We start from the raw sequence: 72089 nt of genomic DNA on the forward strand, positions 1-72089 counted from the left end.
ATATCAAGGAAAAGGTAATTGGTATTGTCAAAGAAGGAGGACTGGGAAAAGGCTATTATATTTGGCACTTAAGAGATCATTGGTAACTTCAGAGAGGAAAGTTTCCATTGAAGATAGTTAAGGAGAGAGTGAGAAGAAAGGCAATGGAAGCACTGATTGTAGACAGCCACCAGGAGTTTAAACCATGAAAGTCAGATAGAAGAAGGGTGATAGCTAGTAGAGATGGATAAGCTCAAGGGAGGGGCTTTTCTAAAACATTTTTTTTCTTTAAAATTTTGATTTCCAAATTCTTTCCTTCCTTCCAACCCCTTCCTCACTGATTGAGAAAGTAAGCAATATGAAATCAAATATACATGTGAAATCATGAAAACATTACCATATTAATCATGTTGCAAAAAAAAACCAAAAAAGTGGGAGTGATATTTCAATCTGCATTCAGAGTTCAGCAGTTCTCTCTCTGGAGTTGAATAGCATTTTTCATCATGAGTCCTTTGGAATTGTCTTGGATTATCATATTGGTCCGAGTAGCTAAGTCTTTCACAGCTGATCATCATTATAATATTGCTGTTACTGTGTACAGTGTTCTCCTGGTTCTGTTCACTTCACCTTATATGAGTTCATATAAGTCTTCCCAAGTTTTTCTGAAACCATCTTGCTTGCCATTTCTTAGAGCACAGTAGTTTTCCCTCACAATCATATGCCACAACTTGTTCAGCCATTCCCCAATTGATGGGCATCCCCTCAATTTCCAGTTTTTTGCTACCACAAAAGAGTTGCTATAAATTATATATCTATATATATATATATATAATGTTAATACACAAATACTATATGTATGTATATATATTGAGAGAGAGAGAGAGAGAGAGAGAGAGAGAGAGAGAGAGAGAGAGAGAGAGAGAGAGAGAAACAGAGAGAGAGAGAGAGAGACAGAGAGAGAGTTAAGGTTATATACAATTTTATAGCCCTTCAGGCATAGTTCTAAATTGTTCTCCAGAATGGTTGGACCAATTCACAATTCCACTCTGTCAAATAAGATAGATTTCTATACCCTCTTTGAAACAATTCTGATGAGAATGAGGTTCAGATCAAGCATTGCTCACCACCCCTTTCATTTTTCCCCTCTGCTGTAAAACTCTTCCTTGTGCATCTCTTTTATGCATGATAATTTTCCCCATTTTTCCTCTCTCTTCCCCTTTCTCCCAGTGAGTCCCTCTTTCTCGTCCCTTATTTTTTTGATTACTCCAACGTAATCTACACACATCTGCACTCTATGTAGACTCCTTCTAACTACCCTAATGGTAATTAAGTTCTTAGGAGTTACATGTATCATCTTCCAATATAGGAATGTAAACATTTTAATTTTAATGGTTTTTCTTTCATATTTGCCTTTTTATAATTCTCTTGAGTCTGGTGTTTAAATGTCAGATTTTCAATTCAACTCTGGTCTTTTTGTCAGGAATGATTGACAGTCTTCTAGCTCATTCAATATCCATCCCCCTACCTCCTGGAAGAATGTTACTCATCTTTGCTGGGTAGGTGATTCTTGGTTATCATTCTAGCTTTTTTTGCCTTCTGGAATAGTCATGTTCAAGCTCTCCACTTCTTTAATATGGAAGCTACTAAATTTTGTGTGATCCTGACTGTGGCTCCATGACATTTAAATAATTTTTTCTGACTGGTTGAAATATTTTTTTTTCTTGACCTGGGAGTCCTGAAATTTAGCTGTAATGTTCCTGGGAGTTTTCATTTTGGTATCTCTTTCAGGAGGTGATTGGTGGATTCTTCCAATTTCTATTTTACCCCCCAGTTCTAAGATATCAGGGAAGTTTTCCTTTATAACTTTTTGAAATATGGCTCTTTTTAAAAAAATCATAACTTTCAAGTAGTTTAATAATTCTTAAATGATCTCTTCTCAATCTATTTTCCTTGTCAATTGTTTTTCCAACAAAATATTTCACATTTCTTTCTGTTTTTTTCATCCTTTTGACTTTGTTTTATTGTTTCTTATTGTGTCATGGAGTCACTAGCTTCCACTTCCCCAATTCTAGTTTTTAAGGAGCTATTTTATTCAGCAAACTTTTGTACCTCTTTTTCCTTTTAGGAAATAGCCAATCCTATTTTTAAGGAATGATTTTCTTCAATTTTTGTGCCTCTTTTTATATTAATTCTCTTTTCATATATTTTCTTACATCACTCTCATTTCTTTTCCCTATTTTCATCTAACTCTAATTTTTTAAACTCTTCTTCTTGTTGGGCTTGTGTCCAATTTGCTGGGTGTTTTTTTTTTCTTTGAGGCTTTGTGTGTAACTCTTCATTCTTCTCAGTTTGTGTCTTGGTCTTACCTGCTGCCATAGTAACATTTTATGGTCAGGTTCTTTTTTGTTTGTTCGTTTTCCCAGTCTATTTCTTAACTTTGAATTTTATATTAAAGTTGGGTTCTGCTCACCTGGGAGTGGGGGTGTACCGTCAGAAGCTTCAGGCTTTTTCATGCTGCTATTTTCAGAGCTTGTCTTGGGGGTCTATAAGTTTTCAGTGCTTCCAAGGCAATGTGATTTGGGAAGTGATGTGGTCACTACTCTCCTGGTCTATGCTCTGGACTTTATCAAGGAAGAACCCTTCTTCTCTGCAGTTACAGGTGTTAGTGCTCCTCTCTGCCCCGGAACTGCAACCCAGAACTGCCTACGGGCAGTGGAGATGCCATAAAGCTCTGGATCTTGCACCTAATGTCAACTCAGGGTCTTCTGTAATCTCTTTCTGACTGGTTGTCTGTCCTCCTCACCATCTCTGGTCTGAGAGCTCCCAAACTGCTGCTGTCGACACTGTCACAGACACCTCCGAGGTCCGTCCCTGATGTTGCCACCACTGAGTGCTCCAGTCTCTCTCCCACACTCTGGTGTCACAGCCCTCTCCTCCTGGTTTCCTAAGTTATCTTAGGCTAGAAAAATGGGCTGAAAATGCCTCACCCCAACCTTCTGTTGGCTATGTTGCTCCAGAATTCAATTTGATGTGTTGTTTTAAAGTTGTTTGGAGGAAAAAGTTGGAAGAGGGTGGTTGGGTTGCTACTTCTGCCATCTTGGCTCCCTTGAGGGACTTTTTTTGAGGATGGAAGGATATGAGCAGCTGTGTAGGCAGCAGAGAAGCAGCCAGTAGACAGAGAGTGATGAAGATTGGAAAGAAATAGGCATGACAGAGGGGGCCATCTGCCGAAGGAAACAGGATAGAATAGGAATCACTTTTGCAGGCAGAGGGGTTTGCCTTGGCAAGGAGAAAGACCACCCCTTTGTATAAAACAGGAGGGAAGAAGGCATTAGTGGCAGTGACATGAGATGAGTAGGAGGGGACAAGGGGGAGCCCCGGAATGACCTCAATTTTTTCAGTGAAATAAAAGACAAAGCTCTGTGCTGAGAAGGTGGGAGCCACAAGGAGCTTGACAAGGGATAAAAAGTTTTGGAAAAGTCACTGTAGTGAGTGGGATAGGATTGCATGGATAAATAATCCATGGAGAGAATAAGGTGTTCTGGGTGGGGATGGAGTTCTCTCCTCTCCATTACAACACTGATCCTAGAGTCAGAAAGGTCTGAGTGCAAATCTGGCCACAGATACTTACTAGCAATGTGATCCTGAACAAGTCACTTAGTGTCTGTTTGTTCCAGTTTCCTTTACTGTAAAATGGGGATAATAATAATACCTCCCTCTTAGGTTTGTTGTGAGGATCAAATATTTATAATAATATTTGTAAAAAAAATACTTAGCCCAGTGTTTGGCACATAGTTGGTATTATATGAATGCTTATTCCCTCCTTCATTAGACTGTAAGCTCCTTGAGGGCAGGGACCATGGTTTTGCCTTCCTTATTTTTATCCTCAGAAATGACAAGCAGAATGCTGCCCGAAAAACCTGGACTTACATGAACTGATGCAAAGTGAAGTGAGCGGAACCAGGAGAATGTTGTATACAATAACTGCAGTATTGTATGGTGATCAACTCTTAATGACTTAATCATTCTCGGCACTACAATGATCCAAGACAATTCTGAAGGACTTGTGATAAAAAATGTTATCCGTCCTCAGAGAAAGAACTGATGGAGTCTAAATATAGATCAAAGCATACTTTTTTAAACTTAATTTTTCTTGTTTTTTTTTAATCCGTGTTTTCTTTCACAACATGACTAATATCAAAATATGTTTTGCATGACTGCACATGTATAACCTATAGCAAATTGCTCACCTTCTCAATGGCGGGGGGAAGAGGAAGGGAGAGAATTTGGAATTCAAAATTAAAAAAAAAAGAATGCTAAACATTGGTTTTGCCTGCAATTGGGGAAAAATAGAATACTAAATACATATTTTTGCCCCTATCACTTAGAATAGTGACCACCACATAACAAGCACCTAATAAATGCTTGTTGACTTGGGGCCTGACTGAATTAGGGGTCTAGCTGAATGCAAGTGATCATAACCAAACAGAAAGTGTAACCTGCCTTGTAAAAAATGGATGGGGGCCTCTAGGTGGTGCAGTGGGTACAGCACCAGCCCTGGAGTCATGAGGACCTGAGTTCAAAAGTGGCCTCAGACACTTGACACATTTACTAGCTGTGTGACCTTGGGCAAGTTACTTAACCCCAATGGCCTTGCCTTCCCCCCTCCAAAAAAAGTAAAATAAATCTTTTTTAAAAATGGATGGGAAATGGACCTGTGTCCAAAGGGCGAGTCTGCTTGGTTCCTCGGAATGTCATAGCATCATAGTTTTAGATCTCCAAAGGTCCTTGGAGGTCATTTAGTCCAACCCCTTCATTTTATAGATAAGCTCCTCCAGGGGCCTAGAGAGATTAAGAGCCTTGATTAAGGTCACACCATTAGTAAGGAGAAGGGGCAAGGCATGTACTGAGATGGGAGGGGAAGCTTAGTGCCTAGCACATAGTAGGCACTTAGTTTATGCTTGTTGATTGAATAATTATTTGATTGATAGTTGAGAGGAGAGGCCAGTTTAATGTGTGACCAGAACGGAAGGGACCTGAATTTTAATTCCAAGCCTATCTGTAATACACTGCTTGCTAAGAGTAGTATATGATAGGCTGAACAAAGAATTTCACTGAGATTCAGGGAACCTGGGTCTGAATCCCGACTCTCCACTCACTAGCAGGCAATTAACCTCTTGGGGCCTCAGGTTCTTCATCTGAAAAATGTGATGTTTGGACCAGATGACCTCTAATGGCCCTGTCAGCTTTAAATCTTTGATCCTATGGCAACCTCACGCCTGGCTTCCCTGGGCCTGCAAGAAGGTGCTTCCGGTCTCTGCCTGCCATTCTCTCAGTCCTATTTCACTGAGAGCTAAGCAGATCATTTGTGTGGACACCTGATGATCAGGGCTATTTGACAAACCCTGTTTTCAAGGTCTTATTGAAGGGTCTTTGTCAACATCACTATTGTCTCCATGTGTCCAGTCATATAGTGATACCAGTGCAAGTAAAGCAGCCTGCTTCATGTACATAGCCACTAAAACAGATAGGAAGTACAGTGGACAGGCCTGAGTTCAAATCCAGCTTCAGGCATTTAGTAGCTGTGTGACCCTGGACCAGTCACTTAACCCTGTCTGCCTGAGTTTTCTCAACCGTAAAATGGGGTGATAATAGTACCTGCTTCCCAGGGTTGTTGTGAATATCGAATGAGATAATATCTGTAAAGATCCTGGCACACAGAAGCACTTAATGATAATAATAATAATAATAATAACTAATCTTTACATAGTGCTTATTATATGCCAGGCATTGTGCTAAGTGTTTTATAATATTATCTCACTTGATCTTGAACTAAGGGAAAATACTTTAAGCAGCCAGAGCTGAGGAAGATCTCGTCTCCCCTTTGAGCAGGCTTTCTCTTTCACAATCCCCCCAAAAAACCAACAAACCAAACCAAAAAAACCAACCAACCAACCAAATAAGCTTGAACCCAAATAATTGTAAATGGTCATATATTTTAATAAGAATTCCAAATAGTATAGAAATAAGCCCTTAAAGGAACAGGCTTCTACTGAAAAGTTGTAATGGCTGAGGTCAGGGGGTTGAAGCTCTTCCTCACCCCCAAACCTGACTGTTTGGAAGGAAAGCAGAAAGTGAATAATAGGACAGGTAAACACAGGGTGGCTTTTCTGCTTCAGGGAATCAGGGAAAAGAAAGGGGCTGTGGACCAGATCCTAGTAATTTCACCAATCACCACAGCTGCTGGTTCATCTGATCACATCTCTCTCTGTGGGTCTCTATCTCTGTCTCCCTCTCTCCTTTTCTCCCCTCTCCGTCTCTGTCTTTCTCTGTCTCTGTCTCTCTCTGTCTCTATTCTCTCTCTTCCCCCTTTTCTCTCCTCTCTCTCTCCCTCTCTCTCTCTCTCTCTCTCTCTCTCTCTCTCTCTCTCTCTCTCTCTCTCTCCCTCTTTCTCTTTCTCTTTCTCTTTCTCTTTCTCTTTCTCTTTCTCTTTCTCTTTCTCTTCCTGTCTGTCTCTGTCTCTCTTCCTTTCTCTGCGTGTGGGTGTGAGTGTGTCTCTCTCCCCTTCCCCTGTCTGTCTCTGCTTCTCTTTATCTATCTCTGTCTCTCTTTCTCTCTGTGTTCACTCTACTATGTCATGAGATTTCAGTTCCACTTATTTCTGGGGCAGTGTGCCCAGTCCTCCTCGTTCCCTGTTGACTCCACAGAGGCCCAGATTGCAGTTAGGGCACCAGGAGTGGCTCCCTTTCTTCCACCTCACCCTGTGGCTTCTCTCCATCTTGGCCATGTGGCTTCCTGGCAATATGCACATGGGCATACAGACCCTCCCAGCTTCAGCAATTCTCCGTGGAAAAGACTCTAGGTGAAAGGACTGTACGTGCTGGGGAGAGATGGCGGATCAACTCAGACTGGTGCTTTACAACAGACTTATAGATGACACTATCTATCTCTGACAAGTCCAATCAGAGGAGAATTGGGTAAGGTGGAGGTGGATGGGGAGATTAAATGATTTCTTGGCTCCTCTTGGACTGGGAATTCATAATGGGACTTGTTTATATGCTGTGAAATGCTATACATTCCCCAAATACCGGCCCATGATCATCTTTAGTGGAGCGTAGGGCCCAGGGCCATCCATGGAAGGGTGCGATGGAGCAAATCACGTTATATCAGCCCCACCCCCTTTCTCTCTAACATATTTACACAGGTGAATAAATGATTGAATTAAAAAAACATTTATTAAGTGTATTTTACTTGTGTAGAAATTACTTTCTTTTGACATTATTGCTTTTTCCTTCTGTTCTTCCAGATTGTCCTTCACTTCTGTGTCTTGGCAGTCCCCAGCCTTTATTCTCTCTTTTGTTTCTTTGGTGATATTTGCCACTGTGGACTGAAGTGTTTATTTTTCCTCTTCTGTTGGTAATTGCTGTTTTGCAGGCCAAAAATTCTGCTTCAACAATTTTCATTTCTCTCTTAAACCATTCAGGGACAGCTTGTCATTCCACATTCTCTTGAGAATCTGCTGAGTCCTCTCCCTCATCGAGTGTTGATACATTTCCCTTTATTTTGTAATATTTATTCAAAAATTTCTGGACTCATTTACATAATCTGGAAGTGACCTTCCTTTAATGCTGTCTATGCTTGTTTACCTTGTATTCAGGGTTGTTAGCTGAAGATTCTTCTTCCTGATATCTTTGGTAATTTTAGTCTTTGCTTTAGAGGCAGTTGGTGGCACACTGGATGAGGCACTGGGCCTAGGGTCAGGAATGCTTGAGTTCAAATCTGACCTCAGGTCCCTTTTGAATGCTGTAAATGTGTATTTTAATGTAACATAAAATGAAAAGTTCTTGCCATTGTCTGTCATTTAAAAAAGACAATAGGGGTTAAATGACTTGCCCAGGGTCACTCAGCTAGTAGTGACCCTGGGGCAGTTACTTCACATCTGCTTGACACCGTTTCCTCTACCATAAAATGTTATTAACAACAGCACCTTTCCCCTATGGTTTTTGTAAGGATCAAATGAGATAATATTTGTAAAGGTGCTCAGTATAGTGCCTAGCACATACTAGGTACTATATAAATACTTATTCCCTTCTATTTCCCTATCATTCACTTTCTAACTCCTTCCTCTTTGATGGTGGCTGGTGGAGGATGGAGTGCTGAGTGAACATATTAAGGATTAGTGATTAGCCTTCTCTGCTGTTAGTTCATTGGGTTGTTAGCTTGTTAGGATTCTTAGTGTCCAAGACCATGGAGGTAGCTGATATTGCTTTATCTCTTATACACAATCATTATTTTGGAGAGGTATGAGAGGTTTGGAGTTTAGTAGAAAGTGCTATGTTCTTGCCCATCTTACTGATCATGTGACCTGAAACTAACCTATTAAGTTTTTACTAAGTCTAAAGCACCAGGTCAAGATTTGGAATACACTGTAAGACAATCCCTGCTCCTGAGGAGTGGGAGAGGTAAACTACTCTAAAGGGCGCAGTCCCAGGACAGAAGGAAAGGCCCAGTGGTCCTTAGTTGTAAGGTAAAGCAAATAACTCATCTTTACTGTCATTTCTGCTCATAAAACTTTATCTGTTTCTGACATTGCTCCATTGGACAGTACCAAAGGCTTTGGTGGTGAGAACTTTCTTTACTGGGTTATCAGTGACTGCAACTGCCAAGGAGGCAGAACCCACAGTACTTGCAAAGACATATTCCAAGTTGAATCTCCACAAAGGCTGATTCTTTGTACCATGGCATTGAAGGCCAAGTTGGTAGCAAGGCTAGTGGTCTGAAGGGCACTGTTAATCTTGGGGCTCTTGGACCAAGGGTTCTGGGCTGGCTCCACTGGGGTCTGAGGGGAGGTGGTGGTTGGGGGAGTATTATTGATTTGATTGACATGTGCCACCTGGCATGTGCTGTCTCCTATCTCTCCTTACAGTGCCTTTCTGCCTCAGCTAGGCTGGCTTTGTGCCACATTGATGACAGTTGGTCAGCAGCTGGTGCTACCAGTGGGGATGGCAGGCCCCTTCTCCACAGTCCCCTTCTTCCCTGGATGATGGCTTTAGGGGACAGGCTAGAAGAGTGGCCGGCAGTCTGGGGACATTGCTATTCCCAGGACTTTTAGACTTACCAGCTTGTCGGTGGTGAATGGTCAGCAATTGGTTTTGGCCATGGTGGGAAGGTGGGCCTCTTCTCCATAGGCTTCTTCATTCATTCATTTACTTCTACCCTTTACCATACCCTTCTAGGGATGGCCCATGTAGTGAAAACTATACAACAAGGCTTGAAGAGATAAAAGAAGAAGTAACATGGAAGGGCAACAGGAAGCCTGAGGATCGGGGGATTGGCTGTTGGTGCCAGGCTATTGATCTTGAGTCTATGTATGAGTCTCAAATGGTCAGTCAAGTCTCTTCCTTTTCTTTCTCCTTCTCGAAGGGAGGAGACAAGCATTTATCACATGCCTACTATGTGCCAAACACTTTACAAATATCTCTTTTGAGTCTCAGTACAACCATGAAAGGGAGGTGCATTAAGGTCAACAGAGATTAAACAATTTATCCAGGGTCATACAGCTAGTAAGTGTTTGGGGTTGAATTGGAACTCAGGTCTTCCTGACTCCTGGACAAGTGCTCTGACCACTGAGCCACCTACCTGCCTCCCTGAGTCACCCCTCTAGTTGCCTGAACTCCATAGTCATGGAATAGGGCCCCACTTTCCCTATTCCCCTGGCCTGGAGCCCCAGAAAATCACCACAAATTACCTGGAGATGGCTTTGTATCCTTTCACTTCAAACAGAACTAGAAAAAGGAATTCCTAGAACTGGGAGGAATCAGAGATGGATAGTCTCAAGTGACCTAAGAGATCCTATGGTCTAACCTTCTCATTTTACAGTTGAGGACACAAGAGGGTGAGAGACTTGGCCAAGGGCACGAAGCCGGTCAATGCCAAAGCTAAGATTTGAGCCTGAACCATGTCTCCAGAGGTGGCATTCTCTATACAATGTCATAATGCCTAAAACTTAGATCAATCAATCAAAAAGTATTTATTAAGCACCTACTGTGTTCTAGGCACTGAGGCTACAAATACAAAAGTGAGACAGTCTTTGCAAAGGAGGAAGCTAAGGTTCAGAGATGAAGACTTCCTGGAGTTCATAGTTGATTGGGGGCAGATTTGGGATGAGAATCTGAGTCTCTGAGCCTCTAATCTCGTGAATCTGTTACTATGTGTACTCCAAATGCAGTTTCTTCAATCAAGAAAAAGGGCAAAATAAAAATAATTATATTCTACTAATATTAGTAATATTATAATATGACAAATGTATAATACATTAATAATAGACAGTAATTATTTTCACTAAGCATCTACTATGTGCCAATCACAGAGGACACAAAGGGAAAAAAAAGGAGACAGTCTTTGATCTCCAAGAGCTCACATTCTTTTGGGGGGAAATAACATATATTCATATAAATAAATGGAAAATTACCCAAAATAGTCACAACATAATCTATATGAATGGAGAGACAGATACCAGTCATTAGAGGAGTCACTCAGGAAATGCCTTCTGTAGGAGCTAAGGCTTGAGCTGAGCTTTGAAGGCCCCTAGGGATTCCAAAAAGTTGAAGTGAGTAGGCAGAGACTTGGGAGGTTGACTGGGATTTGGGAGGGGCAGCCAGATGGCTGGTTTGGTTGAGCCTGAAAGGTTATCTGAAGGGGAATGATTGTAATAAGTCTAGAAAGATAAGCTGTAGCCAGATTGGGAATGGCATTAAATGCCAAAAGAAAATTGTAAAAACAAATTTTTAAACTAAAGAAAACTTATTTGGCTTTTTAAAAATTATTTGAGGTTTTTTATTCAGTGACCTCATCTTTCTGTATGTACGCATACATTTATACACACGTGTGTGCATAGCATGTACACATGTAAACACACACGCAACATGTATGCATATAGACATGCACTGCATGTGCATGTACACACACGCACACATGCATATGCATATGTACACGCACATGGACATACATATATGACATGCATGTATACATGTACATATACACATACACGCACATGTACATGTACACATACATATGCATATACATACATTCTTGAGGGCATGAGATGTTTTCAAATCTTTGGCTTTTTATCCACAGCACTTGGCTTATAGTAGGTGCTTAATAAATGTTTGTTAATGATTGATAATAGACTCAATTAGTAGAGTAGCTGGAGCCTTTAAAGTTAGTCATTGTTGCCACCTACTGGCCGTATGACGAAGCACACCTTGGCCGGAGCAGAGGCCAGGAGGCAGCAAAGATCACTGAGTGGAAGGGAGAATGTATCTCCCATAGGACCCTGCCCAGAGGCCCATTTCCCAGACAAACTCAGTACTGGGATGAGAGGTCAAGTCTCATGTCCCTCTTTGGGCTGAAGATCTCCTGATTTTTCACAGTGGAGTGGAAAAAACCCTAACCTGACAGTCATGAAGCCCTGGGACCGATTTTAGGAACAAGTCACTTCAACTCTCTGGACATTAGGTTTCACATCTATAAATGAGGAGAGTCAGACCCTCATTAAGCTCCATCCCAGCTCTAATATTCTGGGTGTCTGTAAGATATTGAGATATTGCCTGTGTGACTTTGTACCAGTCATATTCCCCTCTGTGTTCTGTGTGTGAAAGGGACTGCAGAAGCTCTGTCAGAGCTGTAAGTAGGACTTTTGTACCAGAGGCAAGAGGGGAGAAAGGTACTGATCAAAGCAGGGGAGACACGAGACACAGACACTGGCACACTTAAGGGGGACCCTCCAATCCAACAATAACTTATTAAGTTCTTACTATGCACAAGGCTCTGCGGTGGGTGACGGAGATTCACAGACAAAATTAAAATGGTCCCTACCTTCAAAGAGCTTTTATTCTACTGGTCTGGGGGTTCTCAACTTTCTTTGTGTCATGGACTCCTTGGGCAGTATGGTGAAACTTATGGATCTCTTCTCAGAACAATGTTACTAAATGCATAAAATAAAATGCATAGGATTGCAAAAGAAACCAATCATAGTGAAATAAAGTTATCAAAATATTTTTTAAAAATTCATAGACTTCTGAACCTCTGTTAATTAGGGAATAGAGCATGTAAAAAAAGAGATAGGTATAATAGGAGGTAAATTGGGGAGGAAGAGACCCTGTAGGTGAGGCATTCTTAATCTGAACTTATTTTTTAAATATATATTTTGCTAACTGTATTTCAATACAATGGCTTTCCTTTGTGATGTACTTTATGCATTAAGTAACATTATTCTGAGAAAGGATCACTAGGCTTCACCAGTCCCAAAGGGATCCATGACACAGATGAAAATGTTTAGAACCCCTGAAGTAGGGCGATTAGAAGAGTCTTCCCCTAGGAAGTGGAACATGAGCTAAGTGCTGATAGATGCTAGGGATTTTAAGAGGTTGGGGTCAATGTGTAAAAGGGTATAGAAATAAGAGAATGAAGGGCTAAGTTCAGGGAACAGAGAGCAGGGCAGTTTGCCTGGGATGTGCAAAGAGGAGTTTCATGAACTAAGCCTGGAAAGGTAGGTTGGCACCAGATTGTGTAGGGCTTGAAATGTAAGGCTGAAGAGTTTGCATTTTATTCTAGAGGCCATAAGAATCCACTGAAGATGCTTGATCAGGAAGGGTCATAGTCAGATTTGTGTTTTCAGAAGGTTACTTGGGAGGATAGTCCAAGAGGGAAGAGACTAAAAACCAAGAGCCCATATAGGAGACTGATGCAATTCCAGGAAAGAAGGAAGGAAGGAAGGAAGGAAGGAAGGAAGGAAGGAAGGAAGGAAGGAAGAAAGGAAGGAAGGAAGGAAGGAAGGAAGGAAGGAAGGAAGGAAGGAAGGAAGGAAGGAAGGGAGGGAGAGAAGGAAGGAAGGAAGGAAAAAAGGAAGGAAGGAAGGAAGGAAGGAAGGAAGAAAGGAAGGAAGGAAGGAAGGAAGGAAGGAAGGAAAAAAAAGGAAGGATTTATAAAGTGTCTACAATGTACCAGGTACCTGATGAATATTATCTCATTCCAACAATCAAAGTAGGGACAAACAAATCAAAACAAATGAAGTAGGGACTACTATCATCCCCATCTTACAGATGAGGAAACTGAAGTAAACATAGGTTAAGTGACTTACCCAGAGTCACATAGCTAGGAAGTACCTGAGACCGGATTTAAACTTAGATGTTCCAGGCTCTAGGCCTAGTATTCCGTCCACTGTGCCACATGGCTGCCTCTGAGAGGATGAAGACTGGAAGCATCATGGTGGACATATGAGTGCAGAGAAGGCAACAGATCAATAAAAAAATCAAACAGCAAGTATTTATTTCTCACATGCCTACTATGCCAGGTACCTTGCTAATGGCTGAAGATACAAAGACAAAAGTGAAACTAGACCCCGTCCCCAAGAAGTTAAAAGATACATTTGATAGAGCACAGGTAGTGTGGGGAAGACCTGAATTCAAAACCTGCTACAGATACTTACTAGCTGTTTATATTCGTGGCCCTGGGCAGGTTGCTTAACATTTTTCTGTTTCAGCTTTCTTATGTGCAAAATGAGGATGATAGTAACATCTGTATCCCAGGGTTGTATGAGAATCAGCTGAGTTTGTAAAGCACTGCGTATGTTAGCTATTTCATTATGCTAACCAAGCATGTACATATGTAAGTGTATACAACATAGATATGTATGTATGTGTGTGTGTATGTATAAATATATGTGTGTCTATATCTATATGAATACAAGGTAGTTTTGGAAAGGAGGGTACTGGGAGATGGGAGGGGAAGATGGGGGGCGGGAATCAGGGAAGACTCCATGTAGGAGGTGGCTCTTTCCTATGTCTAAAATGAAATCAAGGTGTGGAGGTGAGGAAGGAGCAGATTCCAGGTACAGGCACTGCTAAGACAGAGACAGGAGTTACAAGCATTGGCAGGTAGGTCAGTAGGGCTGGGCCATCAAGTTTGTGGAGGAAAGTAACACTCAAGACTTGAAAGGTAAGAAGAGGTTTTAAGGGGAAGATCTTTAAATGCCAAACAGAAGAGTTTACACTTGACCCAAAAGATAATATGGATCCATCGGAGTTTATTGAATAAGGGTTTAGTTTGGTCAGGCAAATACTTTAGGAAAATTACTGCAGCTTGTATGTGAAAAGTAGATTGAAGAGGGAAGAGACTTGAGGCTGGGAGACCTTGTGGGAGGTTATGGTAAAAGGGCAAGAAGTAAAGAAGATGTGGAGATGGTTGTAAAAGTATAATGCAAGACTTAGCAACTGACTACATCCAACCAACAAGTATTTATTAAGCGCTTACTATGTGCTAGGCACTGGGAATACAAGTACAAAAGTTGGAGGAGCCCTCCTCACCCCATTACATTCCAATGGGGGAGACATGTGGGAAGGAGGATAGAGAGGGAGGGAGGGAGGGAGAGAGAGAGAGAGAGAGAGAGAGAGAGAGAGAGAGAGAGAGAGAGAGAGGGAGAGAGAGAGAGAGAGAGAGAGAGAGAGAGAGAGAGAGAGAGAGAGAGAGAGAGAGAGAAACAGAGAGACAGAGACAGAAAGAGAGAGAGAGTAAAGGGAGAAGAGAAGGCGAGAGTAGAATGTTGGGGAATATCCACAGTCAAGGGGCTGGATTTGGATGGTGAGCAAGCAAAGGAGAACATGGGAATATTGCTATAGCAAATGAGGAAAATAGAAGAATCAGGGATGATCCTCTGGTTGTGTTCCTGGGTGACCAGAAGGATGGTGGTGCTCTCTACAGGAGTAGGGAAGTTTGGAAGAAAGGTGAATTTGGGAGGAGGAGGAGGAGTTCTTTTTTGGACATGTTGAATTTGAGAGGCTCACAGACGGCATCTGGAGGTCAGGGACTGGCTCATTTTGTGTCTCCAGCACAGAGCGTGGTGCCTTGCTTGTAGAAGACGTTTAATAAATGCTTGTCAAATACGTGAGTGCGTTGCTATCCAACAAGCAGTCGGTAACTGGGGTCCAGAGGGCAGGAGGCTGTGTGGGCCATTTGATTCTCATAACAACCCTAGGAGGTAGGTGCTGGTCTTATTCATATTTTACAGGTGTGGAAACTGAGATAGAGTCTAAGTGACTTGCCCAACTAGGAAGGACCAAGACCAGATTTAAACTGAGGTCCAGGGCTCTATCCACTGGCCACCAGCTGCCTCTGGGATAGAGAGTTTCTAGGAGGAGAAGGTGGTAAACAGTGTCAAAAGCTGCAGAGAGATCAAGAAGGATGAGGACTGAGAAAAAGCCTTTGGATTTGGCAATTAAAGCCTTGGTAACTTGGGAGGGCGCAGTTCCAGTTAAATGATGAAGTCAGAAGCCAAGTTACAAGAGGTTGAGAAATGAGTGGGAGGAGAGGAAGAAGAAACTAGAGAAGCTGGAGTGGTCTGGAGGGCCTAGATGACGTGGTAGAATTGGGGAAGTTCTGGCTTCCTTGACCACCTACCTACTCCTACCCTCCATCTCAACTCTCCCTACCCCATTAAGAAATGGCTTTAAGTACATGCTCCTGGTGGTCGAGGTTCCAGGTAAGAGGTGGTGAAGAACCAGATTCCTCCACTGTGATGTGAAGGCTTTGGGTAATATCAGTTCATCCACTGACCTAGTCTTGGCCAAGCTGGTGCATGTATGTCCCAGGGGTCTTACTCCCGCACTATGCATGTGTGTGTGTGTGTGTGTGTGTGTGTGTTGTTGTTGTTGTTTCTTTGTTCTTCGTTCTTGAAGAGGACTACATCATTAGGAAGGTGATGCTGTGACTTGCAAGTGAATTGGATTTAAGTGAGGGAGAGCTGTGAAAAGTCACCAGGCTCACTCTCTCCTCCAGAGCCTAGCAAGATATCTTGGGGGCAAGTGTATGTGTGTATGTGAAAGGGGTGGCAAAAGGGAGTATGTTGCTGGTGAGCCATGTGCAGTCCTAGCTTCTGTTATCCTGCTCCTCTATTATCCATCTGAGAAAAAGTTCAAGGACCTATAGAACCCAAGGGAATGGGAATTTATGTCAGCAGTCTCCCAAAATCAGCTGGTTCCTCCCTTCTGCACTGACCCATGACAAGTGCAGGGATACCACTGCTCTTAAGGACTCGGTCCTCTATGGGTATTCTATGGAGAGGTTTAAAAAGTGGGACCTATAGCTTGTTTCTTCCTCATCCCCACCCCTCCCCTTCCTCCTGGACTTAGCTTAGATACAAGGCATCGAGAATATGAGAACCTCAGCAGGCCTGCAGATAAAGGAGATGCCTGGCTACAAGTTTCTGGACCTGGTGGGTGGTGGGGAAATGATGACGAGGCACAGGACAGACTCAGTGGAAGACGTGCCACAGGCAGCTTGTCAGTCCCAACTGCTTCCCCCAAACATAGACCTTTACCCATCTGTGCATGGTTTTGTAGCCTTGCCCCCTGTGCCTGTGGTACCAATTTGGTGGCACCTGGGGGAATGTCCCATTTACTCTACCCTGGTTACAGCTATGGTCTCTACTGGCACTTACTTACTATTAAGGTTAAATTGAAGTCCAGTTGAAGCTTTGACATCTTCAGTGAGAGATCAAAGAAACACAGTTTAAGCTTCACATTTTTCCAATGAGAGAAGAAGGGGCTACAATTTATTGTAAGCGCAAAAAAATCCAAAGCACAAATCAGATGCTAATGAGGAAAAGATAAAACGGGGAGTATATAATACAGCCATGAACACCCGAATGACTGCACATGATAGGGCTCTGAGTAGAGACAGAGCAAAGTCTTAGGAGGGGAGCAGGGTGGTCGGTTGGAGTGAGCTCCAAGGATGACTCTCCAAGGATGGCAAAGGCACTGGAGGAATCGTCCTGCCCTGGCAGAAGGAGCTTCTGAACCTAAGGCCGATTGCAGCACTTGCAGGAATCGTCAAACACCAGGCCCGCAGGGCAGGAGAGTCTGAATGTCTGCTTCCCCACACAGTGGTAGAAGGCGCCATTGTTCTCAGGGTTGGGGTAGAGGCCATTCTCTTTGTCCTGGCAGAAGGCATTTCCTCCTGGAGAAGGCTTGGAGGGCTGGGTTGGAGTGCGCTTGGAGGGCCAATTTGGAGTGGGCTTGGAGGGCTGATATGGAGTGGGGCTCTCACTTGCAGATGAGATGCCTGTGGGGACAGTGGAACAATCATCCTCAGTGTCTTCAAATCCAGGTGTGGATTTGACCCACAGAGAACTACCACATGCTAGACATAAGAACAGCCCAACTGTATAGCCAGAGAAAGGTGAGGTGCCCCAGTCACTTAGAGCAAACAGCTAACCAGAACGGGCAGGGCCTGCACTTGATTTGTGGTCTTTGAATGGTTTCACTATAGCTGGTCTCTCCGATCTCTTTCACCTTATGGAAGAAAAACTGGGCACCTTGTGTTTTTAGCTAAAAGCCTGTCAAAGCCATGCAGGAATTCTTGCTCGGAGATATGTGCAGTAAAGTTGCCCTTGATAATTGGAATTATCTTTGACACAAACAGTGTTTACTTACATTTTATAAAACAATCATGAAACAGAAGACAAAATTCCATAGCAAGATAAAACAAAACATGTTTAGGTTTAGGGTTTGTTTTTTTTTTTTTTTTTTTGCAGGGGGGAAGTCAGGGCAATTGGGGTTAAGTGACTTGCCCAAGGTCACACAGCTAGTAAGTATGTCAAGTGTCTGAGGCTGGATTTGAATTCAGGTCCTCCTGACTCCAGAGTCAGTGCTCTACTCACTGCGCCACCTAGCTGCCCCTGGGTTTAAGGTTTTTGATCTACTAAAAAAGAAATGTAGTAATGTTAATGCTAGAGCCACACCCTTGGAGACCATCTGTCTTCCTGAAAAGCTAAAAGGTCCCTCTTTGGGTTAGGTTCAAGGTGGGAGAAAAAAGGGGTTACTTTCCTTGACTTAGTCCATGATAAAGTAAGGGACACTTCAACTTGTTAACAAAGGGGCATTTCCTCTATCAAATAATTGGCTTATTCTTTATAAAAAATATAACCCATTTTAATACAAAATACAAATAATCCCACCTGTCTTGAGATTGTCCCTGATTCTACAAAGGAAAGAAAACTTAAGAATGCTAGACCAAAGACATTATATTAATTCTTATTATTTTATAATGCTACTGAGACCTTAGAGGATATGCTTCTGAATTTCCCCATTTTGTATAGAACACAAACTTAACTCAAACTAAGTTCATTAATTCCAAGATCTCATTTGGCATCTGTTGCCTTTAGGGGCAGCTAAGTGACACCATAGTGGATAAAGCACCAGGCCTGGATTCAGAAGACTCATCTTCCTGAATTCAAATCTGGCAGCAGATACTAGCCGTGTGACCTTGAGCAAGTTATTTAACTCTCTTTGCCTCAGTTTCCTCATCTGTAAAATGAGCTGGAGAAGGAAATGACAAACCACTTAACTATCTCTGCCAAGAAAACCCCAGATGGGGTCACAAAGTGTCAGACGGTACTGAAACTAGTGAACAAAAACAACAACAAACCAGAATTAGAATACATTATTCTAGTTGGTTCTTTATAAATATAGAGATTTCTGCTTTTTACTTTAGTATAGTAAATGCAACAAAACAATAAAATGAAGAAAACCATTCTAGACACTTTAACAGTGTGCCTGGTAGCATGATAGGGTCCGGGCACAGCCTTGAATATGTGACAGGTTGCATTGGTTGGGGCCATAGAAATCTATACAACGGATGTACACAGAAGCCCAGTCTCCAATCATCTTGTCCTTCCAGTCGCTCAATATCCCAGAGAATAGCCAGAAATCTATCAAGATTGGGATAGTTGTATGGGAGCAAAGATGATCCAATTTAAGGACAATTGGAGCTTCAATAAACTGACCAGTAGGTAGTCTGATCCCTTTGGTCATATCTACTTTAAAAAATGGATAAATGTCCTGAATCCATATGCTGATTATTCCAAAATAGCAATAACTCATCCGAAGAGTTTTTTTCCTGTTCTTTTTCAACCCAATAAACAGTATCATATATTACAGCTCCATCCTCATCTCTAATTTTTATGCAGACTGCAAATGATTGGAAAGGCCAGAAAGTTCAACAATTTCTAATTCCTTACCAAATGTGTGGCATTATTTCAAGAACATTTATGATTTGACTAGACTCTTTCAGGGGATTGATTTTCCACACATTATGGAGGACTATTTAATCGCGCATACATCTTCCAGGCAGCGCTGGTTAAGCCCTGTAAACCAGGGCTCAGACTCCCAGACATAGGCATGGAATAGGCACTGTGAACGGCATTCTATTAAGATGAGAACCTTCAGGTACACTGCAGAGTCATGAATCAGAAAAGACTCCTGATTTATCAGTTAGACTGTCAAGTCAAGATTGATAAGCAAGACCACCACGTATGGCCCACAGTTGGCCATTCAAGAAATCCCGGAGCTCAGAACATCATCTGTTCCATTGGAGTCTCTTGGGCTGTTGGGAAATTTCATTTAATAATGAGGAAAAAGGAGTTCTCATGTGTTTGCTTGCCGTAGAAATGTTTTTGTGCTCTACCAAACCCACATGGAGCTGATCTGACTGGATTTTTTCATAAGTACGGTGGTTTATTTTGTCTCAAGTGGCCTCTTTCTAGATCTTGATGTAGATCTCACATTGAGAATGCAGCATTAGCCTGATTTCAGACAAAGTAATGACAGTGCCTGGTGTGCAGTAAGCACTAAATCAGTCAATAAACATTTATCAAGCACTGCTGTTTGCCTTGGTGTCCTCATCTGTAAAATGAGCTGGAGAAGAAAATGGCAAACCAGTCCAGTATCTTTGCCAAGAAAACCTCAAGTGGAGTCAGGAAGACTCAAACATGACTGAAGCAACTGGACAACAAAAACACAACAACATGCCAAGCAGCATGCTAAACACTGGGGAGACAAAAAGAGGTGAGAGACAGTCCCAAGCAAACAAATCTATACCAACAAGCTATATACAAGACAAACAGGAAGGAATTAAGAGAAGAAAGGCACTAGAAGCAAGAGGGCTTGGGAAAGGTTTCCTGTAAAAGATAAGATTTAGCTGAGACTTAAAGGAAGTCAGAGAAGCCAGGAGGCCAAGATGAGGAGGGAGAACATTGAAGGTCTGTGGGACAGTTGAGAAAATGTCCAAAACCAAGAGACGGAGGGTCTTGTTTGTGGAACGGCCAGGAGGCCAGTGTCGCTGGACTGGAGACCGTGTGGTAGGGAGTAAGGTACAAGAAGACTGGAAAGATAGGAGGGGGCTAGGCTAGGAAGGGCTTTGAACGCCAAACAGGGAGTCCCTGGAGTTTATTGAGTGTGTGTGTGTGTGTGTGTGTGTGTGTGTGTGTGTGTGTGTGTGTGTGTGTGTGGTGACAGGGTCAAATCTGCACTTCAGGAAAATCACTTTGGTGGCTGAATGGAGCATTGAATTGGGAGTGGATTGGACTGGGAAGAGACCCAAGGCAGGCAGACCCACTAGCAGACTATATGCAATCAGTGAGGTGATCAGGGCCTGCACTAGAGGGGTCTCAGTATCAGAAGGGAGAGGGTATACTGGAGAGCTGTTGAAAAGTTGAAATGTGTGCTTGTTGACTGAATGACTAGTACCTGATCCCAGGGAGTCAAGAAAGGTTAAGAACACCAGACCAAAGACACTATTAAGAAAAGACAATATTAAATTAAATTAAAAGACAATATTAAGTCTTAATATTTTATAAAACAACCAAGGCTTTAGGGGAAGGAAATAATCTTATATAGGACCTACTGTGTGCTAAATGTTTTACAAATAATATCTCATTTGATCCTCATAACAACCCTGCGAGGTAAGTGCTTTATTAGCCCTATTTTACAGTTGAGGATGCTGAAGTTAAGTGATTTGCCCAAGGTCACACAGCTAGGAAGTATCTGAGTCTAGATTTGAACTCGTCTTACTGACTCCAGGCCCAGTGTGCTATCAGCGGCCTTGCAGCTAAGTTTATACAGCTTTCAAGACATTCTGGGGTGAAACCACTACGTTGACTGTACAGGTTCCCATGATAGATAAAATAAGATGAAATGGGACAGTCACTGATGCAAAGAAGGCAGAGAGGAGAGAAGGCAAGTGGAGCTTTTATAGAAGTGCATTTCAATGAGTTTCTTAATCAGGGTTAATTGGAGGAAGATGAGGTTTAGAAAATCATTCTTAAGACAAAGACAGTTCTCCAAAGCAGTAGAGAAGCCTGGGGTTCAGGGGAGGCCTTGTGTCCTAGGACCTTTACTCACCCAACTCCTTCTTCAGTGTCTGGATGAGGGGGTATGGGCCCTGGTTGCAGAAGGTGCCCTTAAAGTCATCCATGTCTATGGTCCAGACCATGGCCCCACCTAGGCCCTTCTGCTTCAGGTATGCAACCTAGTATGGGCAAGAGAGGGAAAGATTATGGGCAGGTGTGGCAAAGGTCCCTTAGGGAGGGGGTGATGTGCTGAGAGACCTGACTGGAAGGAACCTTTTAAAGCCACACTTTCACCATTTGGAAAGCAGCCTTTCTTCCAGGGCTAGCCTGCTGGTGAGAGAAGCTCCGTTTATTATCTGTGTGGTCTGATAAATTTCACCTCTCATTGCTTCAGTTTTTTAACCTCTAAAATGAGTGGATTGGGCCAGACCAAGAGTTCTAAAGATTTGGGGTGCTACAGAGACCTTTGGTAGTCTGGTGAATCCTACAGAACCCTCCTCAGAATGCAAAATAAAATACATAGGATTACAAAGGAAGTCAATTACATTGAAATTCAGTTATCAAAATATTTGATAAACCAAATTCATGGATCCTTGGTTAAGAACTGGATGATCCCTGGGGTTTCTTCTAACTATGACATTCCTAGATTCTGTGCCATTATTTAATAGCCCTGCAGTGCTCAAGTTTCTAACCTCTACCAGGCTCTGGTCATTCTATAGGCTCATGGATTCATAGAATGTTCGGACTAGAAGTGTATTTATAGCTCTTCTTGACCAGTGTCTCCCAATTTGAGATGCAATTGATTATTAATTTCTGATTGTGGAAGTAAGTCTAAAGGATGGAAGAAGACCGTATGGGGGCTCAGATCTACTCATTTGCTTACTGTATTCTAAAACTGCCAGTGAGACCTCTATTTGGGGAAACTTCCTTTCTAAGCAGAAGAAACCCATGGATTATATGCAGTGTTTTGTGTTGAGTTAATAGTTTTCTTTTAAGAATGCAGAACCACTTTTTCCCCTTTCCTAACTTTTGTGAAAAGCCTTAGTGTGCAGGCTCTGCCCTACTTCCTCCCATTCAACCCCTTAGGTCATTTTTGGATAATTGGGAAAAACTGTCCAGCACAAGCCTCCTGAACAGATAAAAATTCCTTGTGTCTAAGGCTACTGAGGGTGTTGAATGTGTGCCAAGGAAGAGTTTCCAGGAAGACCACTCGTGAGTTCAGTAAGTCTATTCATGAGCTCAGCTGCCTTCCCCTTGAACAATCAGCAACCTCCAAGGTTTGGGGGGTAGGGATATGGCAAAATGGAACATTTACATTTACCAATAAGCAGCCGAATCATCAAGCTGAAAGAAGATTCACTGCTGTCTGCCCTCCATAAATGGGAGAGCTGATAACATAGGAAGATTCCTCAGATACCCAGGAGCAACATAGGAATCAGTCATATCCCAGCCTTCTACTGTTATCTTGGAACCAAAGCCACTCTGTTAGAGCCTTTAATAAATTTCACTTGAATATGTAAGTTATTCATTGGGCTGTGCTTTCACTTTTTAATTGTATGGTGGTAATGGCTACCATGTAATCATCCATTTAGAGAGCATTTGCTGATAAATGTTGAGGAATGACTAGAAGAGATCAATGGCCTCTCCAGCCTCTAAAATTAGCCCTTCAAACCCAAAACAAAGATGCCTCTAATAGACTGAGAATTTAGGGGATTAGGATAGCAAGTGGTTAATTGTGGGATTTGAGTGAACTACACTGACTCCATCTTGGGACTCAATTCTAGAGCTAACTCAGTTCTCTTTCTATTCAATTATGGGTCTAGTTAAAATGCTGTCCTGTGAGAAAACTTTATTCAATCGTGGGAATTGAGAGAAAACCTTATTGTATTGTTTGGAACCTAGCCCTGCATGGCTGGGAAACTGGACCACCTCTGCCTGCTGCTTAGAGACCTTTAACTAAGGACCTCAATTATGCTGACCAGAAATCCAGTCAAATTCAAAGATTAATGCACGGAGTTTTCTCCCAAGTAAGCATCTCAAGCAATTCAAATGACTTATCTGAAAACTGGGCCCATACTGATCAATCAGTTATTGCTTCCATTTGAATGTTTACAGATACTGGGAAGGAGTGGAACACTTCTTTTTCTGAATTTAGGGAATTTCGCCTATTCTCCCCCTCCCAATTTGGAAAGTCCCTAATCTTTCCTCCAATTAGAAATCAGATTACCTAATGTCATATTGTTTCCTTTTAATTAATTGGCCTCATTTGCTTAATTGTTTTGAATGTATAAAAGTCTATCTTTCCCAGTATTCAGGGTCTGGGCCATCGCTGAGGAGATCTGGTCCTGGTTTGTTGAGCAATTGGCATGCATTGCTTAATAAATGGGTGTGCTCAGAAGACAGAACCTTTGTTTTCCTCAGTCATCCATCTTTCACCCACCACCAATTTATTCCAACCCACTCATTTTGTAGAAGAGGAAACTATAATACTCCCCCCTCATTACTGATACAAGTGTATTTTCTAGGGGACCTCCTTTGTATAGGTAGCATTGTGGGCCAAAACTAGCCAACACTGCTTGATGGCTGTCCCAAAGGACAAATGTAGAGAGCTTAAAACCTTTGACTCAACCCCAGCTCCCAGCAGCTGCTTCCTTCAGAAAATGTAACTTGAGAAAGAAAAAGTTCAGAAATCATAAGTATTCTGGTTTTGCAATATGTATTATTTAGAATGCACTATGATTCTTCTTAAAGTTTTTTCAAATTGGTAAATACAAGAATAAGCAAACAGTTACTATTAGTGGTATATCATCAATATTCACAAGTCATCGGTGGATTGACATTTATAAGTATAGAAGATCCTATAGGATACTCACCTTAGTTTTGAAGCTCTCCACATTATCAAAGCCAACCCACTGGTTGCCTTGGACAGCATAAGGCACTTTTTGCTCTTCTATCATGTGGAAAGTAGCATCCTTCAAGGTGCATACCTGGAGGAACAGGTGACAAGCATGGATGGGGGTAGGTAGGCAAGGAGAATGGGTGAGGGGGTGGTTAGGATTCTTTGCCTCATCCCCTTCTCCCCTCACCCTCAATCTCTAAGCACCTAACTAATTTTAGATATTAGTGGTGGTAAAGCATCTAAAATGGAAATTTCCCAGTTTGGATTCCTGAAGAGTCTAGAAGAGTTCTTGAGTAGCATAGGAGGTCTCTAAATGGAATGGAATTGGGACAATAAAGTTTTCAGAATCCTGAGTGGAACTAAAACCATTTTTGGTTTCAGCTGGGAGCAGACTTGAACCTCAGAATGAAGCAACATGGTGTTAAGGCAAGAATGGGCAGCATTTGCCTAGTGTTCAAGATGATAGCATCCTCATACAGGGCCTTGGGGTGAAGAGGAATCTCTATATCTCAAGACTCCATTCCCATTTGTGCTGACTCTCAAGTCCAACCCTACCTCTCAATCTCAGAGAGCTGATTATCCTACCTCATAGAAAGCCAACAAGCCTCCCTCTTTTGTGAAGGGGCCAGGAGTCCCAGCCCCAGAAGCTGAGGCCCCTAACCCTGTGTCTGAAAGGGAGGAAAGGGTAAAACTGTGTCCGTAGGTAGGCATGCCCAAAATCACTTTGTTTGATGGGGCCCCCTTCTCCAGCCAATAGTTCACAGCAAAATCCTAGGAGACAGAATAAGTAGAGTTAGAACATGGGAAGAGGAGAAACAAGGATTCCCCCAAACCAAACTGTGTTGGACTCCCATGAGGCTGATGAGGCAATTCTTCAGACAGTGCTTTGGAGGCCCTTTATCAATGCCCCATCCCACCTTCTTTTAAATGCCCTAATTTGTTTAAACTCTTTCTTAGTCTCCAGCCTGGTATAATGGAAAGAATTCTGAATTTGAGAGTCTGAGGAAAGATTTTGAATCCTTGGAGACATGGTGGTATAATAGGTAGAAGGGTGACCTTCACACCAGAGAAACCTGGGTTCAAATTCCATTTTGTGTACTTGCTAACTACATGACCCTGTGTTGGTCACTTAACTCCCTAGGATTTCTCTTCTGTCAAATGAGGACTCACTGACTTCTAAAGTCCCTTTGGGTTCTCAAGCTATGATGTTCATTCTATTATTTACTGCCTACTTGACCTTAGAGAGGTCACTTCAACTCACTGGGCCTCCATATCTGTTAAATGATTCAATGACCTAGACCCTATGACCACTCTATCTGGAACTTCCTGCCTTCCTCATTTACCTCACTTGTTTCCTGACCTTTTTAATGTGTAAACCCTTTACATAAGACCCTCTTGACCTCTCTAACTAGGGTCCTCTCCTCCACATACACTTAGCTCCAAGCTACCTCCTTTAGGAAGCCATTTTAAGCTGATGCTCTTGGAACCATGTCTCCTTAGCAACAGTGCCTTGGGTGGGATTTTCACTTTATTCATTGGCATTTGTGTCTAATGTCAAGGGGATGTATCCTCTCTCTCCATCAGATTGGAAGCTCCCTGAGGACAGGGACATTGCTTCCTCTATCTGACTGGCAGCTTCAGATGAGTAGAAATTACTAGACCTTCCTCAGAGCATCTCCCTAGAGGCTCCACAGAAGAAAGATAGTATATTAACTTAGTATATTAACAATATACTAAGGATGGGACTGTGTGTGTGTGTGTGTGTGTGTGTGTGTGAAGGGTTATTAACCCAGAAGAGAGAATAAAATCAAAACAAGTAAAAACAACTCAATTTCATGTGTGTTTTTAACGACACAGAAACAATGGCTTCTAAAATTAAGAACCTGCGGTGATTATGGGATCATTTAGGAAACTGTGCTGTGACTTACACACCAGTTTCCACTTTCCCCGAAGGATGAGAGAGCCTGAAGTCTCCCTCTGCACCCTTGATTGGCATCACACAAGAAGCCACAAAGCCCTGAAGGCCTCACTCACAGAAGTCCTAACCCTAACCACTCTACCCAGTAACTGCTGGGCTGACTTTGGTCCTCTCCTCCAATAATCCCAGGGGACACTGAGGCTTTGCCCCAGGCTCTGGTCACTTACGATATTAGCTTCAGCGGCTCCTCCTTTCTCTGCCTGCCTCTTGTACAAGGGGCTGTTGTGACCAGTAATCCTTTCCCAAGTGCCATGAAAGTCATAGGTCATGAGGTTGATGAAATCTAGAGACCTGAAGATGTCATGGAAGGAGGGAAGTGAAAGATTGAATTCTCTCCACTAGGCAAAGACAACTAAGAAAGCAAAGGCTAACGAGTATCAGGGATGGCTGCCATAACTGAGAACTGTGGTAGAACATCCAGGTGGGTGTTTGATGACATGAGGAAGGGGCTATCTTTTCTGGGGGCAGGGGGATGGATAAAATGACCTTTAGGGTTCACAAAAGTTGATGAGCATTGTCGCCCTTCCCGTTTCCTGGCATGGGATGGTTCTGTTTCTAGACATCTATTCCCTCAGGAACAAAGTGCATGCTAAGGATTTCTTCTGCCCCATGGGCCCTAGACTCACTGGGAAATTTTCTGGATCTCATAGCCTGGATCCGCATAGTACCGAGTTGCAGGAACCGCCGCACTCAGAAGGAGTCGATTCTTCCCTGACTTCTTACTTTCCTGGAGGAAGGCATTGTGCAGGCCCTGGGGAGGTAACTTGGGGTCAAATCATACCAAAATCCCCATAACATAATAATGTCCACCTCCCTTCTCTTCTGGGAGGAAGTGAAGGTCTGGTGAGCAGCAGGAATGGCCACCACATCTGTGAATCTGTTGGTTACTTTTCTCCCTCCCCAAAGAGGGGAGATTCATACTTTGATTTTTCTCTCCGCTGAACTTGTGATTTCATTGGTGCAGAGAACTCACTCAAAGAAACCTCTTTCTACTAATGTAGGGCAACACCAGATATGCACATTATAGCCTTACAGAGCTGCCTCTGGCACTGAGAAATTAAGTGACCTGCCTATCACCTCCAGGACCAAATTTAAAATGCTCGTTTGGCATTTAGAGCCTTGTATAACTTGTAACTTATCCTCTTCCTTCATTTCCAGTCTTTTTACACCCTTTACACACACACACACACACACACATACACACCCTGCCACCTCCCCCCCATGTAGTCTGGGATTCAGCAATGTTAACAAGGCCCCCCTTGCTCTTCCTGGAACAAAACCCTCAATATCCTGACTCAGAATTTCTGCTGACCATTCCCCACTCCTAGAATGCTCTGCCTCCTCATCTCCACTTCCTGCCTTCCCTGGCTTCCTCCAAGTTCCAGATAAAATCCCATGTTTTATGAGAAGCCTTTCCCAATCCCTCTTAATTCTAGCACCTTCCTTCTGCAGAGTATTTCTAATGTATCCTGTATGTAACTTGTTTATATGTAGTGTTTGCACATTTTCTCACCCATTTGAAGGGGAGTTCCTGCCTTCCCTTTATATCCCCAGCACTTAGCCCAGTACTAGGTATATAGTAGGTGCTTAATAAATATTTATTGACTGATTACCTGACTGACTGCTCAACATCACATAGTCAGTATGAGTCAAAAACAGAATTTGACCCAGAACCTCTGCCTCTTGGCTCTCTATTCACTACACCCCTCTGCCTTTCTTTTTGAAAGTCAAGTATCTGAGTGGGAGATGACCTGTAAATGGGAAACGTGGTAAAGTTCTGACCTGAAGGGGCAGCTCAGAGCCTGGAGCTTGGCTCTAGGGCCTTGGTGAGGCCACTGGCACTGGTCTCTGGTCCCCTTGGGGGTACTTCATCGCACCTGCACCCAACAGCACCTCCTCTTTCCCATTTTTCCACAGGAGCTCGAAGGTCAGATGTCCCTTGCCATTCTTCTGTCCCCCCCCCCACCCCTATCCCATCATACCTCTACCAGAGCTGTGAATCGTTCTTTGTCTACAGCAGGACTCCCCCGGCTGCCTGGGTACTCCCAGTCAAGGTCAAAGCCATCAAAACCATATTGATGCAGGAAGCGGATGACTGACTGGATAAAAATCTGGAGGGTTTCAGGGCTGGCTACCATGTCTGTGAACCTGTGAGGAACCCCAGAGAAGGAAAGTAAATTGGTGTGGATGCTCTACATTGCTACAAACTGGGTGACCCTAAGAAAGTCACTTCATCTCCCCTCCTCATCAGTTTCTTCCTCTGTTGTTGTGTTTGTCCTTCGTTCTCGAAGAGGACCATGACATCAGGGAAATGATGACATGACTTGCAGTTGACTTTGATTTGAGTGAGGGAGGTCTGTGCAAGATCACCAGCCTCACTTTCTCCTCCAGAGCCATCTGGGTCCAGTGGCCAGATATTCATCAGGATGACTAGAGATGGCCCAGGATGCAATGGGAGACCCTGACCCTTTTAGGCTAAGGCCTTTCATGTACTCACTTAAAGTGAGGCATCACCCATTCAGTGAATAGGTCTCTTTAAGAAGTGAATCAAGGGATGGCCCTTTTAATTAGAAAAAGAAAAAAAAAATCAAGCTGAGAGGGGAAGACCCTCACAGTTGCTGTTCCCAAGAGAAATAGTTACCATTGACATGGGTGTCACCTCACTCTGAGTACATGAAAAGGGCTTAGTTTAAAAGGGCCAGGGTTTCCCATTGCATCCTGGGTCATCTCCAGTCATCCTGATGAATATCTGGTTCCTGGATCCAGATGGCTCTGGAGGAGAAAGTGAGGCTGGTGACCTTGCACAGCCCTCCCTCACTCAAATCAAAGTCAACTGCAAGTCATGTCACCATTCCCTGATGCCATGGTCCTCTTGGAGAATGAAGGACAAACACAACCTGTGAGTAGACTGAGCTGCCTGAATGGAGACCCGGCTAGTTGGGTAACTCAGCTTGTCCTCCCCCTCTCCCTCTCCCTCTCCCTCTCCCTCTCCCTCTCCTTCTCCTTCTCCTCTCCAAAGGAAGGTAAATTTTGATGGCCAGAAGCTGCCCACTTAACTTGGGGTTTACTGGCTAGATTCCTTCCTTCCTTCCTTCCTTCCTTCCTTCCTTCCTTCCTTCCTTCCTTCCTTCCTTCCTTCCTTCCCAAGACCTGAAACCCAGTTCACTCTGAAGTTCAGAGATTGGATCACAATAGGTTCTTGCCGGAGCTCCACTTCTTCCTCTGTAAAATGAAGGGGTTGGAGTAAATGGCCTTTGGGCATTCTTCCTGCCTTAAATCTACAATCTCATGCTAGGATTATAGGATCTTAAAGATCCCTTAGTCCCACTTTGCTACAGAGGAAGCAGGCTGTGGGAAAAGATGGGGACAGATTTGCCATGGGTCAGACAAAGCTTGGATCTCAATCCTTCCTTCTCCAGAAGCCAGAGAGACGGACCACTCAAATTTCAGGGCTGGTCCCCGTAGAGGTAGAAGCACCCTCTCCTTGACTGGAACTCTCTCAAACTAGAGAGACAGAAGTTGCCAGACTCTTTCCCACACCTAATCCTGCCATCTTGCTAACATTACGTGGAACACCCATAGTACCCAAAGTCCTGTCTTCTCAATATCCCCTTAGAACCGTTCAATCTTGACCATTTATTCAGCCAGCTCAGAAAAGTCATGCTTTCCTTAGAGGGAGCTGACTGCCACCTCCTGGCATGGAAAATTTAAAAAGGAAAGGAATTCAAGGTCTAAGATGAACAGGGGTCATCAGACCACAGACTTAAACCTCGAAGGAATCCTAAAAGCCTCTCCTTTTACAGATGAGGAAACCAGGGCCACCCAGGTCCTCAGACTCCAGAACAGAAGGTGGAGAGCTCAGAGGCATCCTGTGTTCTGCTTCCTTGATGCATTTCTGGAATTACTGCAGTCCCTAAATTTTTCTCTCCCTCTGGGCTCCTGGCATTACTTTGAAATTAATTCAGGTCCACTTTCTATAATGGGGGAAGAAACTCAGTACAACATACTTCATTCAGAGTTAGAAGACCCCTTCTTCATTTTGATCCTGGCTGTATCCATTACGATCTATTGATATGACCTGGGCAGGCCATTTTATCTTGGGGATCCTCAGTTTCCTGATCCGAGAAATTATAATAATCCTAGCTGTCCTGCCTGCCTCATGGGGCTGTTATTAGGATCAAATGAAACAACAAAGTGAAAGCACTTTTAAAAGAGATTAGGAGGGACTATTCTTGCCCTGCTCCCATTCTATTGAAGCCCACAGTGAGGACAAAAGCTCTCCTCAGGCCGGTACTAGTCTTCTTAAGCCAGGATAGGGGCTAGATTCTTTGCTTCCTTGCAATTAGATTAACATTATCTCTGTCCTCTTCCCTATACCTTTTGTATTATACTCAATGCCTCTGCCTTCTCTTAACCTCCCATCAGTGTTAAGTGGGGTACCTGAGAGTTTAGAAGAAGGCTTTACTTTCAGACTCCCTTCCACCATAGTTCAGTAGGGCTTTTCCTGTCTGCCTGAACCCCTAGATCAGGTTCCCCCACCCAACTGATCCCACCAGTGGATCCCACCGACCCCTGACTCACTTCTTAGTGCCAAAATTCCAGCCTCCAATGGCCAGCAGGATTTTCAGGTTCGGATTCCTGGGAAAAGATAAGAGAGGCATTAGGAGAGATTAGGGTAGCATTTCTCAAACTTATTAGTCTGAAGACCCCACTATCCTCTTAAAATTGTTGAGGACCCCAGAGAGCCAGAGATCAAATAAAAAGGAAAAAGACTTATATGCGTAAAAATATTTGTAGCAGCTCTTTCTGTGGAGGCAAAGAATTGGAAATTGAGGGGATGCTCATTAACTGGGGAGTGGCTGAATACGTTGTGGTATATGATTGTGATGGAATACTATTGGACTATAAGAAATGATGAGCAGGATGGCTTAAGAAAAAGCTGGGAAAACTTCTTTGAACTTATGCAAAGTGAAGTGAGTAGAACCAGGAGAACACTGTATACAGTAACAATGATATTGTAATGATGATCAACTGTGAAAGACTAGCCTACTCTGATCAGTACCATGATCCAAGACAACTCCAAAGGTCCCATGATGAAAAATGCTACCCACCTCCAGAGAGAGAACTGATGAACTCAGGGCACATTGAAGTATAATTTTTTCCACTTTATTTTTCTTGCTTTTCTCTTTTTTTTTTGCAACATAGTTAATATGATTTCACACGTATAATGAATATTATATTGCCTGTCTTCTCAGTGGATGGGGAAGGGGTGTGAGGGAGAGAGAAATTGAAACTCAAAAAATAAACATTAAAATTAAAAAAAAAACAATTAAAAAATAAAGATGAAGGTAATGACCTCTTGGGTTCAAAAACAGAATTGCATAAATATAACGGGGGAGACCTGACTTACCAGGCATTTATATAAAGAAAACCAACCTGACTATAGATTTCATATGGGTCAACACTTCGACCTAGCAATCCAAAAAGGGACTTTCTTCTACATTCCTGCTTAATGTGTGAGGAAAGTGCTTTGTAAAACTTCAGAATGGCATAACCAGGGATCCAGAAGGAGGGGAGAGATGATTCCTACTAAGGTCACATCTGGGATATTCTGTCTAGTTATGACCAACACATCAGGGCATTGATAAACCAGAGCCTTTGTGATGAGGACAGCCAGGGTCGTAAGTGAAGTTCAAACCATATCATGCAAACATTGTCGCAATAGGTCATACTTATCCCAGAGAAAAGGTGACTCAGGGAGGACATAATTGGTATATGCCTTCCCTAACCCCTCTTAACTCCAGGGTTTTCCTTCTTTTAATTATTTCCTATTTGTCCTGCATATAACTTGCTTTGTATATATCTGTTTGCATGTTGTCTTTCCCATAGGATCATAAGCTTCTTGAGGGCAGGGAATGTCTTTTGCTTTTTTGTATCCTCAGCACAGTGCTTATTAGATTGTATACACTTAATAAATGTTTATTGAATTGAATGTAATGGAGTGTGTGTGTGTGTGTGTGTGTGTGTGTGTGTGTGTGTGTGTAGGGAGATTCCAATTCATTATGGGAGTACCCCGGGGGACTGTGCTTTCTTGGTGTGCACTGTCATCACTTGAAGGTCCTAAGTTCAAGCCTCAGATGGAACATTTTTATTTAAAGGTGACTTGGTCTAGTAGAAGGTGTCTTTGGTATCAGGAATTTGTTGTTGTTCAGTTGTGTCCAACTCTTCATGACCCTGTTTGGGGTTTTCTTGGCAAAGATACTGAAGTGGTTTGCCATTTCTTTCTCCACCTCATTTCATTGGAGGAAACTGAGGCAAACAGGGTTAAGTGACTTGCCCAGGGTCACATAACTAGTAAGTGTCTGAGGCTGGATTTGAACAAGGGAAGATGAATCTTCCTGACTTGAGGCCCAGCACTCTATTCTCTGGGCCAGAAGATCTGGGTTCATATTCTGTCTCTGCAACTTACTAGCTATGTGACCTTCAATCGCTTACTCTCTTCACAGTTTACTCATCTATAAAGTGAGGGCCTTGAACTGAATGACTTCTTCTAGCTCTAAATCTTGTGAGTGCACACCCCTCAATTTGAAAAAAAGACCAAACAAACACAAAACAAACCTTAGGAATGGCATTCTTGTTTCGGGACCATGAGGGAGCCAAATTCCAGAAAGGGGGTGCAGACCTAGGGAGAATCTAGGTTTGGGGGACTTTCAATGAAGCATGTGCAGGCACTGTACAGCCTAGAGTGGGTAGAAATTGATTACATACCCACTATCTTACTACTGATATTTTTGTATCTTGTGTTTCCCTCTTTCTCTCGGAGTAAAACCAAGAAAAACACACAGTGGGCTGGACTGTGTGTCACAAGTGGGAGGGTAATTAAGTGACTTGTAGGAGCTGATGCTGAGCGAAATTAGTAGAATCAAGAGAACAATGTTCACAACGACAACAAGGTAATTAAATGATCACTAGAAGGAAGTTGAACTCTGAGTAATTGAAAAACCAGTGAAGGTTCCAAAAAACAGATAATGAAATGAATAGCAAACGGTGGAGGACTGCTAGGAAAGAATATTACCTCCAATGCTATGCGCTCACCGGCTCTAAATTGGATTTTGTTGTTAATTGCTTTTCTTTGTCATAAGGCCAGTGGGGTCAGGGGGTGGAAGAAGGAGGGCTATTGAAATGACCTTGATGTAAAGACAAAAAGGCATCAATAAAATGGTTTGGATTTTTTTTTTCAGTGAGGAAGAGAAACCCCCTCTGACATTCACTAGATGTATGTCTATGGATAAGTCATTTAGCTCCTTCAGCTTCTACATCTGTAAAACGGGGATGATCACAGCTATAGTATCTACTTCACGACTGTTGTAAAGATCAGTGAGATTTCGCATATATGTGTGTGTTTGCGTGTGTGTGCATGTGTGTTTATATACAAATATATATAAGCAAACACATGTATATTACTTTATAAACTTTCTAGCATTATATTGTTAGTAATTATCTTTATTATACTGTTCATTATATTATGTATTTTATTGTATTATCTTAGATTTTATTATTATTATTATCGTTATTAAGGTTTTCTGGGCCAGTTCTAAATTAAAATGCTCAGATGGCTGGTATGGTCTGCAAAGCCTAAGGCCTGAACCTAGGTCTTTTTTCAAAATTCTGTAATGAGAGTAGAGGGAAGTGGAATGAAGGAGAGGTCCTGAGTCTAGGAAGGCTTCCTGGAGGTGGGGAGTCGTGAAATAAGAATTCATCCTGGAACTCAACAAAGATTGGCTGATGCATGAGGTATTGAGGTACGTGTAAGTGAGCATGCATTTTTTCTTGGGGTAGCAATCAAAGGATGTCTCTCTTGGTTTTCTTGCTCTTTGAGCCACTGGCTCTTCCCCCCCCTCCCCCTTCCCCTTGCCATCTGTGGCTTACCTGCTTTTCAGACCATTCAAATCCTTGTAAAACTGCACATCATTTGGATCAAATGTGGTGAGCTGGTGATCCTTCATGTCAGCAAAGGCATAGATGAGATGAGTGCAAAGGAAGGGGTCCACATCCTTGGGGAGGAAGGCTGCCTGGCCAGACCTATATTGGGACCAGTTGGTGAAATAGCAGACCAGCTTAGCAGCGGAGCCTGGTGGGAAGAGATGGAAGATCCAATAGAAGTGAGAAGGAGGGAAAGCCTACCTGGGAACTCCTCTCCTAGAAGAAGATGGAGAGAGGGAGGGGTGGGGGAGAAGAGATTGATTGTGCCCTTGGTCTTTGGATCCCAAAACTGGGTTGGGGGATGGGATGAGTATCTTTACCTCTTTAAGACACAGGTTTTGTGTGGTCCAATGGAAAGAGAGCTGGACATGTATGTAGTTGGAAGAACTGGGCTCAAATATTGCTTCTGTCATTTGCTATGTATGGACCTACAGCAAATCAGGTAGATATTCTGGTTCTCAATTTCTTCTTGTGCAAAATTAGGGGGTCAGTCTAGATGATCTCTAAGGTTCCTGCCAGCTTGAAATCTATGATCCTCTGGCTTTTGAGTGATGTTAGGGTCAGAGACATTCCCAAGATTCCCTAGGAGATGGTTAGTTTAAAATTGGCTCTTTTCTCCATCCTTTCTTTTCTGACTAGAACAGAAGACAGAAGTACTGAGGTGTTAAGAGTAAGGAGACTAGCAGAATGCAGCCCCAGTCAAGAACCTTGGCCAGAGTGTTTGAGTAAATATTCAGGTAAGTACTAGAAGTCTAGAGTGACCAGGTACAGACAGGAGGAAGAAAGGACTTTCAGAAAAAGAACCGGAAGTTGGACTCTAAGAACTAAGACAACTTGAGACCATCTCCCTGCAAAACCCCTCCTGACCCACGGGACTATTTGCTGGAACCACAGAATAAGCACCTACAGGGATTCCTGACTCTGAAGGGAGTTAATATTGGTAATAGTCAATAAGGCTGAGTACCCACCTGCACGCATCAGAGAAAGGCCACTGTACGTGGAATCCATATTGACCTCAAATCCTTCACCCATGTGCTATCTAATGGTGCCAATCAATGCATTTGTTAGATGCCAGGTGCTGTGTGCTGAACACTGAGGATGTTACCAAGAGAAACAGAAACAGCCCCTGTCCTCAAGATGCTCCCGGTCTAAGATACACATTTTGTGACAAAAGCAGGAAGATAACTGGACTAGGAGATGGGAGACCTGGGTCCCGGTCCCAATTTTCCCATAGGCCAATGCTACTGGTCAAGTTGTCCAGTTCAGAGAATAGCTATTGGGCCAGTTTGGTTGGAAAGTCAACTGTACCTAGACTACAGGAAGGAGAGGCATATGGAATCAATGCAGAAAGCTAGCGTGTAAGCTCCTGGAGGGCAGGCACTATTTTCCTTGTTATCTTTGTATCTTTGCCTAACTACATGCCTGGTGCATATAGAACAACAGACTCTTGTTTAAATGAATTGGGTAGAATCTCTGACTGTGATGGAGTCATCACTTATCAGAGGCTCATCCATCCTCCTGCCCTTGCCCCCAAGAAGTGAATAATCTTTTGGCCAAGGTGGAGAATTTGTAGCTCTCTAAAACTAGGGACAGGGCAGCTAGGTGGCGCCATAGTGCATAGAACACTGGGTTTGGAATCAGGAAGACTCATCTTTCTGAGTTCAAATCCAGCCTCAGACACTTCCTAGCTGTGTGACCTTGGGCAAGTCACTTAACCCTGTTTGCCTCAGTTTCCTCGTCTGTAAAATGAGCTGGAAAAGGAAAGAACAAATTGCTCCAGTGTCTTTGCCAGGAAAACCCCGAATGAAAAATGACTTAACAACAATAAGAATAGGGAGAGAGGGAACTGGAGCAGGAGAAATGAAATGTCAAAGCTATCAGCAGGGATTGTAAAAAGAGTCTTAATCAGAACTCAGGGCTCAGTGAGGGTTGAGCCACTTGTGCTGCCTTCTAGCTCTGCCTCTGAGCTGGCCACTAAGTCCATTTCCTTCCCTCTTCTGGGTGAAGGAATAGTGTCATCTGGAGCAGATGTGCTGTTGGACCTTGGATCACTCATTCAGCCTCTCTTTGCCTCTGTTCTCACCTTTGCATAATAAGGGATCATCCTTCATTCCCCTCCCCGGGCAGCTGAGAAATTGAGTGAGATCACATAGGCAGACAAAGTGGACTGAACTCTTTAGAGAGAAGTCTCTGTAGAAATCCATTTAAGTAATTGTCTTTTTTTTTTTGCTTGTATTGTTGATGTGGTGCTTAGAGATCTCAGGGAAAGGGGTGACAGAAATGAAGTGCTAGGGAAATCATCTACTTACTGTATTGAAGCAACAGCAGAAGAATCAAACCTAAAAATATAAGAGAGAGAGAAAATGAGAAGTGGAGGGGGGAGAGAGTGAGCCAGAGACAGACAGAGACAGAGAGAAAGCAGAGACAGGCAGAGAAGAGAGAGAGAGAGAGAGAGAGAGAGAGAGAGAGAGAGAGAGAGAGAGAGAGAGAGAAAGATTAGCAGATCATCAGTGAGGGGCCACATGACACGGTGTAGCCTAATGGAAAGACCCCAGACTTGGTGACTGGGTGTCCTAAGATTTGAGTTTAAACAGCTGTGGTACTTATCACCTGTGTGACCTTGAGCATTGACTCTCCAAGTTTCCCCATCTAAAAAACAAAGGATTGATTGATCTCTAAGGGATTGTTACTCACGCAAGATCACACAGAGTGAATGATGGAAGAAACACTTGAACACCGAACTGTCCTCTGAATCCAAGTGCAGGGCTCATTGCATTTCACCTGATGGCTCTTTCTTCCAGCAGGAACAACAACCAGACATAAAGGGTTGTGAGCAACCCCTTAATTAGCAGTCACAATCTCCTCTACTCTTTCTCAGCTTGGTCTTACCCCCACCAGTCCCTTAACCCTCCTGCTTATCTTGGTACTGACTCACCTGTCCAGATTGCTTCTCGTCCCATATTGGTAGCTCAAGACCAGCCTCAAGCCCCTCTCTGCTGCTGATTTCTATCCTTCTCTCAAGTCTTGTTCCCTTTTATTGGTGTCTGTGCCTCCCTGGCTCAGGTATGTTGAAACCGCAAAGATCAGCAGTGAGATGAAAAGCTGGAGGAGGCCAGGAGTTAAATGGCAGTGATTGGGCAAAGCCTTGACACAATGGCCTTTGGCAATCTTCATTTCTCCAGAACTATCAAAAGCTGGGCCACCAACTAATGCCAGCTGTGGTTGGTATTGCCAAATGGAATATGTGTGGGGAAGGAGTGATGATAAAAGAAGAACAGTTTCTAAACATTCTGCCAAGTAAAAGAGACTCCATTGTGTGTGTGTATGTGTGTGTGTATGTGTGTATGTGTGTATATGTGTGTGTTTGTGTGTGTGTATGTGTGTGTTTGTGTGTGTGCATGTGTATATGTGTGTATATGTGTGTGTTTGTGTGTATGTGTGTATATGTGTGTTTGTGTGTATATGTATGTTTGTGTGTGCATGTGTGTGTGCATGTGTGTGCATGTGTGTGCATGTGTGTATATGTGTGTGTATGTGTGTGTTTGTGTGTGTATGTCTGTGCATGTGTGTATGTGTGTATATGTGTGTGTTTGTGTGTGTAGGTGTGTGTATATGTTTGTGTGTATGTGTGTGTATAAGTGTGTGTTTGTTTGTGTATGTGTGTGTTCTCTTGGCTCAAATGCCAGGCAGCACAAGTGGAAAGATACTTGGGCTGGATGTCAGAGAATGTGAATTCTTGTCCCAAATCAGCTCCTTGTGGTAGTAATTTCATTTTGCTGGTCCTCATTTCCTCCTCTGGAAAAGGAAAGGAAGAGGGCTGTCTGGGGGATTTTGAGGGTTCCTTGCAGCCCTAAAATTTTATGAATTTGAGACTCTATGAAAGGAGCCTTGGTGTCTATTGGCAAGCCAAGCAGTAAAGCTGGAGAGCCTGGTGGGAATTTGCTAAAGCAGGGGTTTTAAACTTTTTTTTCAATGAGTGTCATGAGCCCCCTTGGCAGTCTGACGAAAGCTATGGGGCCCTTTTTCAGAATCATGCTTCAAAATGCACGAAATAAAATACAGAGTATTCTAAAAGAAACCAATTCTTTTCAAATATTTTTTAAAAATCAAGATTACAGACTCCCGAGTAAGGACCCTGGTGTTAGAGTGACATTTTGGAGGGCAGCATCTTCATGCGAACTGACCCTAAACAAAATAGGGTAAAATTAACTCAGAGTCAGGTGAGTTCTACCATTTACATGCCATTACCTTGCTTGCCATGTGATCATGGGCGAGCTCTCCAAACCCACGGTTTTTCTTATTTGTAAAATGGATCTAATATTTGTTCTATACTTACATGGTCATTTTGAGGATCAGATAAGATAATGTTTGTAAAGTGTTACAATACTTGTAACCTCTCCAACCCCTCCCCCCATGGCACGTGGGAAAGGGGGCATCTTCATGGACTACTCCAAATGAAAAGCTTTCCCCCCTACTCTCTCCTTATGCCAGACTAGCTTTATTAGAGGCATGTCAATCAAGGCTTTACTCTCTCCATTCTATGTCACCCCTCCACACTCTTGGGTTGCCAGTGTCCAAGTGTTCAGTGTCTGTAAACCCTGCCCAGCTGGCTGTCGTAGAAACATAATATTTGGATGCTTATGATATCCCCCTCCCTCCTAATAAGGGGGCAGCCCTTGTTTCTTTTCCTGTCACTGGGCACTATCCTTAGAAGGACCCTGCACTGAGACTTCTAGCAGAGGGTCATAGACTCATTAAACGTTCCGAGCTTCAAGGAGTGTGTGTATCCAGGGGATAGAATGGAACAACAGGAGGAGTGGAGCTAAAGGTGCTTGGGCTGTAGGAAGGTAACCTGTTGGAAGCTAGGCAAATATCCTTCCCTTGACTTACATAAGTTGAATAGGTGAGTCAGGGTGGCAGAGAGCCTTGGTGGTCCTTCCTTCCTTCCCTCATCCAGGCCCTCAACTATGGAATCCCAGACATCTGTGAACTGCGTGGTGGCACCAAGGAAGCTGCCTTAGAACATTACGAAGCAGTTTACAACTAATAACTCATTTAAATCTCACGACAACCCTGGGAGGTAGATACTATTGTTAACTATTTCACAGATGAGTGAACTAGGCAGGCAAACTGCAAGTTGCTTGGGCTCACATAGTGAATCTCCGAGGCAGGATTTGAACTTGGATCTTTGCGACTCCAGGTTCAGCCCTCTATTCACTGCAGTGCCTAGCTGTATCTCACATTAACCTGGTTGAGTTTGTCATGTACCGTCTCAAAGATTCAGAATGCCAGGGCTGGAAGAAATGGAAGAAATTACCTACTACAACATACAGATGAGGATACTGAGGCCTAGAGAAAGAATTGATTTGCCCCAAGTCACACAGTGAACTAATGATAGAGAGAAAATCAGAACCCCGTTCTCCTGGGTGAAATGAATAGGCATTAGTAGAGGGAGTTTCCAGTAAAGTCATAGGTCCAGTGCCTATCCCCAAACACCCAGTTTCTTTGCATTTAGCATTACCTATGGAACTAGGACATAGGACAGATGGATTTTTATCCATCTGGATAAGGAAAAGGAGAGTTAAAAGAAGGAGCTGCTAATTGGAGAAGGCATGCTCGGGACATCTGTCATGATGGTGGGTATAGGGAAAAATGAAGATAAACTTAGTCTCCATCATAATTTTGTCTTAGGTTAGCCTATGGTGGGGCATCTAGCCCATATACCAAAATGGCTTATTCTATAGAAGAATCCCACAGCATAGGAGAAGGAAAACTCCAGTGGGTACAAGGAGACTTATGGTTCTGGTTTTGGGGGGAGTATTAAAGATGGCATACGTTTTTCTTGAGTACCAAGGAGGAAAGCCAAGGCATTGGGATCCTTTTGGAAAACATTATCCGAGCTGGTAACTGGAGCCTCGTTGACCTCTCTCCTAGTCTCTCAGTCACACAAACTCTGCCCTTTACTCTCATCATGACCTTTGGTTTCTTGACCCAGCCTTCTTCTGCCAGTCCGTGTTCCTGACTCTAGAGTCATTTACATCCAAATAAAACCTCCATCTCCTGCCCCACCATCTTAATGGTTCACTTGGTGATACCTTTGGGGTCCCTTGCCCCCTTGATCTTCTCCTGTCCTCAACCTGCAAATGTTCAGCCTTATCCTTAGTGCCTAGCCCAGTACTTGGCACTTAATTAATTAGGCACTTAATAAATGCTTTTTGATTGATTGATCACTTATTAACCATGAGTAGATTGGAGATTTCTATAGGTTTTTCCAATTGTATTCCTGGACTACTGAGAATTTCTGGAGAAAAATCACAAAATCAAGCTATTTTTTATCCACTTAAAATTTATGGTGTATGACCTCAGCTAGATCCTTACTGCTTTCTGACAGTCCTTCTGGAACATTCACCTGACAACTTCCTAGTCCATTCACTGGAGAGGCTGTTTTCTTCTCTATAAAAGTCCTCAACTGCATACCTTCTGTCCTGTCAGGGCCCTCACCCCAAGACAACTCCTCTTTTGCTCCTCTCGTTTCTAATTATTAGGACACAGCTTGTTTTCCAGTGTTAAGGCCTAGTAAGCAAGCTGTGACCTGAGCTTGGTATAACAACAGTCCTTTGCTCTCACCCTCTAGATGAATTCTGTTGCAGCTAAATCACAGAATTGGCTCAAACCAGCCCCATGTGGTCCCTGAGTTTGGGCAAGTATGAGCAAGAACCACATTCTGGTCATGAAGCCCTGCTATGAATAGACTTTTTGTCATTAGGCAAACTTGCCACCTCATTGCTGCCTTTACACTTTACTGCTTGATTCTTTGTCTTGTCACAACTATATGTATCAAGGCTTAGCCTCACTGCCTTGGGTCTCCTTGGTCCTAAACTAGACCCTAGCATTCATGGCTATTTTTTCCTCCTTCAATGGAATGAAGAACCTTTTCGCTTAATAACTTCTGTGAGCTCTTTGGCATTTTCAGCGTTAACAATCTTTTATTTAAAGCAGATAACCTTGGCTTTCTAGTTCACAGAAAAGCTTGAGACCATTAGATGAGAGCTTTTTCAAATTCCCTCCACATTTGAATTTGTTTCTGCCCTTGTCTTCACTTCCTCTTTCCCTTCTGTTACAGAAGAAGTGGCATCCCTACTCCTCTAGTTATACTCCTGACCCCCTTTCCTCCTGCCTTCTCCAGGACTTTGTTTTAGTAATCTTCTTTTATTTCTCATGCTCTCTTTGTTTTCATGATTTACTAACCCATCTGGTTCTTCTGTGAAGCTCCTTTAATCTTCAGCAGAGCAGCTAGGTGGTGCAATGGTGCAACCAGCCCTTGAATCAAATGTGACCTCAGATACTAGCTGCATGACTTGGTGACCCTGAGCAAGTCACGTAATCCTGTGTGCCTCAGTTTCCTCATTTATTGAATGAGCTGGAGAGGGAACTGGCAAACCACTGCAGTATCTTTGCCAAGAAAACCCCAAGTGGGGTCACAAAGAGTTGGAAACAGCCAAAGAACTCCATCTTACACCCTGGAGGTTGTAAACTCTGTGTTCCCAGTGCCTAGTGCATAGTCAGGCCCTTTAAAATGGATATTATTAAGTTTAATAAGACACTAGGTAGGTAATTCAGAGGATATTTAACTCAACAAATGTTGAGGAAGCATTTACTGTGGGTAAGACACAATGCTAGGCTAGGGGTGCAAAGATATCAGATAGTCCATGCTCTCATGATGTCAAGAGTGGTAGGGGTAAGGAGGCACACACGCGAGCAGGCTCAAGTGCGCGTGCGCACACACACACGCACATGGAAGGGCCACTGGAATAACTCTTAAGGAAAGGGCCATGAACTTACTTCATGGAGTTTTGAGTGTCTTTGGAGTGAACTGTCTGGAAATCCCCCAAGGCTTTTGAAATCACTAGAATATCTCTCCCTACCCCTTTCCTCCCTGCCTTTCCATTTGCACTGCAAGATCACTTCTGAGAAGCCTTCTCCTATTACCCTGGAAAGGCTCTTGAAATGATTAGAATGGATCTTGATGGGTCATCTTTCATATCTAGCCTGGAGGAATTTCTGCTGGGCCTAGGCAGGCATTGAACTTCTTTCCTGTCCCAGGCAGACTGTACAGACAAGGTTTACTGCTAAAGGGAGCTTACTTTTAATTAGACCGAGTTAGGGTCCCTTTTCTCATGCTCATTGGTGTGTTAAGTGTCTCCATCCTAGGGTCCCAGGAAGTTTTTAATTGATTGATTATATTATAGCAGGGGCAACTATGTGGGCGCAAGTAGATAGAGAGCTGGGCCCAGAGTCAGGAAGATTCATCTTCCTGAGTTCAAATCCAGCCTCAGACATCTACTAGCTGTAAGACCCTGGCCAAGTCACTTTATCCTGTTTACCTCAGTTTCCTCACCTGTAAAACAAGCTGGAGAAGGAAATGGCAAACTGCTCCAGTATTTTTGCCAAGAAAACTCCAAGTGGGGTCACAAAGAGTTGGACACAACTGAGAATGGACTGAATAACAAGAAGAATGTGGCAGCTAACAAATTGAGAGATTCCCCGAAATAGAGGAAATAAAAAGAGGTACTCAGTGTGCAGTATAAATCAAGTACAGGGCAGATTGTTTTTTCCTGCACACAAGAAACACTCAGCTCTGAAGCCTCACATGGCACATTAATGGGATTCAGTAACTTATAGCCATTCCTCCAATCTTCTAGGAGGCTACTATTTAAGCCTCATCAGAAGAACCAGCAGTTTTGCAAGGCTTGATCAGGCATTTTCCTTTTGGTTCTGGTGATATGCTGCTGAGGTAGCTTTTTACAGGGCCCAGTTTGGCCTGGTCCTCTCCCTGTGGATGGCCATCCTCTACAAGAGTACTGGAGGGGTCTCTGGGGACTCTTCTCCTGCTATCATTCAGTTCCAGATCTTTTGAACTCCAAAGGGCCTCAGGACTAAGAGCAGGAAAGAAGAGACAAAGGAAGCAGAGACTGCCTGGGGCCCAGCTACATGCTTGTCTTACACTAGCTGCCATGTGGGCACGGTCACCATGATACCCGGGTAGGTCCTTCCTTATCCCTCACTGGAGTCATTTGGAAAGTTGAAGCCCCAGACTAAAGCTATCTCTTAATAAATGTTACATCTCACTGCCCTGCCACTGTCCTGGGACACACGGGACCAAGGGAGCACTCAAATTTTACCCCATCATATTAAAACATGTGGTTCTTCCAGGGCTGGGCCACCACATAGATGGAAGCAACCAAGAAGTCCATCGTCCTAAAAGACCTAAGCAATGAGTCACCATGTCCTTGGAGTCTCTGGAAGTTTCTGGTTTGGTTCGTAGTCCAAACAGATAGAGAGCTGGACCTGGAGTCAGGAAAACCTGAGTTCAAATCTGTACTCAGCCATTTACTAGCCGTGTGACCATGGACAAATCATTAAACCCCTGTCTGCCTAGGCGTCCTCAGATATAAATTGGGGATAACAACAAAACTTACCTTCCAAGGTTATTGTAAAGAATAAAATGAGATAATATTTGTAAAATGTTTTGCAAACTTTAAAACACTATGTAAATGCTAGCTAGCATTGTGAATATTATTATTATTATTTTTGGAGGAGTTCTGGTGCATTCAGGCCTGGAGTGCATTCATTTTCTTATCAGAGTCCCAAAACAACCCACTGAGGTAGATTTTAGTCACTCCTTTTTACAGGTTAAGGCTAAGGGAGAATAAGGTACTGTTTTCACATTGAGATAGCTGAGGCAGCATTTGAATTCAGGTCTTCCTGACTTTAAGCATGCTATCCATCCTACCACACACATCCTCTCTTCCCCTTCCTGCCTCAAGATGTGGCTCTTCCCCACCCACATTGGTACAAGCCTTGAGAAATTGGTTTTGAGGTTATCTAGTCTATTTCTATGAGTTCCCCATCAGTCATGGGGCAAGCAATTCTCAAAAACAATTCCATTGCAAAAGCTCTCTTTAGCTGGTGGGAGAAAATGTCCCCACCAACACTTCCTCATAATTCCCCTTTCCATCCATTACCAACCATCTTTATGAAACTTCTCTCTGGCTTCTCAAAACTGTAGTTTTTATAGGGAACCAAAATATTCAGATTTAATTGAATTCAACAAGTATTCATTAAGGCAGGCATTGTGTTAGGGAACACAGAGACAAAACCCTGCCCTCAAGGATCTTCTACTTACTTGGAGGGAACAACATGTGCCCAGAGAAGTAAATGAAAAAGTCTCAAATACTGAAATGAATTTGTGATACTCCCAAGGTAATCATTCCCTCCAGTGACACAGAGTGAACCACCCCATGTCTGCTCATCCTCTCTGACTCCTGTCCATATCTCCCCACAAGCTTCATCATAGGATCTACCCAAAGTGCTAGGAAGATTTCTCAATTTCTCTTGACATGTTGAGGTTATGGAGTTTGGCTGAAATGGAGAGTACACATCGATTTGGAAAGATAGGTTGTTGTCAAATTTTGAGGGGATCTAAATGTAAAGGGCAGCTAGGTGAAGCAGTGGATAGACTGACAGGCCTGGAGTTATGAAGACTTATCTTCCTAAATTCAAATTCAGCCTCAGACACTTACTAGTTATGTGACCCTGGGCAATCTGCCTCAGTTTCCTCATCTATAAAATGAGCTGGAGAGGGAAATGGCAAACCACTCTAGAATCTTTGCTGAGAAAACCCCAAATGGGGTCATGAACAGTTGAACACAACAAATAGCAAGAATAAATCTTTTGTGTACTCCTCACCCTGGACGTTCATTCTACATCTCGATTTCTCAGATAGGGAGTACTATCTTCATGAGTTCAAATCCAGCCTCAGGCTTGGCCTTGGGCAAGTTACTTAACCCTGTTTGCTTCATATGGCAAGCCACACCAGTATCTTTGCCTAGAAAAGCCCAAATAGGGTCATGAAGAGTTGGACATGAACGAAAAATGATTGAACGACTAAATGTAAAACAGAGGAATCTGGATTTTATCTTAGCAAAAATAGAGAGTTGCTTAAGTTTCTTGATTGGGGCATGACATGGCCTGACCAATGCTTTGGGAAACTTGATTTAGCAGCTATATGAAGCATGAATTGAAGAGAGGAGAAAATGGAACCAGGAAGATCCTTTAGGAGGCAATCATCCAAGGACCTAAACCAGTTTGGTGGCAGGTGAATGGAGAGGTGGGGACTGATGGAAGAGTGTCTGTAAGTTTACCGAGTTCCCAAGAAGCCCAAGGTGGACTAGGCGGAGAAAAGAAATCAGAGGGAAGGTTTGATCCCACTTTGCCCTAGCCATGTCACCTAGGCTGAGTTCCTTAAACTCTCTGACTGTGGTTCCCCTCTTCCCTATACTCAAGCCCACTCCTGGCTCCTTGAATGAATGAGGTGGGTTTATTGAAGAAAGATGCCCAGTACTAGACCAGGCGTTATGACTAAGGGAATTTCCCTGTTGGGAGCTATTTCAGGGGGTAAGAAAATCTTTTCAGGAAGACATATCATAGTCCTTATCAAGAGGCCAGTAGTTCTCACCAAGAGATCAGGAGCCCGAGATATCTCCAACTGAAATAAGAATAAAAGAGTCATTTAATCGGGAATTGGAAGGGACTTCAGAAGTGACAGCATCCCAACAGCCACCTGAAGCAGAAGTCCCTACTACAACATTCCCAGAAAGTGGTCATCCACCCTCCTCTGGAAGGCCTTCAGTGACAGGGATCTCATCACTTCTGCAGTCAGTCGATTCCCATGGTCCATGGCACATTGCTGGGCACATAGTAAGCACTTAATAAACTGTTTGTTGCCTTGCCACTTTTGAATATTTCTAAGTGTTATGTAGCTTTCCCTTTATTGAATCATTTTTCAGTCATGTCTGACTCTTTGTGACCCCATTTGGGGTTTTCTTGGCAAAGTTACTAAAGTGGTCTGCCATTTCATTCTCCAGCTCATTTTACAGATGACTGAACTCAGGTAGACAAGGTTAAGTGGTTTGCCCAGGGTCACACAGCTAGTAAATGTTCGAGGTCAGATTTGTACTCAGGAAGACGAGTCTTCCTAACTCCAGGCTGAGCACTCTATCCACTGTACCACCCAGCTGCCCAGCTTTCCCTGATTAGATTTGAGCCAAAATCCACAGCTTTCACCCATTGCTACTAATAGTGATCCTTTGCTGCCAATTAAAACAAGTCTAATCTCCCTCCCATATACCCCCTATAGAATAATAAAAATCCTACAACAATTTGTTATTATATTATCTTTCCCCTCAAATTCTCTTTTCCCCAACTTCCATATTGCTGTTAAGTAGCACCTCAGAGTTATTCTCAATCCTTCTCTCCCTTATCTAATCAGTTGCGTTTTGTCAATTTTACCTATCCAACTTCTCCCAAGTCTGTCTTCTCCTCACTCCTAGTTCCAGCATCCATCATCTCTACCAGGGCAGCTGGAATCGACCCCTAACTGATTTCCCTTCCTCTGGCCTCTCTTTTCCCTCCAGTCTACCCTCCACACAGCTGCTAAATGTATACTCCTAAAACATGGGTCTTGACCATAGGTGTAAATAGCACCTTTCATTAGGGTGTGCAACCAAGAAAAAAAATTTAAGATGAACTTTTATCGAATACACATAAAGAACATTGGTTTTACTCATCAAAAAACCTGAAAAAACTTTAAATTTGGTTTAAAAAAATAACAACTAATAACTTTTAAAAATACAGACTTTGCTAAGGGTTTCTTTTTATCGAACTCTTTTCTTCACTGTTGCCTTAAAATACAGAACTCATTCTGATCTTTTTGACTAAAAAAAGCATCTTTCCATCTGGAACCTCTTCTCCACCCTCATACTTTGCCATGAAATACTGGCAAGGGAGTTTAAGGCAGCTAGGCGGCACAGTGCTAGAGCTCTGAACTTGAAGTCAAAAGACCAGAATTCAAATCTACCCTCAGACATTTACTAGCTTTATGACCCTAAGGCAAGTCACTTACTAGCTGCCTGACTCAGTTTCCCCATCTGTAAAATGGGGCACCTACCTTTCAGGGTTGTTGTGAGGATAAAATGAGATGATGGTTGTAAAGTGCTTTGTAGACCTTAAAAATACTAAATAAAGCTAACTATGATGATGATAATTATTATTAAAGTCTGGGGACCAGTGGCATATTTTTTTAAAAATTTTTAACTTTTGGGGTTTCCTGGATTGTACCAATCTAACCTAGGGCCACAAGATTTCAGGTTGAACCATGGAAAACAGTGACCAGAGAGCCAAAGGATGAAGGGATGGAGGGCTTGTAAGGTTAATGGGGAATAAGATCTTCCTCACCCATTAATAGGCCTTATGTGGAGCCTGTTAAGGGAAGCTTGCTTGCTTGTAGGAAGGCTTACACACCTTTTGTTAATTTCTAATTAGCCACTGAGCCTAAAAGAAGAGTATATCTTCTGAGAGGTGAGCTTTTGCTTTGGGGGCTTGCCTATGAGAAAGATGTTGTGATTCCCTGGTCAAGACTCTGAGTGGCCATATGTTCAGAGCTCCCTGACTCCTCAGAGGTAAAGGCCCTCTCAATTCAGTGGTGGATGTAAAGCTTTGATTCAGGCAGTAGAGCCCTGTCTGTTGGTCTTTATTTCTCTTCTCTGTATTTCTTCTGTTTAATTAAAGAAGATTGTTGACCCCTGAAACAGCTATCTTTCTTTAGTAAAGCAGATAAAAGAACGTGCACTAGCAGCCATCCCGGGTATGCCAGTGTGGTTGCCATTACAGGACCTGATTCTAGTTGCTTTTTCCTTGATAATTGTCCCAGTCTCACCTGGAGTCCTAAGGAAGGATGCTGAGGGGGCTGGGTATGGTACTGGGGTAAAAAAAAAGATCCTTCAAAGCAGAAGTGTCTTGAAGAGTCTGGAAAAGAGTCAAAGGAATAGGAAGCAGAGAAAGAGATATAAAAGCACCAGCTGCAACAACCAGGGGTCTCCGGAGTTTGAGACCCTCCCTTCCAAAAGGCTCTAGATCCTGGGCAGATCCTGAGAGGAGTGGCCTGCTGGTACTTCAGGATGTGCCCAGGTTCCCCTAGAACACCCCAATGTATGGTTCCAGGTCTGACAACTTTACTCTTATACTCAAGAAACTTCCATGGCTTTTAGAATAAAGTGCAAATGCTTCTGCTATACATTTAAAAGACCTTCACAATCTCACTCCAGACTCAACCCTTCCAGGCTCATTGCACATTGCTCCTCTTTGAGCCTAGAGTCAGGAAGACTCATCTTTCTGAGTCCAAATATGATCTCAGACACTTACTAGCCATGTGACCCTGGGCAAGTCACTTTACCTTGTTTGCCTCAGTTTCCTCATCTGTCAAATGAGCTAGAGAAGGAAATGGCAAATCACTCCAGTATCTCTGCCAAGGAAACCCCAAATGGGGTCACAAAGAGTTGCACACCGCAGAAATGACTGAACATCAACAACAACCCTTTTGTGTACTCCTCACCCTGGAAGTTCATTCCATATCTGGATCTCTCAGATAAGGGGTATTCTCTGCCTCTGTGGCCTCTTCTCTGATTAGCTGGTTCTTCCCAGAACCTCCGTTTTAAGGATACTTAAGCCAGGCATGTCTTCATTCCCCTCCAGGCCTCATGTCTGACTCTCAGACTGTTTTATACCATGCCCTTTGTGCTGGGTATCATCATCTCTTCCCTTTTATCCTCTCCTTCTCTTCAGCTTCTTTTCAAATATTGTCTTCCCCCATTAGAGTGGAAGGTCCTTGAGGGCAGGGACTGCTTTTCTTTCTGCTTGAATTTATATTCTCTGCCCCTAGTATCAGTGCCTAGAGTACAATGAGTGCTTAATAAAAGTTAAAAATTTTAATATCTTCTCTTTAAACATGAAATCATTTGCTTACAGTCAGTCAGCTGGCGAGAATACGATTCAAATTAGGTTTTCTTACTTCAGAGTTAATGTTCTTTCCATTATAACACACTGTCTGTCTAAGGTGAAGTCTCTCCTGACAGGGTTCCTTGTGTAAACTTCCTTTCCTCTTACCAAAATTTCCTCATCTCCGTACTTCGTGAGGCCCTTTGTGTTTTCAGCTTCTGCTTCTAGGCTCCCTTTTCTCCCCTGCTTCATGACTAAATAAACCACTTTATTTCTGTGAATATTCCTAGGGCAGGTTAGCTAAGGTCAATCTCGTGATTCTGGTTTGGGACTGGAATGTAATGCAATTCTCGTGGACTATAAAATCTTTACCTAGAATAAGGTTAAAAGGGATACCCTTTCTTTTCACTAATTCCAATAAAACTGTACTATCTTCCACCTTCATGTTAATCAAGACAATGGCAGCATTAGATCAGAAAGGAATCCCTAGACTCCTTGTCAAATGGCTGCCTGAATGGTGGAAAGACATCTCAGATCCTACATTCTTACTCCAGTCAAATCCTGAAATTCACACCAAACAAAAATATAATCAAGAGATCCAATGAGGAACTAATTTAAGTGACTTCTTTTACTCTAGAACTGCCAAAAAAAGTTATCCAGAAGCCTACCGTTATTAGGAAAGGGGGCTCCTTCACCATAGCCAGTGGCAGTACAGAGTAGTCTCCCAACATGACCAGAGACTGGATGTGTGTAGCTCGTAAGACTCTATGTCCCATGAAAACAAAAGCAGAGAACTTCCCCAGAATAAAAAGTCCTAGTGTGGTCAGAAAGACTTAGAGAACAACCAGTGTTTTTGATAGCACTCAGGCTGGGGCAACCCAGGTCCAGGGACTCTGTGTTCTCTAGTATTCTGTCCTAAGAAATCCCTGAGGATCTAGCACTCTAAAACTCCAAGATACAGGGTGGGCTAACCCTAGGAGGTGGAAGCCATCGTAAGAACCCAAAGATGAAGACCATGTAAGGCAAGGCTATGCAAGGCAAGACTACTCCACTCAAAAGAACAATGGAGATGGAGCTTTGCTCTGGCACAAAGCCCCAATTCAGTAACTAAAGATGGAGATATAAGCAAATCAAAGAAAACAGTAACTATTATAAAAATTACTCTAAATCTAGAGAGTCCCCCCATGAGAAGAAGCTAATAGCTATAACAACGATAACCAGAAACCAAAAGAAAAAAAGATCTTCTATAAGGACTGCGTGAATGCCTTGGAAAAATTAAGCAAAAGATTAAAAAAATTAACACTCTGGAGGAAATAATTAGAAGAATAAGTAACTTAGGGGAGAAAAGGGATTGGCTTCTTGAAAACTAGAACAGAACATATAAATCATTGATTCTATGAGACAGCAAGAAGAATTAGAACAGAATCAAAAAACTGAAAATGCAGCATAAAAAAAGAAAATATCTGATATCAAAGCAAATGGCCTGGAAAGCAGGTTGAGGATAGATAATTTAAGAATCAATGTGCTCCCTGAAAATTATTATGGAAAAATACTTGGAAACTGTATTTCAGAAAAATCTTAAATGAAAAAATGCTCAAATTTATTAGAAACAGAGGGTAAAGTAAAAATAGAAAGAATCCACTGATCAATTTCTGAAAAAAAAAAACCAGGAAAAATTCCAAGAATGTTGTAGCCAAAATCCAGAGCTCCCACCTAAAAGAAAAAAAATACTATAAGCATCCAGAAAGAAGCAGTTCAAGTACCAAGGAACTGTCAGTTTCACATAAGAACATACAGTTTCTACCAGAAAGGAAAGGAAATACTAGAAGCCAATATTCCAAAAAGCAAAAGATATAGGCTTACAACAAAGAATAACTGAACTGCAAAGCTGACAATAATACTATGGAGAGTGGAGAGAGAATGGAATGGAACAGAAGACTTTTCGAACATTTCTGATAAAAAGACTACAGAAGAGTAGGAACTTTGAAATGCTAGCACCAGAGTCCAGAGATACCTAAAAAGAAAAATGTATTTGAGCAATTAGGAGGAGCTGTATGATGAGACAATACAACATTCTAATAGAGGAACAATGAACAAGTGTCTCTTCAGAGACTCCTTCATTAACTTTTCAAACATAGGTCCTATGGGATGAATTGTTTCTATGGGTCCCATGAGGGGAAAGAAAAAAAAAGATAAAAGAAGGAATATACAAGTGCATAAAGCAGGATGAAGACTAGAATTTGCTATTTCTCAGAATTAAGATTGTGAGGAGATAAATACATATTGTTTTGTTGATTGTCTAGATTTTAGAAAAGTGATGGAAGGAAATGTTAATGATGCAGACCAAACTTAAATATCTGTCATGGGTAATTTTCCCCCAGAGAGCCACTTGTTAAACATTTACTAACACACTACTAATCTTCTTTGAAATGAATCGAGGAAGATTAAACACATATACACACAGAGTTTGATATAGAAATACATAAAACTCAACAGAGAAACAGGTGAGAATGGGGGAAGGTGTTAAGAAGGAGAATAATATTGGGAAGAGAATAGGCCCAAGCAAAACAAATTTCCTGATTCTAAAGTTGGGGAGAGGGACAAAAAGGGGGGAAAGAAAAAGCTAGAATCTAAGGAGGCACCATAGACAGCTTCTTAGACAACTGGGGAATGGCTGAACAAATTGTGATATAGGGATGTAATGGAATATTTATTATGCCATAAGAAAAAAGATATGATTTCAGAGAATCCTGGAGACTATGAACTGAGGCAGAGTAAAGTGAACAAAACCAAGAGAATAATTTATACAAGGACAGCAACATTATAAAGAAAAATAAGTTTGTATTATTTAAGAACTCCAGACAGAGCAGCTATGATGAAGCATGTGACCTGGATAGAAAGGTGATGGCCAAAAGGTACAGAGAAATACATTTTTGGACATGGACGCTGTATCAATTAGTTTTGCTTTACTATGCTTGCTTGTTACAAAGTGGTTTTTTCTCTCTGGTTCCCTTGGTTTTTAGTGGGGGAAGGAGGAGTTTGTTGGGAGGAAAATAATAGTGATAAAAATAATGTAAAACGATAGTGATAAAAAAGAGAACCATCAGGTAACATTTTAAAAAATACACAGAAGAAAGTTCAGAAAGAAGCACAGACCAGAAAGACGGCTTTGAAAATAACATGTAGCGTTCACTATATACTTTTGTCTCCCAAAACCTGCAAGTGGCAAAAAGATGGAAATTCACAGTTTTATATGGAATCTTTTTTTGTTCTTACTGTCATTTTGCTATGGATATGCAAATGCTCCACTTTTTGGTGTTTAAATTCATAACAAAAAGAAAAAAATACTCATTCCTTGCCTAATTTATACCGTACATTAAGATTTTTTTTCCTTTCCCATTTTGAGGAAACCCTCAACATGAGCCATAAATCTTAAATAATTTGTGCCTGGGGTACCAGAGTGGGGCTATGACAAATCACAGAGTGTGAGAACAAACAACCTATTTCCTCCCTCTCATGAGATTCCAGGTTACCAGGATTGAATCTGGTCCAAACCATATGCCTAGGTATAAAAAAGGGAGTGGTCGAAGTGAGGTTGCACAGTTGATAGAATAGTTGATTTTGAGTCAGGAAGACCTGGGTTCAAATCCTGCCTCAGACACTAGCTGTTTGATGCTGGACAAGCCACTTAACCACTATCTACCTCAATTTCTCCATCTGTAAAGTGAAGATAATAAATAGCACCTACCTCCTATGGTTCTGAGGGTAAAATGCACTATTTGTAAAGCACCTCACAAACCCCAAAGCTCTGTATAAATACTAGCTATTATTATGGCCCCAACATGTTTCCTTAATGTTAGATCCTCCTTACTTCTTACACTACATTATGATACAGTGGCTGTATTTGTCTTCAAAGGAACTGAGGTCAGATCACCTGTCTGGTGTTCAGATTTCATGACCTGTAAAATGAGAAGGGTGGACTAGAATCACAAGTCCTCAAAGTATGGCCAATGGGTCAAATCCTATAATAATAATTTTTTACAGTTTTACATTTAAAAAAAACTTAATTTTTAAACCCACATGGACCATACAAAAACAAGTATTAGGCCATTTTTGAACCTCGGGCCATACGTTGCTGTCTAAGACCTCTGATGTCTAAGATCCTTCTGACTCTGATATTATGGAGCACCTCGCATCCCGCCCCCCCATCCTGTCATGTGCTAGTATGTATCATACTCATTTGTGTGTGTATCTTGTGCAAGAGTATACTGATAAATATTTAACACCCACTCTCAGGAGAAAAAAGCTACATGCAACACTTTTTAAGTTTCATCTGTATTATTAGTGTTTTCTCCATTACTTTTTAAAGTGTAACCAATGAAAATAACAAAGCAAGCCCCGAATGGCAGTGTTTGTCAGTGTCCAAGATACAAATGCTTCCACTGAAAACCTAACAACTAACTCTTGAGCTAGTGTGACCTGGCACATCATTTGCTTTTTTATCTTATCCTCTCTTTAGAGTGGAAGCTCTCTGAAGGCAGGAATTGTATCATATCCCCGGCGCTTAGCACATTATCCTGAAAACAGTAGGAACCTGATAAATGGCTTATCGAATTGTGTGACAGATAAGGTATTGGGTTTTTGCTTTTCCTTAGAGGTTCAATAAAATGCACATGATGATCCCCCAAGGCCTGGGGAAACCTTTCAACCATCTAACGCTGTATCTGAAAATGTGCCTTTTCTCTACAGTGACCTCAAGAACAAACATCTTCAGGTTCAGAACGCAGAGGAAAGCCGGTAACGTATTTGTGTAGACATGTTGCCCTCTAGTGGTACTTTCCTGTGATGGCAAATGTTATGACAGGCACTTGGTATTCTCTCTATAGACTTCTTGACCTTGGAATCTTGCCTAACTGTTCTCTGGCCTCTGAAATCCGTTCTCACAACATCTCAGGTGAACATTAACTCCTTCGCAATCATCTAATTCACTTTATTGCTGTTTAGTCGTTTTCAGTTATTTGGGGTTTTCTTGGCAAAGATTCTGGAGTGGTTTGCCATTTACTTCTCCAGTCTGTTTTATAGATGAGGAAACTGAAGCAAACAGGGTTATGTGACTTGCGTAGGGTCACACAGCTAGTAAGTGTCTGAGGTCAAATTTGATCTCAGGAAGATGAGTCTTCCTGACTCCCTGTCCACTGCACCACTTAGCTACCCTATTCACTTTACATCTCTGGAAACAATTTCCTGTTTCCATCATGCAAATCCAGAGGAAGGCTTATTATCCATTAGTCAGCCAACAAGCATTTCCTCTGTGCCAGGCACTGTGTTAAGTGCTGATGATCCAACTCCAGGCAAAAACACAGTCCCTGACTTCAAGAAACTCCCATGCTAATGGAGGTGACAACATACACATAATTATATACACACAAAATATATACACAGTAAATGGAGGGGATCTCAGAGGGAAGATGGGGGATTGGGAAACGTCTCTTGCAGAAAGTGGGATTTAAACTGAGTCTTGAAGAAGGTCAGGCAAACTAAGTGGTGAAGGTGAGGAAGGAGGGCATTTCAGGTGTGGGAGACAGACAGTGAAAAGTTGGAAAGGGGAGTGTTGTGTGAGCGGCAAATAGGCCAGTGTAGCTCAAGTGTAGAGTACATGGTGGGGAGTAAGTGTGACAAGACTGGCAAAGTAGGAAGAGGACAAGCGTGAAAGGGTTTTAAAAGGCAAAATGGGCATTTTACATGTGATCCTGGAGGCTAGAGGGAGCCACTGGAGTTTTTATATATGGAGGATGGATGACCTGGTCAGAATTGTGCTTTAGAAAAATCGCTTTGGCAGCTGAGCGCACGATGGATTGAAGTTGGGAGAGAAGACAAGGGGTGTGACAAGAAAGCTACTGCAATGCTCCAGGCATGAGGTGATAAGGGCCTGCGCCATGGGAATAGCTGTGGGAATATAAAGGAGGGGGCCTATCTGAGAGAAGGTAGAGAGAGTAGGGCTTGACAACAGGCTATACAGGGAGTGAGTGAGGATGAAGAATTGAGTATGATCTGGAGGTTATGAGCACGGGCGACTGGGAGAAATAGGGGTGCCCTCAACCGAAACAGCAAAGTTGGGAACAGGGGAGGCTTGGGGAGGAAAGACAACTTCTGTTTTGTACATGTTGAGTTTGAGAGGCTTATAGGACACTCAGTTCAGGATGTCCAAAAGGCAATTATAATGGGAGACTGGAGCTTAGGGCTAAGTATATGGATCTGGGAATCATGTGCAAAGAAGTCAAGTCAAACATTTGTGAAGTGCTTACCACGTACTGTTGTTGTTCGTTCTTTATTTTCAAAGAGGACCAATGACATCATGGGTGATGTCTTGAGTTGTGCATGAATTGGATTTAAGTGAAACAGAGTTTCACACAGTTGTCAGCCTCACTCTCTTTCGAAGACACTGAAGTCTGGTGGCAGGACAAAAGCAAAGATGACTGGCGATGGCCTGGAGTTGCAGTGAATAACCTTGTCTTCCTTGATACTTTACAACCCTCATGGCCATTGGAACAAATTATTCTCATCCTGCCAGGGGAAGTCTTCACATGCTTGAGGCAGACACCCCCCTAATTCGCCAACAGATTTGAGGCCTGTCGGTCACCCTCAACCTGGTTTAGTCCATCTGCCAAGGTGGCTTATCAGGATGTGGCCACTGCACATACTACAGATTCTTGGAGCCACAGGTGAGAGTTGGGTGACACCAACTATGGATGAGCAGCCCTGAAAAGGGCTCAGCAAGCCCCCCCACGTTGTAAGTGCTAGTCCTCCCTCAATAATCCACACACCCCTTACCTTATACTAGGTACCATGCTAAGAGCTGGTGATACAAATACAGGAGGAAAAAAAGACAGTTCCTACACTCAAGGAGTTTACACTTGAATGGGGGAAGATAACACATAAAAGGAAGCTGAAAAGGTGTGGGAAGAGGGCACAGATGACTGCATGGGAGCATGTTGGAAGAAGAAGTTCAGAGGCCCAGGAGTGAACATAGGCACTTTCTTAAAATGCAGGTTCCTGGAGGAACTGACCAATCGGGGGAAGGAGCCACTGGGGGAAGGGGGGAATGATCTGCCAGGGTGAAAAGGCAGCAGAAAAAGAGCAAAATCCTCGGACTGGCTGAAGGTGGCAAGCAGAATGTGATGTTAACAATTGCTTCTTCCTTGCAAGAGCTGCCAATAGCGGATGAGATCTATGGTGGAAAATCCATGGACTGAAAACACTTGAATTTGCAGGTGCTACATGTAACCTAGTATGGAAAGAAGGGTATGGACCGTCAAAATTTCCATACAAAGGCTACCCTCCCATGAGGCTCCCCAAATCTGTCAAGGAGCTCCCTTAATCAGCCTGGACTGGGACTCATACGGAAATCGCCTGTTGTCAGAGAGGTCCACTCAAGTGCATGTGTCACATGTTGTTGCTGTTCAGTTGTTTTCAGTCACGTCTGACTCTTCAAGTCCCTATTTGGGATTTTCTTGGCAAAGATACTGGAGTGGCTCACCATTTCCTTCTCTAGCTCATTTTCCAGATGAGGAAACTGAGGCAAATAGTTAAGTGACTTGGCCAGGGTCATACAGCTAGTAAGTGTCTGAGGCTGGATTTGCGCTTAGGAAGATGAGTCCTTCTGACTCTAGGCCTGGTACTCTATCCACTGAGCCACCTAGCTGCACTCTATGTGTTATGTCCTCTCATTCATTCATTCAATTAATAACCATTTATTAAGCACCTATTACTGTTAGGAACTGAATATGCTAAGAAAGAAACAAAACAATCCTTTCCCTAAAGGAGCTTCTGTTCTACTTGGACAGGGGCCACATGAACAATCAGTCATCAGTAAGCATTTATTAAGCACCTACTATGTGCCAGATACTATGCTAAGCACTGAGGATACAAAGAAAGGCAAAAGACAGGCTCTGCCCTCAAGGAGCTCACAATCTAACGGGAGAGACGATATGCAAACAAATATGTACAAACAAGCTACACATGAGATAAATAGGAACACAGAAATGTAAATGGAAAATGTATTAAAAGTCATTTGCAGAGGGATGGGCACTAGCACCTGGGGCTGGCTGGTGGGGAAGAGGAGTGAGGCTCAGTTTAGGCTTCCTGAAGGTGGTACTTGATCTGAGTTTTGAAGGAAATGAGGAATTCTACTGAAGGAAGTGGAAGGAGGCACAGGAAACATTGTGTTCAAAGGCCCTGAGATAGGAAATAGTAAGTTGCCCACCAAGAATAGCAATTTGGGGCCAGTTTGGTTGGAAAGAAGAGTGCTTGAAAGAGAGAAATGTCCAGTAAGGCTGGGAGAGTACACTAGAGCCAGGTTCTAAAGGGCCCTAAAAGCCGAATCGGGGAGCAGTGGCTTTGCCTAGAGGTGAGAGGGATTCCATTAATGCATAGACTACGTCTCTTCTATCAGACTTCCTATCTCCCCTCTGATCATCCTATTTTTCAAGATCTTTAAGTTTTATTAAATTGAATTGAGGAGTGTAAGGACAGGTTTTACTGGACTGGGCTAAGAAAAGCAGAGTGGAGCTGAAAGCCAGTTGGGCTGGTTATGGGATAGGGACTGGAACCTGTGATTTTATTGATATACAGAATTCTGATGAGGAAGTTCCCTTTCCCAAGTGCAGGTCAGCACTTTCTGGGCAGCTTGTAGTCCCAGAGAGTTATTTAGAACAGTGAGAAGTTAAATGGCTCACCTGTAGTAGCCACACACCCATAGAGGCAGGTCTGGAATCCAGGCCTTCCTGACTTCAAGGCTGGATCCCTATCCATTGTACCCTGCTGCCTCTTTATGTTGGCTATGGAATTGGAGTAAACCACCAAGTCTCGACAGATTTCTTAAGATAAGATGATCTCTGGAAATCCCTCCCATCCCAGTACTCTAAGATAAATTGCCACATGGCTTACTCCCATCAAGAGAAGACAGTATGGATTTTCCAGTGATAACAAGTCATTAAAATTCTCTACCATCTTTCTTTTGAAATTTAAAGCAGCAGGAAGGGATCAAAAAAGGCTTTCTGAAAAAGGTAGCTTTTGAGCTGAATTTCGAAGGAAGTGATGGAGTCTACAATGCAGAAGTGAGGAGGCAATGGAAAGTGGGGTCCATAGACTCAGACTTGGCACAGCAGGACAAGCCTCTTTCCTCTTTGGGTCCAAGCTTCTTCATCTGTCAAATTATAAAATTAGATTACTAAGTGATGTCTAAGGTTCTTTCCAGCTCTATGTTCCATAAGTCTATATTCCTATGTTCCTTTCACATCTCTTATCTCCTGCAGCCTCACACTGTCCAGAGGAAGTAAAAAGGGGTATGAGCTTAATATGGAGACCCAGGATCCAGGAAATGAGCTGCCCAAGATATAACAAAGGCAGAACCGAGACTTGAATTCATGGTAGAAAGTGCCTAAGAAGGCAATCCCAGCAAAAATCCATTGGCAATGTGGAAATTTATTTGTTTGACTATGCATATTTGTTACAAAGTCTTTGTTTTTCTTCCCCCTACCTAATATGGCTCATGGAAGGATAAGGAGGGGTAGGGATAGGGTAAAAAAAAGAAAAGAAAAAAGAAAAGAAGGGAAAGGAAAAGGAAAAGAAGAGAAGGAATGAAAAGGTCATTGGGACTTGTATTTATTTTTTTTTAGTGCAGAGAAGAGAGCAGAAGGAAGGCTAGAAAGAAGCACAGACAAGCAGGACAACTTTGAAAGGCTACAGATTAAATTTGTTCTATATTTTAAAAGAAAAGCAAGCCATACATAGTACAGATCTGCAGTTTTATAGATGGTCTTTTTCCTGTTCTACTCTATATAATTGAAATGTCCATTTTATTTGGTGTTTGTCGACTTCAGGACAAGGAAAAGACATTTTTTTAAAAGTTCATTTTTTTAAAAAGCATCAGACATCATACAATTAATTAGGAAAGTCTAAAGAATGAAAATTGCATAAGAGAAAAAAAAAATGAATGTTTCATTGCAACCCCCATTCTGACTACTGGCCACATGCTGTATTGGATCCTGAGTCTTGGAGTCAACGCCCTCTAGAATGGACTCAGTTCCTGGCTTAATAACTGACTTTGACCAAAGTGCTCATCTGTTTGGGGTCCTTTTTCCTGGTGTAACTCATAGGAAAGAATCCTACCTACCTCTCTTTATTCAGACTAAATTCTGTTAACTTAATGACCAGAAGGGGGAGCTTAGGTCCTAGGCATCTTTGCCCAAACCGCTCAGAGAAGGAAAAAGTGATGTTGGGAGGGGAGATGAGGGAGGACTGTGCCTCACTCACTTCCCAGGAATGGGAACCATCACCCAGTGGCCTAGAACAGCTGGTTCTGCTTAGTTAAAAGCAATTCCCATTTTCCACACAGTCTTTATTCCCCTGGTTTGTTTGTCTGCTTGTGTGCATGTGGGAGAAACCTTGTGTCGTAAGTGTGTGTGTGAGTGATTCTGGCTACAGGAAAGCGAATGTGCACACTTGTGTGTAACTACAGGCATGTGCCTGAATGCAAGGGATCTTGGGATTGTAGAAGTTAGACCTGGGAGAGACTTTCAAAGTTGCCTAAGAATATGCATGCATACATGTGTTTGTGTCTGCACATAAGTCCCTGTGTGCAAAGAAATGTGTACATGACTATACATGTGTGCTTGTGGACAAAAGTGTGCCTGTATGTATACATGCATGAATGGATCAGTGTGTGTGTGCCCATTGCCCAGGAAGAAGTGAGCTAGAATCCTGCCTCTGACGTTTTAGCTGTGGGGCCTTGGGCAAATCATTTATTTAATCACTCCCAGACTGTTTCCTCATCTACAAAATGGTAACGAGATCGTCTACCTCATAGGGCTGTTGTGGAGATCAAAGGAGATACTATAAGTAAAATACTTTGCAAACCTTAAAGTTTATATGAGTGCTTGTTGGTTGATAAGTTGATCTTACTGATAAAGAAACTGAGGCCCAGAAACATTTGCGTGCCGCCCCAAGGTCACGTGGGTATTAAGTAGTGGAGCTGGAATTCAAGCTCAGGCCCTGATTTCCAATCCCAGTACTCTCCACCCAATTTTAGATTTATACAGAGGGGTATGTGTATGTGAGTTTCTACATGCATGCCTGTGGAACTATGTACAAAGAGGATATATGTGCTTCCCCACAACAGCTCCTTAGGACTGATAACAGGGGTCAAGGAACATGACCTGAGATTGTGAGTGACTATGAGTGACTGTTCTGCGTGTTTAAGAGAGTACTGGGGCAGAGGAAGCTCTGGGAGAGGGACTGATTCACCTCCCTTAACCCCCCACCCCATGACTCACAGTGTTGGCCATGCGAGATTGATTCAAGAAAGACAGCCCGGTGGAAAGGTCAACATGGACTCTTCAAAGGCAAACTCTGCACTGCTCAGCTTCCTGTCAGCCCCTTCCTCACAATCGTCCTCCCAATGGCTTGTCAGGTCTCTTACTAGGTGGCACTTACTCGTTTCCCTAGTGCTGGGCAGGGGGACTCACTTGCTTCTCAGGGGAAGAGAAATTTGCTAAGCAAGGAAGTTTGTAAACAAACTCTAGAATTCTGTCATGTTGAGTGATCTAACTAAATGAGGCCAACCATTGCTTGTTGGTCTCACCTATCCATGCACAGCTGCATGAAACTGACATGATAAACCATGGTAGGGAAGGGACCCTTATGGAGAGAGATGGGTTTCTACCTTCAGAGAGCCCCCAGTTTTATGGAGGCAAGAAACATTGCCCTTGCTTTTTTGGGTGCTCCCTGTCTGATTGTTCAGCTGTTTCAGTTGTGTGTGACTTTTTGTGACCCCATTTAGGGTTTTCTTGGCAAATATACTGGAGGGGTCTGCCATTTCCTGCTCCAGCTCATTTTACAGATGAGGGAACTGAGGCAAACAGGTCAAAGTGACTTGCCCAGGGTCACAAGCTAGTGTCAGAGGCCAGATTTAACTCAAGAAAATGAGTTCCTAATTCCAGGCCTGACACTCTATATACTATGGCGCCACCTAGCTGCCCCTACTCCCCATCCCTCCTCTAACAAAGAATACTCTCTTTTCTTCAGCTGTCATGTGATAGGGCTGGGGGAGTAATGGAGTCTCACCCCATAGGGGTGAGAAAATTGAGGATCAGGTTTACCCATTCATTTACCAGAGAGCACAAATCAGTTTAGTGTAGCAGGACTGAGTGGCATAAAAGAAAATATTTAGAACTACAAAGGAAACCAACTATATTAAAACTAAGATGCCATCCGCCCTCCCATTTAGTTCATTTGTTATTCGGTTGTGACTCTTTGTGACCCCATTTGGGCTTTTTTTTGGCAAAGAGACTGAAGTAGTTTGCCATTTCCTTCTCCTGCTCATTTTACAGATGAGGAAACTGGGGCAAACAGGGTTAAGAGACTTGTCCAGGGTCACATAGCTAGTAAGTTTCTAAAGCTGGATTTGAACTTAGGTCTTTCTGACTCCAGGCACCTAGCCACTGAGCCACTTCGCTGCCCTGAGTTCATATACCCTCTCCCCCAAATCTATTTGGTTAAGAAACCTTGGCCTAGATAATCTCTAAGTCCCATGATCTCCCTCCCACGTAGGAGCATTCCCCCTCCTTCCTCAAAGTCCAGGTGTTTGTATTTGAAAAGGATGCTCTTTAAGGCCAGGCCCCAGAGCTCGGTGTCTGACTCTGTCTCTCTTTATCTCTCTGTCTCTTTATTTCTCTCTCTGTCTCAGACCACACAGTCCTCCACTCCTGACTTTCTGCCTTTGGGCGTGGGAATGAGAACATTTTCTGGGAGTGGGGTCTGCCTCATCCTGCAGTGGCTACTGAGTGCTGAATAAAGCAAGTGACTCAGTGAGGACTTGGCAGGCCAGATCAGGGCGGCTGCCAGCCTTCCTAGTAGAAAGTAAGTCCACAAATGCAGGGTGTGGAGGAGGGGCTGCTGGGAGGGAGAGGCTTCAGGTAGCTTCAGGTGAGAGGACCATAGATCCCCAGTTAGAAGGGACTCCCAAGGCCACCTTGTTAACTCCTTCATTTTACGGCTGAGGAAACTGAGGCCCAGAGAGTTAAAGAGACTTGTGCAAGATCACACAGTTAATACACGTTAAAGCCAGGATTCACACCTAGGTCCTTCTGTTCCAAAGCCCCTGTTCTTTCCACTGGACCACTCACATTACTCCTCTGTCAGCTCCTCCCACATTCCACTCCCTTCCTTCCTGGTCAAATAACTAGATTATGAATTATTAACCTAGGGTCCATGGACCCATAGATTTCAGGGGGTTTGTGAACTAGAATGGGGAAAAAATTACATCTTCATTTCAACATAATTGGTGTCTTTTGTGATCCTCCGTGTTGTATTTTATACATTTAAAAACATTATTCGGAGAAGGAGTCCAGAGGTTTTCTGGGTCATCTAATAAACATTTATTAATCACCTCCTATGTGCCTGGCATGACACTAATCAATAAGGATGCAAAGAAAAGCTAAGGGTAGGCCCCGCTCTCAAGGAGCTCACAGCCTGATGGAAGAGATGACATGCGAACAATTATGTACAAAGGAGACATACACAGGGTGAATTGGAGATAATCATCAGACTGACAAAAAAGGTCCATGACACCCACAAAAACAGGACCTGCCCTAACTGCTGATGCAGAAAAACACCATCCCTGACACTCCTAAGGAGAGGCTACATAGCAGTGGTAAGGGTGAGTGGATCCCCACATCCCTGCCTGGCTTGGGGTTCACAGGTAACAAAAATTAATGATGCCTACGATAGAAAAAGGCTGAGTTATCACCTGGGTTGGATGTGGCCTTGAAGAGGACTGGGGGAATCCTCAAAGCATAGGCCAGAGTTCCCCACTCCCTGTGGGACTGGGGTGATCTGAGCAGCTTTCACCCTAGGGAAGACTGTATTGCTGACTCTGTCTCTTAGACCTGGTGGGAAATCGCCAGCCCCAGAGATGACACAGAGGTCAGGCTCTATGTAGCCTGCTGCGCCTCACCCCCAGGGGCCTGGGCGCCTGGCCAGGATCTGACTCACCAGCACAGAGACCAGCCCAGTTCAGCTACTCTTAGAATATCTGGAGGGGTGGTTGTCTTCCCCCTCAACCCAGGAACAGGTTATTAAGTGCTTGGGAAAATGTTCTATCCTTATCTATCTCTCTCTCTCTCTCTCTCTCTCTCTCTCTCTCTCTCTCTCTCTCTCTCTCTCTCTCTCTCTGGCTCTCTCCCTGTCTGTCTCTCTATCTCTATCTCTCTTTGGGTCTTTCTCTCTTCTTTCCTCCCCACTGTCTCTCTCTTTCTCAGTTTCTTGTCTCTCTATCTCTGTCTCTTTATTTTTCTGTGTGTGTTTCTCTCTGTCTTTCTGTCTCTCTCTGTCTCTCTCTCTGTCTCTGTCTCTCTGTCTCTGTCTCTCTCTCTCTCTCTGTGTCTGTCTCTCTCTCTCTTTGGCTCTCTCCCTGTCTGTCTCTCCACCTCTCTTTCTCTCTTTCTCTCTGGGTCTTTCTCTCTTCCTCCCTCCCCACCATCTCTCTCTTTCTCAGTTTTTTGTCTTTCTGTATCTCTGTCTCTTTATCTCTCTCTGTGTGTTTCTCTCTCTCTCTCTCTCTCTCTCTCTCTGTGTCTTTCTCTCCCTCTCTCCTTCCCTCCCCACTGTCTCTCTCTTTCTGTTTTTCTTTCTCTGTGTCTGTCTCTGTCTCTTTATTTCTCTGTGTGTTTCTCTTTGTGTCTCTCTGCACCTCTGTGTGTGTGTGTGTGTCTCTGTCTCTGTGTGTCTTTCTCCTCCTCCCTTCCTCCCTCCCCACCGTACCTCCTCTTTCTCATTTTCTTTCTCTCTCTGTGTCTGACTCTGTCTTTTTATCTCTCTGTCTCTTTATATCTCTTTCTGCCTCTGTCTGTCTCTCTCAACTCAAGGAATTGCTCGGGGAATCATGAGCGAGCTGGAAGGCCATCTCTAATGCTCACTGGCTCCTGGGAAGAACTCCTCATCAGGAGAGGATCAATCCTTTGGTTATTGCTGTTTCTGCTGTTTTAAAGGTCCTCCCTTTGTGGTTGCCAGAGGAGGCCAGGCCCTCCCTCCATTCATCACTACCTCTATATTTAACATCTGCCTTGAGTAAGCCCTGGGATTTGGGGCAGGAAGAGATTTTATAAGCCATGTGATCCTGCCTCTTGGTTTAGAGAAGAGGAAGCGGGGCCCAGGGAGGACCTGTGGCGTTGGGAAGCGGGGAGTGGGTGCCATCCCCAGGCAGGTTCCACAGGATGGGCTCCAACCCAACCCTATTCACAGATACAAAGAGGCCACCCTTTCACTTTACAGATGATGGAACTGAGGCCTGTAGAGGCTGTAACTTGATCAAAATCACACAACTAGCTAGTAAGGAGCATTCTGACCCAGGTCCTAAGGGAGAGGAACTCCACGTGTAACTACACTGGTGTAGGGCACTCACCTACAGGAATGAACATCTTCCACCAGTACAGCTCAGTCTATCTCTGCAGCCACTGAAGGGGCCATGCCATAGTGCATAGAGCACCCAGCCCGGAGTCATTAAGACTCATCTCTGTGAGTTCAAATCTGGCCTTAGACTCTTCCTACCTGTGTGACCCTGGGCTGGTCGCTTCACCCTGTTGACCTCAGTTTCCTCATCTGCCAAATGAGCTGGAGAAGGAAACAGCAGACCACCTTAGTATCTCTGCCAACAAACCCCCTAATGGGGTCCCAAAGAGTCAGACACGACTGCAAAATGACTGAACAGCAACGAAGATCATTGAAATGGTAAATGATTACCCAGAGTAACAAGAGCTGTACATGGCGGAGGTAGGACTCAACAGGCCTGCCTGACTCTTGAGGCCAGCTCTCCATCTACTATGCCTGTAACAGTGGTTCTGAAAATGTGGCATGGGGACCCCTTTAGGGGCCATGAGGCCAAAACCACTTTCAAAGTAAGAGTAAGGTGTTTTAATTTCTAATATAGTAAATAGCAATAGATATAAGCCATATAAACAAAAACTGGGTGGGGGGAGCGGTACTTAATAACTTTTAAGATTTGTAAAGAGTGCTTCTCTACACTCTGCTGTGACCCCACTATATCATACTGGAACAAAGATTAGGCTCAACCCTCTCTACTTGTCAGCTCAACAGTAAAACTTGGCAGGCATTTTCAGCTCATCTCACTATGAAGAGAAGGAGAAGGAGGAGGAGGAAGGAGGGGGTGGAGGAGGAGGAGGAATAGAGGAGGAGGGGGAGGAAAATTGAGAACAGCTCCTCCCTGTTACTTACTAAATGCAGGGCTCTGTGGTCAATCCTCTGGGCTGGTTTCCATCCAAGCCATTTTGTAAGTATGTATGTATACACGTGGAAAGTGAGATTTGTTTCCTTGTTCCTGGCCTCACCCTCCCCACTTTTGCTCTGTTTTACCAAGTCTCCTGGGAAGGCCTGATTCCTGGACAAAGGAGTCAGGAGATCCAGGCTCTGTGATTCTGCCCTCTATGATTTTGGACAAGGCCTTTAATCTCTCTGAGACTCAGTTTTCCTTTCTACATAAGCAATTACAGCACTTTGGTTGTGAAGATGATTGACACAATCACCCCAAAGAAAAGGACAAGAGAAGCCAGAATGATGCAACTCCATGCCAACTCCCTGCTCTGAGCCACTTGCAGTTGATTCAGCCGGCACCAGCCCAAACCGTCCTCCTGACTTTGGGGATTTCCCCTCTCCCCAGACCTGCTCAGCCCAGCTGCCTCAGCTGGGAATTCCAGGGTTGCCTTCACCCCCAGGGAGGATGGGGTTGGTGCCTGGGCAGTAGGCAGTGGGTGCTATTGACAAAGGGCTCTCCTATATGCCCAGTAGCTAGAGGGCAAGCAGACAGTACCCTTCCCCCTACAACAGCCATCCTTTCCCTGGACTCCTCCTCATGAAACCTTTGCTAAGCATTTGTCTATTAGTGAGGTCCACAGACAAGGTCTCTGCCACTTAGAGGATCCCTGATATAAAGGACTGATCTACCATATTCCCTATAGGACAAGGGCTCTACTGGCCTCTCACCAGCTGACCCTGACTTTTCCAGAGCAGGACTAAGTTGTGCTGAACCATCTATACTTTCTTGTGGTGTGAGAGAAAATACACTGTATATACTAAATACACTAAATATACTAAACTCTTCCTATGAAACAGCTATGGCGTTGATATTTAAACTAGTCATAGAAAAAGGACAGGGGAAAAAACTCCTACCCTACAATATCACTAATGAATGTGCAAAAATATTAAAGAAAATAGTAGCAAAAAAACTATAGAAATATATCATTTAAAATTTTTTTCACCATGAATAATTTGGATTTATCCCAGGGATACAAAGGACAGTTCAGCATTAAGAAAGCTCTGAACACAATAAACTCTGTTAATAATAAAATAAATTAATAGCAAAAATAATAAAGATTATGTGATCACATTAATAATAATGACTGGCATTTAGATAGTACTTTAAGGTTTGTAAAGCCCTTTACTGATGTTATCTCAGTTATAAAATGTGTATTTTATAGATATATAGTTTTTTACATTTTGTAAATACTATATTTTAAAAAAATATCTTTACAAATATATAATTTTTGTATTTTACAAATATATAATTTTATGTTTCATAAGATTATTTTATAAATATATACATTTATGTTTCAAAAATTATTTTATGAATATATAACTTTCTATTTCACAAGATTATTTTATGAATATATTATTTTCTATTTTATAAGATTATTTTATGAATACATAATTTCCTGTTTTACAAGATTTTTGAATATATAATTTACTATTTCATAAATATTTTATAAATACATAATTTTCTGTTTTACAAAATTTTATGAACATATAATTTTATGTTTTGTAAATATTTTCTATTCGATAAAAATTATTTTATAAAGCATTTTATAAAATGTATATAGACCCAAAATCCAGATTGCCAATGAAGAAGCATGCAAGAAGCTCTCTCCAGATAGGTGATATAGTCAAGACACAGAATCTCCTTCCCTACACTTACATCCCAGGCGTCATAGTGGATTTCCCCAATTTCTAGAATCACTACCCCAAGAAACTCTACCCTAAGAAATCCACCCAGCAGCCTGGTTTCATAAGGCTCTGTCAATTTTTGGAGATGGCTAATTTGGTCATTTCACTTCATTATGCTTTAATCGCTTCTTTTCCAGTTGGTGGTAGGGAGAGATGGGAGAGAGAGAAAGTAAATGCTTTTTTAATTGAAAAAAATGCATAAATAAAAGTATATTTAAAAATAGACACAGTAAGGCAGAGCCTTTTTTCCATGTTAAGGCCAAAAGCTCATGTGAAGACAATAATTGTTGATGTTGCACAGGCCTTTAATAATAGCTGATATTTATATATCTCTTTGCAAACTATTTAACATCAGTTCCTTTGGGTCTCCCAACAACCTAGCATGGCAAGTACCATTATCATCACCATTTTTCAGAAGAGGAAACTGAATTTTAGAAATGTTAAATAACTTACTCCAAGTCATGCTGCTAGTAAGTGTTAGAGGCAGGATAGGAATCTGAGTCTTTCCACATCCAGTGATCTTGCTGTTCCGCAACACTGAGACTGTAGCTAGGACCTTGCCCTGCTCAGTGGCATATGCTAACCTAGATTTGACAGCAAGGGTGGATGTACCAGGAAGTCAGTGAAGGCTGGGGTGGAGGGTAAGGAGGAATGAAGGATCAGGGTAAGAAAACAGTGGGGGGTGGTCTGGGAGATATAATGGGAGACACAGAATTATGAGGGGCCAAATAATGGGGGAGGGGGCCTCCCTGACCTGGCATTTCCCCAGAGTAAACTTGGGTATTTGCCCACTTACCTTCCAGGCTCAGGAGAAATTACTCCATCTCCATCTTGTCCCCTCCTGATATCCCCTCCCACACACATAGAACCTAGGATTGTCACAGGGCATTTCCCCAGTTTCCAGAACCACCACCCCAAGAAGCCTGACCCTGAGAAATCTACCCAGTTGCCTGGTTTCATGAGCATTTGTCCAGAAGTCTGGCAAGATTTTTCACTGGAAGATCTCAGCCCGTTCAACCAGTTTCTGTCTAATATGGAACTTGGAAGCAAAAGATGTGCCTTCCTAACTCCAAGTATAGAAAGCAGGAGAGAGTACTGCCTGGAAATCAGAATTCAATTTAACAAACACAATTCAATATAGAAAGCACCTACAATATTGTGCTCAATGTTGCAGATGTATTTTTTTTTTTGGTACAAAACCTGTGTAAGGAGCTCCCAGGGCTTCCTCTACCAATGTAGGTCAACACCTGCTTTGTAACTTTGAACCTTGGAGAGTTGCCTGGTACAAGGATAGGCTAAAGTAACTTCCCCAGCATCACACATGGATCAGAGGCAAGATTTGAACCCAGGTCTTTTCAACTTTGAGGCTAGCTTTCAGGGATGTAAAGTTGATAAGCAGTAAAGTCCTTGCCTCAAGGAGCTTTTGATGATATAGGGGAAATAAACCATGAGTCCAAAAACAGCTAGGTGGTGCAGTGGATAGAGCTCTGGGCCTGGAGACAGGAAGACTCATCTTTCTGAGTTCAAATCTGGCCTCAGACACTTACTAGCTGTGTGACCCTGGGTAAGTCACTTAACCCTGTTTGCCTCAGTTTCCTCATCTGTAAAATGAGCTAGAGAAGGAAATGGCAAACCTCTGTAGTATCTTCATCAATAAAACCCCAAGATAGAGTCATCCGTGGGGAGCTCATCCATCTTATGCGGTGCTGGCAGGGTTGTGCTGTGTCTGATTTCTGTACACACCGCTCCCCTGCCTCAGTCCTCTGGGGTTGACTGAGTGACAATGGCACTTAGTTCTGATGAGATGCTCCCTACCAGCCCCACCCTGGGGCTGACCCCTAACTGCAGCCAAAGGGTCCAGTGTTCCCTTATATTGTTTATCTCCTGAAGTGGTCTCACTCACACACACACACACACACACACACACACACACCCTGCTGCCACCACCACCACCATTGCCATGTATGTCCTGCGTCTGATTATAAACAAAGAAAATCTGGCAGACTCCCAGCCATTGTCTGGTGTGATTAATGATGGTGTGGGTAGAGATTCAGCAAGAGATGTTGGTCCCTTTAGAGGAATGGCCGGGAGATGCACCCTGCTCCCACACAGGCTTAGTCACTTGGGGAGGAGGAATGGATGCTGATCCCACGTGTAAGTCCCATAAACAAGGGCAGCAAACCTCTACGCAAGCGTAAGTTTCTAGTAAAGAAGAGAAACTGTGAGCAGAGAGTCATAATTTTGTATACCAACATGTAGACCTAATTATCATAAGTCCTTGAGGCATAAGTGAGCTAAGTTCGACCAGGACCAGCCCCCTATGGGAGTGTTCATACTCCATAGAACTAGAGCCTCTCCCAGTACTACACATGGGCAACCCGCCCCTTAGTGCCCTTGCAATTTTTAGTGGTTCTCCATTGCTAATTAAATAAAGTCTAAACTCTTTATCCTGACTTTTGAGAACCTTCACAGTCTGGTTTCAACCTTCCTTTTCTGCGTTACTGTATCTCTTCCCATAGTCTGTGTTCCAGCCACCATACTTGTACTATTTACTATATCCTGTTTCCCCCCTCTTTCCCTCCTGCCTGTGTTTTGCTGGTGTGATCTCTCATACCCAAAATGGATTCCTTTCTCCTTCCCCTCATCTGGGCCCATTGTTGGCACTGGCTCATAGATTTAGAACGTAAGGTCCTCTAAAGGTCATCTATTTAACCGCCTCATTCTAAAAAAAAGAAGAAACCAAGTTCCAGAGAGGTTAAATGATTTGCCCAGAATCACTGGGGTTTGAACACAGTTCCTGGACCTTTTTCCATTCTATCACATTGCCTCTTCAGTTTTCTCTGGAGCCGAGCAAGTTCCCCAAGTATCCAGATGTGGAGGCTTTGCTCCGTTCTTGGCACCCATCCTCCCCACCTGGCCAGACCTAGGACCCAAGTCCACTCTCTCTCTTTAGCCCCTCTCTCCTCTCCTCTTCTTTCCGGCAGCTCTTCTCAGCTCCTCTCTTTCTTGAGTAGAATGGATGCTCCCAGAAGGCAGGTGCTGTTTGGTTTGGTCTGAGTATCCTGGCCTCCAGCACAGTGTCTGACACGTAGTTCTTGTCGCTGTTGCTCAATCATTCAGTCGTGTTGGACTCTTCACGGACCACGGCACGCCTTAGCAAACATACTGGGCTGGTTTTCCATTTCCTTCTCCTTCTTAGGTATTTGATAACTATTTGTTGAACTGAAATGAAGGCCCAGAGTCTAACTCAGCACACCTCCTCTATGAAACTTTCTCTGATTTCTCCCATCTCAGAAGGGTGGTGCTCTTTTTTTCTTAACATTCATTTAGCATGGTGCCTAGCGCATAATAGACACTTAATAAATGCTTGGCCTGGTACATAGTAGATGCTTAATAAATGTTTGGCCTGATATATGATAGGCGCTTAATAGATACTTGTTGACTTGACTTCATAACCTAGCCCCAAGTCATCTTTGAAGTCTTATCATAGGTCACGTAACTCCCTTCTGGTTCATTTGGCTTTCTTGTCCTCTTCCACACACACACACAACACTCCAACTTCCATTCCTTTGCTTTGCATTTCTGTCCTTCATACGTAGAATGCACTTCCTTCTTAGCCTCACCTGTTTTGTTTTTTGTTCAGTCATTTCAGTCGTGTCTGACTCTCTATGATCCCATTTGGGGTTTTCTTGGCAGAGATACTGGTGTGGTTTGCCATTTCCTTCTCCCACTCATTTTACAGATGAGGAAACTGAGGCAAACAGGGTTAAGTGACTTGCCCAGGGTCACACAGCTAGTAAGTGTCTGAGGCCAGATTTGAACTCAAGAAGAAGAGTCTTCCTGACTCCAAGCCCAGCATTGTGCCACCTGGCTGTCTCCGGATCTCTGTAGACACTGTCACACTGCCATATTATTGGTGCTTAACAAATGCTTGTTGATTTATTAATAGATGACTGATGGACATGTGGTTGGTGATGGTACACAGGCAATGTCAATGTCAAGAGATCTAGAAAGATTCACTGCATGTTGGGCAGAAGATTCTGGACAAAATGTCATACATGATGAGAGGGCATGGATGTGTTGCTATCTATTAATAACAATTTAGTCTTTTTCCACTACCATCTTCCTCTGTTATGGGAAGGGTGGCTCTAGCTTCTTGAAGGCTCTGGAAGATGCTCACAAATTGAAAAAAGTTTCAAGGAGGACCCTGGTAGTGGAGTGTATGCTCTTCAAGAACCAACTGAGCTAAGTTTGGAGAATCTCTTCCCCCAAAAGTTGGTCATTAAGTGACAATTTTTTGGTCACAATAACTCATGAGACACAAAAAGGCTCAGATGGGTACAGCTTACATTTGATTAGGGAAGCATTTGCATCAAGGAAATCAAGGATCTTTAGAAGTATTGAAGGATGATCCTGATTATTTATCTGCAGCTTTGGAATCACCATGGCTCCTCTTGGCTTTGTGAGGTCCTCTGGCAAAACATCTGTTGGGAGTGAAGCAAGAGATGGTGGCATGGAGGAGAAGAACGATAGCAATGATGATAGCGACCTTGGGTTGGGGCCATTTCCATCTGAACTCCATCTAAAAAATGAGAAGAAAGAGCAAATGAGAAGAGCTAAGATTTATATGTTATTTTAAGCTCTGCAAAGAATGTTTTCCATCTATCTATCCATCCATCTCTATCTATCTATCTATCTGTCTCTATCTATACATCTCTATCTATCTATCCATCTCTATCTATCTATCCATCCATCTCTATCTATCTATCCATCCATCTCTATATATCTATTCATCTCTATCCATCCATCTATATCTATCCATCTCTATCCATCTCTATCTATCCATCCATCTCTATCTATCTATCCATCTCTATCTATCCATCCATCCATCTCTATCTATCCATCCATCTCTATCTATCCATCCATCTCTATCTATCCATCCATCTCTATCTATCTATCTATCTATCTATCTATCTATCTATCTATCAAGTAACTCAGCTCATTTGATCCTCACGACTCTGAAAGGCAGATGATAATAAACTAGGTGGTGTAGTGGATTGAATGTTGGACTTGAATTAGGAATACCTGAGTTCAGATCTTGCTTCAGACACTAGCTGTGTGATCCTGGCAAGTCACTTCACCCCCTCTAAGTCTCAGGT

The 72089-nt window shown here is 42.9% G+C and overlaps 1 protein-coding gene across 1 annotated transcript; it reads right to left on the bottom strand.

Annotated features, from left to right (window-relative positions):
• Positions 1-16834: 16834 nt before the first annotated feature.
• On the bottom strand, positions 16835-36983 carry CHIT1 (chitinase 1). Its single transcript, XM_036755526.1, has 11 exons — positions 36959-36983; positions 36333-36362; positions 33970-34171; positions 30622-30678; positions 28023-28188; positions 26667-26791; positions 26208-26331; positions 24648-24833; positions 24037-24150; positions 21216-21342; positions 16835-17097 (listed from the first exon to the last, which is right to left on the bottom strand). The coding sequence occupies exons 1-11, from the start codon at positions 36981-36983 to the stop codon at positions 16835-16837; spliced, it is 1419 nt and encodes a 472-aa protein (XP_036611421.1).
• Between the last annotated feature and the right edge of the window lie 35106 nt (positions 36984-72089).

The sequence above is a fragment of the Trichosurus vulpecula genome, chromosome 4 (assembly GCF_011100635.1).
Source record: "Trichosurus vulpecula isolate mTriVul1 chromosome 4, mTriVul1.pri, whole genome shotgun sequence".
In the NCBI taxonomy this organism is placed as follows: Eukaryota; Metazoa; Chordata; class Mammalia; order Diprotodontia; family Phalangeridae; genus Trichosurus; species Trichosurus vulpecula.

What these genes read in the sequence shown, in the direction of transcription:
- CHIT1 (XM_036755526.1), bottom strand. Translation starts at nt 36,983, where the DNA reads ATGGGACGAGAAGCAATCTGGACAG. An exon ending in TGGAATTTTGGCACTAAGAA is followed by an intron (nt 28,189 to 30,621) that starts GTGAGTCAGGGG and finishes GGTTCCTCACAG; the next exon opens with GTTCACAGACATGGTAGCCA. An exon ending in GAGATCCAGAAAATTTCCCA is followed by an intron (nt 26,332 to 26,666) that starts GTGAGTCTAGGG and finishes TGACATCTTCAG; the next exon opens with GTCTCTAGATTTCATCAACC.